This window comes from Hoplias malabaricus, chromosome 5, assembly GCF_029633855.1.
Source record: "Hoplias malabaricus isolate fHopMal1 chromosome 5, fHopMal1.hap1, whole genome shotgun sequence".
In the NCBI taxonomy this organism is placed as follows: Eukaryota; Metazoa; Chordata; class Actinopteri; order Characiformes; family Erythrinidae; genus Hoplias; species Hoplias malabaricus.
Window position 1 is genome coordinate 39796161 of NC_089804.1, and position 72089 is coordinate 39868249.

Sequence of the window (72089 nt, forward strand, 5' to 3'; positions counted from 1 at the left end):
CAATATATTACTTATTTAAATTCATAAATCGAAATACTATAGGCCATACTGAGAGTCTTGCAGTTCCTTAAAGTAAATGTAAATGTAAAAGAAACCTTTTATTCCTGTCTCAGAAGTTATCGCATCACAGTAAAGTATCCATGAGCATTCATGTTATTTAAAAAAAAACATAATTACAAACCTTACACTGATACTTTAACTTAAAGTCACCTGAACAGATAAAGTAATAATAATTATAAATAATTTATATTCAAATTTTTGTTTACTACAAGTATTATACACAGAAGACGGGATTATAAACATTGTTTTAAAAGTACTTTACCCACAGAAAAATATACAAAGTCTGGCTGAAGAGTATACATTATATGCACTTAGTACTTGGTCGGGGCTCCTTATGCATGAATTACTGCATCAATGCAGTGGCATAGAGGCAATCAACTTGTGGCACTGCTGAGATGATATGGAAGCCCAGATTGCTTTGATAGCAGCCTTCAGCTCGTCAGCATTGATGGGTCTGGTGCCTTTCATCTTCCTCTTGACAAGGTCAGGTAAGTTTGCTGGCCAATCAAGCACAGAGATAATGTGATTATTAAATCAGGTACTAGTACTTTTGGCAGTGTGGACAGGTGTCAAGTCCTGCTGGAAAATGAAATCCACATTTCCATAAAGCTTGTCAGCAGAGGGAAGCATGAAGTGCTCTAAAATTTCCTGGTAGACGGCTGACTTTGGACTTGATATAACACAGTGGACAACTCCAGCAGATGACATGGCAGCTTGGACTGTGTTACTCTCAACTCTTCCTCCAGACTCTGGCACCTTGATTTCCAAAGGAAACACAAAATTTACTTTCATCTGAAAACAAGACTTTGGACACTGAGCAACAGTCCAGTCCTTTTTCACCTTGGCCCAGGTAAGACGCTTCTGGCATTGTTTCTGTGTCAGGAATGGCTTGACACAAGGAATGTGACAGTTGTGGCCCATGTCCTGGATACATCTGTGTGTGGTGGCTCTTGAAGCACTGACTCCAGCAGCAGTCCACTCTTTGTGAATCTCCCCCAAGTTTTTGAATGGGCTTTTCTTGACAATCCTTCCAAGGCTGCGGTTTGCGCTGTTGTTTGTGTACCTTTTTCTACCACACTTTTTCCTTCCACTTAACTTTCCTTTAATATACTTGGATACAGCAGGAGGGTGTCAGTGGCTGCCTTCTGGACATCTGTCAAGTCAGCAGTCTTCCCCGTGATTGTGTAGTCTACTGAAACAGACTAAGGGACCATTTTAAAGTCGTAGGAATCCTTTGCCATTGTTTTGTGTTGAATATTATAATTTTCTGAGATAATGACTTTTGGGTTTTCATTGGCTGTAGGCCATAATCATCAACATTAAACAAAATAAATGCTTGAAATAGATCACTTTGTTTGTAATGCATCAATATAATATGAGTTTCACTTTATGAACTGAATTGCTGAAATAAATTAACTTTTTGATGATATTCTAATTTACTGAGATGCACCTGTAGTTCACAGCAGAAGATCTATTCATAGGGCAGTTGTGCAATACGTTGAACCCTTAAAGCTAAAGTAGGCTGCCTACCTTATCACTAGAGGCTATGAATTTTGAATTTTGCCTAGAATGCCCTTTATGTACAGAGTACTTAGTGACTGTAAATTCTTAATAAGCCCAACATCTAATTCAATATAGAAACTCAAGTTGTTCTATATCCTTCTAGTTTTGTGTTTTATTAATTTAACAAAAATGCTCAGAAATCCTTCACATTTACAAAGCAGTAAAGGGGCTGTCTCATATGTAACACACACACACTCACACACACACACACACACATAAAAGGGATTAATTTAGTAATCTGTAAGTGAGAATTACATGAATGTATACACTTGATTAGAACCATAATTATAATAATATAATTACTAAGTACTAAGGAAAATACAAATTTACCAAAACAATTTGAACACATGAAACTGAGCCTGTGCAAGTGGTTATCACCCTCTTCTGAGTGGCAAAGAGCCCCTGCCACTGGACCTGACATTGTAGGGGATATGTCTTTACACTGAAAGTCAAAAATATTCAGAGAATAAAGCCAGAAAAAATCAAAGATTAATGTCAGAATATTTCAGTGAAAAAAAAAGTTGGAAAAATTCTAAAAATAAAGTTGGAATTCATCTTGGAATTACTCCAACTTTATCTCTAAATTATTCTGACATTATACTCAAAAATCTGACTTTACTCTTGATATATTCTGACTTTATTCTTTGGATTTATTTTTTCCAGTGCAATGGCCCTAAAACTCAATTAGAGTAAACAAAGAGTTCCAGTAAATCTTTTAATATCTGCATTTAGGTTTTCTGTTCATTCTGAGTTTTGAATAAATTAATTTAGTATGTTTTTATGTCTACATATATAATCTATGTTCACATATATTTATACGCACTCTATGTCTGTTTTTTCCACAAATGTCATAAAGAAATAAGAACTGGTATGTTTCCCTAGAATGCTCCATTCTACTCTGAATGACTTTGTTTACATCTGAATAAGGTAGACATCTAGAGACATTTTAATGATCTGTTACGTTTCCAGTAGGTATTTAGAAAAGTTTGCACTAATCCATAAGTTAAATGGCATTGTAAAGATGATACTCGTGCACTCATATCCCTCAGCTGATCAAATCTAGTTATACATACTGAATGAATGTCTACAAAACACTTTTTTTGCTTGGCTTTGTGGTCGAGTGCTTTCTTATATTGTAAGATGAGCACTAGAGGGAGCTGTATAGTTGGTGTCTTCAGCTCCTGAGCACTTTGCTGAGGACAGCTGTCTGTGAGACTCCCTGCTGCATTAATAAATCAAAATACATGCACACACATACACACATGCGCATGGATTCTAAAATAGGGGAAACATCTTGATTGAAAAAGCAAGGTGTTAAATTTGCATATTTGTTTTACCCACACATACATTAAGATAAAATTAAAATTAAAGGCCTATGAACAGATTATGTGGGGGAGTTATGTGGGTTTTCTAGTGGTAGTCAGAATCCATTCCATTGTACTCAGGTACCTGCAACGAATTCATAGACAATGAGACAGTAAATTGTGTTTGATTTACACTGGCAAGGTTTCTTAAACATTTACTTTGAAATGTCAACAAAGGTAATCCTTTCTTTGAATATTCCGTTTTGAAATGATTCTAGCTTGACATTCAGACACTGGACTTGACTTGAGTCCTTTTCACACATTAAGGCTAGATGTGATCCTCTCTCTGACTCTGCCAATCACTTAAGCCGGAGAGGGGGATGGGTGAGGAGCAGAAGAGCAGAATGATTGGATGTTTGCAGGTAGACGATGTATAGGCACAGACGATTAGGGGCTATCTCCTGTCCTTTCAAACTGCTATCTCCTGTCCTTTTCAAAGCAGGGTGGGGGGTTGGAGGGGAAAGCATTTCTCACTCAAGTTGGTGGTGGTGGTGGTGGTGGTGTGTGTGTGTGTGGGGGGGGGGTCTCTGGTAAGGGCTTTTGCCCACAAATGGGGGGGAGGGGTACAAACATGTCTATGGGCCTCTGCTGTGTCTCTGAGGAATGTTATTAAGGCAGATTCACATTCTCATTTCTCACATGCAGATTGAAACACCCATGCCCTGGACTGGACATTGTGCTTATTTCATACAATTGTCACAGGACCTTTGTTTCAGAGGCTCTGTCTAAACTATTTTCCAAACTACTGGAGATATGAAAATTAATTTTTGTGTGTAACAAGAAAAAGTTTCCAGAAGATGAAGTTACTAACTTTAATGCAGCATTTTTATGTCCACATTCTTGTTGCGATGAGATTAGAGGCCTGTATTGCAGTCATGACAGGAAACAGCAAGCAATGAGCTAATTACAACAGCCTCCCCTTCTCACTCACTCAATTCTATCCCCTCCCCCCCTGCCATCCTGCCTCCATCCTCTGTCCATTCTGTCTCTCTCCCTCTCCCCTCCTCTCTCTATGTCTCCCACCCTTCCTCCCTATTTAGCACTGTCTCCTTCTCCAACAGTTGAAATTCAACACTGCTTTGCCTAAGAGGTCACCATGGAGACAAGTCCAGCGCTATCCTCCGGGTCTGGTCTTGGAGGCCATGGCACCTACAACATCTATGATCCTGTAGATATGGCCCAAATGCTAAGACAAACAAATAAAAACAAATGATGAACACATCAATGCTACTACATGGACTAAATTCATTTGGCTTGTTGTATAAAGCAGTTTCTGTGTACTCCCTTGGTTTAAAAACTTAATGAGCTGAAATGTTTGCTATAAGCATGTGTACATAACTTCTGTTTAGTATCAGAACAAGAATGTTTTGTGTTCAATCTTGTTTGATATAATGATTGTATATATATACTGATTATATATATATATATATATATATATATATATATATATATATATATATATATATATATATATATATATATATATATATATATATATATATATATATATATATTTGCACACACACACACAGCGACAGAGTGGGTTTTATTCAGAAGAGAGTTCGTGAACTTGTAGTTTTTTGGGCTCGAAGGTTTTCCAGAGATAGCTCCGCTCTGCTTGTGTGTGAGACTACATTACCCAGAATGCCTGCGGAGGCGGTTGGAGTAGGGCTTCTCTGCGCTTTGGGAGTGTTTCCCATTTAAACAAACACGGCTAGTGCTGAAGATGGCGGAGCATATAGAAGTGGCTTAAAGGAGCTGCTGTGTTTCTTTGGCCGCGATTTTAGCCGGTAAGTGATCGAGATCGCAAATGAAAAACGCCCGAGCTGCAAAGACGTGGTTGTATTAATAGTTTTAAGCCGTGATGGTTGTTTTTGAAGCCGGTTAACTTATTTAGACTCGACGTCTTGATAATCAGTATGAGGTTGAAGTTGGCTGCTTATTTTCTAGGTTCCTATTCGGATTTTCCATTCCACCTTAAACGGCGGAGCAGTAAACCTTACTTTATGAAAGGTGCATAAGTGACCTGATGAAGACAGGAACATTTTTATTTCGGTTTAAACAGCGCTCTGAACTAGTCTTGAGTGGAGCTACTGCACTCTTTAAGGTGTAACGGAAAAAATCGAAAAAGAAGCCAACTTTAGCTTCGTGTACCCAGCGGCTGAAAACCTTAAAGGTAGTTCACTGTTTATACAATCCTTTACACTCACAGATGACTGGTTTTGACGCTTTTTGCGTCGCCACGGCATTGCTTGATTGTCCCTACTCCTGTTTTCTTTCGCCATTATAGCTACTATTTTTCGTTTTCCAAGCAGTGGAGCTGTTCAGGAAACTAAAACACGGGGCATTTAAAGTTCACACCGTCCGGTCCACCCCTCAAGAGCACGGTCAAAACTGTTTTATCAACGTGAATTCCAAATTGGATTAATTTTCATTGACTTTACCCTCCGTGTGTCAGTAGCGCTGCTTTAATGTTGTTCAGCGAGTTCAGGCTTTAAAAGACAGTGTTGTTTTGAACGGCCGTTGACTCTCTGATTGGTTGTGCGATACGTAGAACATGAACCTCTTTAAAAACTTCACCACCGAAGCTATACAGTATATTATACCTATACAGTATATTACATTTGCTCTGCTTATTTCCTGGCAGTGGATTCAGTTAGTAACACTTTTGTTTATTTTTTAATTTTTAAATATTTTGACAACACATGGTGTGGGACCTAGCAGCCATTGTAATGGACTGAGGATATTAGGAATTACTAATTTGCTTGAAATTAGTATTTTAATTTACTTTCTATACTGTGTTCACCTCAGTGAGATCCTCATGCACTATGTCAGTGTTAATTATATGTTAATAATTTGTTAACATGCGACCAGTGGAACATTTCAGATGTTTTATCATAAATATTTGAAGATTTGAGGTGACAGCAGGTTAACTCAGTGTTTCTTTTCAAGTATGAGATGTTTAAAAGGCACATTGATGTAAAAATAATTGAATATTTTAAAGATTAGCTGGGGAAGGCACCAATACTGTTTCTATTGTGAAAATTCCTAATGCCTTAATAGTGATTTAGATGACCCTCATCACCGAAGTCTCTATTCAGTTCACACAGATTTGTGTCCCCAACTTTATCGCCATTTACTGTCATGCCACTCGCCTATAGACAAGATTGGTTCTTAGGTTTATGACGTCAGAAACCCGGACTGTCATAATTCTGCTGTTTGAGTATGAAATTTAACTTTCTTCGCTGTGGTTCTGTAATGTTAGTTTAGGCAAAAGCATTACACAGAAGAATGAATGTTAGTCACAGGTGAGTTACTTAACCAGACACCACATTTACCTGTTTTATAATAAGCATGGCCTGTCAAGCTTATAGGCTCGGAGCACTTTAATCATTCTTAACCAGGAATTCCACAGGAACCCTACATGTTTTCTTCTTTATTAAAATTGGTCTAATTTGAAATGCTCCATTTCTAGAGAAACTTGCTAAGTCAGAATTGTCCACACACAGTGGTTGTGAAAAGAAAGTGACACCTTAAGTATTCCTAAAAGCTACTTCAGGTAGAACTTGTGAAATTGTAGGACTTTTCCCTAATCAATCGTCTATATATAGGAAAGAAAGTGGGAGCCTGTACAGTACGAATTAAGCGCAAATGTGGTCATAGAGATGTGCTGGCTGATAGCTGACTAGAAAAGTTGCTGTGAGTTCTTGTGGGAGGGAGAAAAAGAAAGGAAAAACAATCACGTGTCAGTGACTGTGGCTTTGAGTTCCGCTTCACAGCAGCACTAGGTTTTGCGAGTATGTTCTGCTAAATAGGTTGGCTGTGTCTTCATGTCTAGGAAATAGAAATCTTGTTTAGCTTCACAACAGCTTGAATTGGCACAGCTTGGCTTGGTGCTATTGCCACAAAATATTTTTCTGATGTTGAATTAGTACATTGTAATTATTTATTATTTTGAAAAATATATCTAGCTGTTGTCTTTTGAACATTCTTTTTAAATAATGTTGGACGGTTTTAGATTCAGTGTCATTCATAGGGTTTGAGTGATTTGTACACTTACTACGCAGGTTACAGATGTCTATAAACACTGTATGTTTAAAAGGGTCCAGACACACTTCACTCTTGTGAATTGGAGAATTCAGCTAAGTAAATGTAAACACATCACTGGTATCGACACAATATCCATAATCTCAGTAAAAAAGTATTGCTCAGAGCCAATGAGCCAATGGTTCCTTACCCAGTTTGACGTTGTTGGCAAGTGGGGTTTAAAACACCGGAGGGCTGTGGGGCCTTCTCTGAAGTGATGGAGTAACATCAAATGATACTGGGGTGAGTTAGTGTGGTGTGATCCAGACTTGCGCTTTTACAAATAACGTAAAGCCTTCCTAGAAGAGTGGAGGCGGTTACTTCAGCAAGAGGCAGACATATTTCAGGAGAAACGTGTTCAAGTGTCTACAAACAGTTGGACATATAATGTGCATCTCTCTGACACATCCAGGTGGAAACAGATGAGTCTTTATCTGACAGAGACTGTCTTTATCTGACAGAGACCTCATCAGTGAGATGTACGCTACTGTCAGTTTTTCACCCACATCATCATCGGTCTTGATAATTCACTTCAGTTTTAAGGGTCATATGCGGCAAAGATCTCAAATGATTTTCTTACTTATACGAATATATTTATCACTTTTTTTTCTTTTTGTCACGTATGAGGGGGAAAAATAATACTTTGCCTGCGCTTCAAGCTTTAGCTACAGATTAAGTTTAAGTTCTGGTGCATTGTGTACATCAAAGTTTGTTCACACAAATATAGTTCCAAAGACATGGGAGGCTATTTGCTTTCAATCTTTTTATAAATTCGCCAAATTTACATCTGTCACTTATCAGTCTTTCTGCCTAACTCCAGCCACTGCCGTATATGGTGCAATTCCGCTCTCTCACTTCGCCAATCGCATTGGGTAAAACAATAAAATGTAAGTCCAAGCCTTAGTAGGGCATTTAAACATCAGTCTTGCAAGAAATCACATATCTAAACAATATTTAAGTACCTCTAACAGTGTTGTTATTCTTTATGTGCAAAACTTCATGTAGAACACAACACATTTCCATTTCGCGACAGATATTTTCCTCAGTGTAAATGTTAGCTTAGCGGTTAGCTTCTTTTTTTTTTTTCAATGAGGGGAAAATCTACCGCCATTGTAATCCTTAAATGTAGAATACAGATACCAACACAGGACAAACGTAATCTCATTGTGAACCTCTCAAAACCACTGAATGTGGTAGCAACGGTCTCGTTTGACTGTCACAAGCAGGGGAGGTGGTCGAAGTTAGGGGGCGCTAATAATCTTAGCAGTATTGGCGCCTACTTAAACAAAAGCGTTTTTATCTAAAAACATATTTTCTTTCAAAGTCAAGCAAGTCTTGGACATTAATCTACACATATTTGACTCCTGAAAAATGTTGATTTGAGTGAGTAAAGTACTTCTATTTATTTACAGTTAGCTAAGATTTCCAATATTGTAATTAAAGTTGCCGGAACTTGGGGTAATTGCTATTACACCTTCACCTGATAGTTAATACATGCAGTGATTCTAGGCTTTGTGTTTTCACAATTGTTTGTTAACAACTGATGTCATTGGTTGTGTTTTTAGACGTTGGGCTCAAGCAAATACGTGTGAATTAAAAGAAGAAAAATGATTGAGATACTGTGGATCTTACAAAAACAACAAAGATGCTCTGAAATGCTATAACACCTTTACATGGCTGATGAAGGGTAATGTCATTTAAACATAAGTATGTTAGTAATCATCATTGTTATATGTCAGTTTTCAGATAGAATGTCATGGTTGTGACAAGCGTAGCCACATCACGCGTCTCTTAGTATTTGTCTTTATAGGAGTTGCCCTAAGATATCTGATAGTAAAATGTCTCTGTCCTAGCTCTATCTGATGATGTTTGCACGCACAACAACTATATGTTTCTTTCTGTTTCTCTTTCTCCTTCATTCTTTCTCTCTCTCTCTCTCTGTGTGGGAAAAGACCTTCTGAACTCTTCCTCACGCTGACCGCAAGCAGAGCCCCTCCTCCCTCCCCTCTCTCTCTCTTTATCTCTTCTTTTCTCTGCCTCCCTCTCTCACAGTCACAGGGGTGTCAGGCTGCATTAACTATGAATCAATCTTGTGTCGGACTCTTTGACTGTAGCTGGGGGTCGTAAGGAGAGGGCATCCGTTGATACTTCGGCCGAGGGCTTCACAATATATTGTTTGTTAATTGTTATTGGAATATTGGCTTTTGCGAAACTGATACCGCAGAAGGCTAAGGGCATCCTGACCAATCACAGACTTTCTACATCTATTATTGAGGAATCAAATATTGAAATCATGACATTGGAAGATTTATTTAAAAACTTTTTACCCTTTGGTTATTGAAGGTTATGTTATAGAAAAACTCATTAAATATATTATCCCCAATAAAGCACATGTAGCCCTTCAGAATTAAGGTAATCAGAACGGGGGTTTTCCAGTACTCAAACCAGGAAATGTCACTGTAAAGATGAGCACGTCATGGTGCATGAGATGAGTAGGCATGTTTCCAACAGCCAGAGCAATGGTTATATTTTAAAATTTTGACAAGTGTTTCCCTTTTAACAATGACATATGAAGGATGTGGCTGTGATTTTATTTATTTTTTTGTGTATCCCAAATTTGATGGTGCATGTTGTGGGTGAGGGTAGCAGTGTAAGAGCAGTCCTCATGTCATCTGCTTTGCCTCTGTCACTCATTAATGCCAGACTTCTCTTTCTCTCTGACTCTGTCCTTCTCTCTCGGGGGACGAGGCACCTTTGTTGGTTTCAGAGTAAGTTTCAGTCTGAAGTGGCTGCAGCTGACAGACCAGTTTTTGTTGTTTGCGTCAATATCGCAGGAACACACCCATTTGAAACATAGCTGGCATGTGTTGCACACGCTACAAGCTTCTGAACACAACCGTGCTGCTGAAGTGACTGTCCACCTTTTTTGTGAAGGGCTTAGAAGCCGCTTGTGTGTTGGTGGACACTGTAGAGTTTGGGTATTGATTGGGGAATGTTGAGAGCAGTAGCAGCAAAGAGAGCAGAGTGAAAAGTGGATGTCTCATCATCTCTGTTTGTGTACTATTTTTTTCCCCCCTTCCTCCTCCCCCTTCTCTCCCATCTCTCTCCATTCTGTCTGCGTACGCATATCAGCCAGCACTGTTTGAGAGCTTGAATTGGTGGCATTCTTTGGCTGTGGAGTCAGAGCTTTCATGTATGTATACAAATGTGAGAGAGCGTGAGGGGAACGAGAGAAAAATGTGTGTACAAGAGACAACTGCTTGTGGATAGGAGGGGAAATGTTTCAGGGATACTATGTTGGTGTGTTAAATGTAGAATTGCTGCATGTCTGTGAAGGGTTGCTGATGACAGTCTGCTGAAACAACAGCTTGATTGTTGCCCCAATTGAAATCTGATATCCTGGCCTTGGTGGTGGCTTTTTTGCCTCAGGCAAGTTAAAGGTGTTGGTGCAGGCCACTCAGTGACACTTACTAACTCACCACTACCATGTGTGTTTTATGCTGGTGAGAGTGGATGAGACAAAGTAGTGCTGCTGGAGCTTTTATGGTTGATCACACACTGGAAGCTGGCGGATATTCAGAAACTCACTCCCCCCTGTGTATTTTTAGTCAGGATGCTGCGTCAGCTCTGTCTGACTAGAAATAAGCCTATATACAGAAAAGACACTCTGTTGTGTGTCAAAAAATTCAAACTTTTTCAACTTTTGCTCCACTGAAATGGAATTTTGACGTGCAGGCATGTCAACCAATAGAAACAGGCTAATTGGTGCCGTTCTGTATGATGCCAGATTGCCCAAACTTCAAGATTCACGTACAAATATAGCAGCCTGGCACTGTGTGTCATTTTGTATTGTGCTTTATCAGTTAAGTGTTAGTTTAATTTCAAATAGTACAAATGTCTTGTTTCCTGCTCGAGTTCCTGCTTCAAAAACTCAGCCATGTACATGCCCTCTAAACTAGCAAGACGTGCATGAGTTGTTGTGTTGTGTAAAGTGTGGGCACCCTAAACCCATCAGTGTCACTGTTGGACTTGGATCTCCAACCACTTTTTTTTTCCAGCCAAAAATGTTCTGTGAGCAGCATCCAGTGACCACTAATGAAAGACTGGAGGATGACCAACAAAAATTGTGCAGAAACAGATGATCTTCTGTTTCTAATTATAATCTGTCTTGCTGACCAATAAGGTAGGTGTTTCTAAAGCCTCTTTCTCATATGAACTCGAGAGGAACTCTAGAGATGTCCCTGAGTGGTCTTTTCACACGTGCCGCAACGTAGGAGGACATCAGCGGCTCTTCACACATGCTCACGCTGCCTTTAATTGGAGCTTTACTAGGGCACTAGTCTGGGCCAAAGTTTGCCGCTGTTTGCATTTTACTCTGGGTAAACTTAAGAAATGTTGTGTTATCATGCCATTGCCAGGCATGTATGAAAGTGGCTTAATAAAGTGGACAGTACTTAAAACTCCTGCAGCACTGCTGTGTCTGAGCCACCTGTCCTAGCACAACATGCTAACACCCGACCACAACATCAGTGTCACTGCAGCGCTGAGAATGATCTACCTGCCAGATAATACCTGATCTGTAGTGTGTGTGTGTGTGTGTGTGTGTGTGTGTGCGCTATAACAACCATAATCATGTCACATTAATCATTGCTGTAATGTTATTCCATGACAAATTTGTTTTTATTTAATTACAAATCTGTAATTTCCAAGGTCAGTGAATAATAATAATCGTAAAATAACAGATGTTATAAATGAAGTGGTTGTCAGAGCTGTCTGAGGTGTGGAGAAGTTAACCAGATACTTTATCTTGTACAAATGAGCGCAGTCAAATTCCAAACATGATCTCTGTACAAACAGTGGCACACCTCCTCTAAACGTCATTCCCAAATTTCTCTAGGGTGAGTTCTTCACACGTCAGGAGTGTGCGCACAATTAAAAACACAGTAAGATGGCATTCAAAACACTGTAATTCTTTTTTACCGCATGTAATATCTGCTTAATAGGCGTGTCACCACTCTACATGTTTGATCAGAGCTAATTAATATGGTGTAGATAATTTAGTCTGTAATTATAGCTTGTGCTTCGGGTTTAATATTTCTCGATGTGTACTGCCTGTGGCCACTTCTTTGCACATTTTGGCTGAAAAAAAGCAAAGGCTGTGGCCCAAATGGCCACATGCGCTGTTTTAACAAAGCTTCATATCCATACATTCACAATTACACACCAAAATTGGAATTGATTAATGGTTGTGTTGTGAACATTCGACCGAATTCGACACACTGTACAGCTGTCAAAACAAAGAAAATGAAAGGTAGCCTGTTAGTGTGTGTCGTATTTTAACAACAATAATTTCCTCCCATCAGTTTACTAGAATCTTTAGAAACACTTCTTTTGCACACTTCACTGTGGTAAGGAGGAGGTTCTTACAACCTGTTGCATCTTTATAATACCCTCTGACAACTTTGTGTCTTTACTGCACCAGGTGAGAGAGACAGAGGGTGATACATTAACTCACCCTGCCTTTCCTTTTTCCATCACTGTACACCTTTGGACAGTGCTGTGAATGGACTTCATAAGGGATTTGCTCTTGTGTTTTAGCTGTTTGGCTATTTGAGGACACTCTTCTACTTCTTGGGGACAAAATGTCCACAGAATGGTCTATTATTTTAGTCTTGATTGCCAAATTTGAAAAAGTACTTGAACTCAAATGCAGTAAATGAACAAATTGTTGAATTGGAATGGACAGTTTCAGTAGTTTGCTTTGGAAAGTTGACAGTAGTAAGTGTGCACATTATCCTATAACAAGCCTATATCCTACATTTCAGTCTATTTTAGGATTAAGTTAAGTTCTGGACGTTGTAGTGTAAGGAGTGAGTGAGTGAGTGAGTTCATGTGTTGGTTGGAACAGGATGTGAATTAGGTGTTATTTTAACAGTTGGGATGAAGCAAATATAAATGCTTCGACGTCCAGGATTAACCTGCGTCTGGAAAGCTGGGTCTAGCACCGGAGCAGTAACACGTTTAGAGGACATGTTTGTATAACTGAGCTCGATATGTATGCCAGTTAATTACTGGCAGATAGTATTCAAGGTACCTTGTTAGACAACTTGGATACGTTAGATCTGTATTTTAATAATTGCTTACAGTGAAATGAAAGGACTAAAAGGGAAATGGCAAATCAGTGGTGAATCATCAGCCAAAATTTCATGATTTCATGACAAAGTTCATCTCAAAATCTGACAAACCTTGATCAGAGGTTCATGAATCACTCCCTGAGGCTCTGCATGGCATCTGTGTATGTGTTAAGTATTTGTGTGTGTGAGTGCTGAAGTTTATGGCTCCCTTTAGTATACTATAGCACAGCTTAGAATTTAAGAGGAATGTGTAAGTTGTATCCAGCTGTGGTTGCTGTGTAAAGCTTCGTTGCCATGACAACACTGCTGTATGCCCAGCTCAAGGTCATGCAGGCGGCGACGATGAGCTGGATGTTCTTGACGACGCCTGCATACCTCACACATGTGCACACACACCACGTGTGTGTGTCTGTGCACATACACACACATGCACAAAGGAAATGCAAGGTAATATCCAGTTGTACGGTACAGTGTTCTAAGACATGGTCGCAAACATGCTTTGTTTTGGTCCGATCTGGCCAGAGAGGTTTACTCTCCAGCTGCAGTTAGTCACATGCTGCCAGAGCATACATGTCTTCAAAACAATTTCTTAATTCAATCAATTTATCACAGCCACAGCCGTCACATTTACATCCTTCTAACTCAAGCTCAGGGCGAACAGAATCTGAATTGTTGGGTGTGAAGGAACTGGCGTGCAACCCACTCACTCACTGACACACATTTAACAAAATGCCTCACAAGAGTTCAGTGTTTTATGTTATATTTCTGTTTCTCCAAACTACCAATTAACGATTGACCAGATTACAGTTTTATTCTGGCAGATCTTTGCTGTTTAATAAATTGTATGTTTAGGTGTGCTCATGTTGTAATTAAATGCAGATGGTACACCTGTAATAAACTGTCAGAACATATTGATGCTTTGCTTATTGTTCCCATGGTGGCTCCGATGCCCGTCACTGAATAACAGCCCTTATGGATGGTGTTAAACATGATTGAATGTGAGAGTGAGTGGCAAGGCAAGGCCATAAGATAATCCACATATGAAAATTGTGTGGTAATACCACACGCAGTATTTTTAAGGAAAATATTACGATGAATCATGTTGTATATTTTTGAAAGTCCATTGTCAAAGTTGCAGTAGATTATGGGCTGAAGTTTTCTGCATCTGCAGAGTTGTTTAACTGCAAAACCACAAACACAAGCAGCGATTGAGAAAGTTTTTTGTCATAATTCAGTTCAGTTTTCGTGTTCAGAAACTGTGTAGGTTTTAATAGTTTGTTTCTTTTTAAATTTGAAGCATAAAGAATGGTAAGATTTAGATTTGTGTGGCTCTCTCTGCTTTCTCTTTTACACTCTTCCTGCTTCCTTTGTTCATTTCTTTCTCTCTTCCTGCTTTTTTTTTTTTTCATTTTTTTACACTCCCTGCTCTCTAATTTTATTTATTTATTTATTTTTTGCTTTTTCTCTCTTGGTGGAAGAATGCTTGTAAAACGGGTTCACCTGAATGAGTCCCCAGGAGTGCAGGATTCTAGCCTGGTCCTGTTACCGCTGTAAAAAAGGTAGCTGGACTCACTGTGTTTGTGTTGTGTTTAGGGCCCCCTTGTATAAAAGGAGAGAAAAGTTTGGAGTACCGGGCTAAATGTTACCAGATGCTTTCTTTGTCTGTCAGTCTGCATGGAGTGAGCGAGGAGAAGAGGGAAAAGAAAAAGAGCAAAAGCGTCAACTCTGGGTGAACTTTTCAACTATTTAGCGGCCACCTTGTTTTCATTCTGCCAGCCCCCCCCAACCTCACCTTCCGGAAGCTTGGCCCTCCACAGAACAAACTTCTCCATATTGAGGAGCTCTGAATTCCACTCAGCACCACTGGAAAGTTCTACTTTTAAATTTTCGAGTTTGAGGAGGGAAAGTTCTATATTCCACTTTTAAAATTTCAGTAAATAAGTTCTGGAGTTTTTGTGAGAGTGGTTACAGAAGTCTAGGGTTCTAGATTCCACTTTTGAAAGCGTGAGACTGGAAATTCTAGATTCTGCTTTGTTAAAGTATGACAAAGATCCTAAAATCTTTTGAAGTGAAATACTGCGAGCTTTTAAAATGTCCAGCGCTTCAACCCTAGTGAATAAGGGCCCAGATACATAAATAACGGTCAGCCGACTCACTCTGAGTTGCCTGATAAACACCTGTGTTTTTCTGGCTAAGCTGAATGTCCATCTGAACATGGAAAGTGTTGTATCTAAAGGAAGTATTGTCTCTTGAGGAAGTTCTGGATGTACCAGTATTATTTTCTTGGTTGTAAAAAGGTTCGTAAACTATTTACCTGCCGTTTTAAACTCCATGAACTCAAAGTTAACCATTCTATAAACGTGTCTCAACAGTCCTCCATTGGTTTTATTTCTGTCATTAGAAGTTAAGTTAGAACAGTTGAGGAGTTGTCCAGAAATATCCATGAATAATTTATTCTGAGCTGAAGGTACTGCCTCACCGATTGTCCTGACCTCAGAAGGCCTCTCACCAAAGAACACATAGAAAGTACTAAAGACACACAAGTGTTTGTTGCACTGAAATTTAATCCATATAGGCTTATGTAGCAATATGTTTATATAATAAATGCCCATATGGAAAATAAAAAGAGATATGTTTACATATCTTTGTTGTGCAAAAAATGTGTCTATTCTAAATGTGTATAGAAAGTACATTAATAGTAAACTTTGTTTATAATATACACTATAATGATGAAATTAGAATTCATACACATTATCATATCCCATTCTACATCATAGGCAGTAAAATATGGTGTGTATTTTGTTATTATATGAAATTCGTCCCACCTTTGTAGCTACAACAGCTTCCAATCTTCTAGGAAATCTTTTTGCTTGGCTTTGGAGTGTCTATGGGTTTTTTGCTTATTTGTACAGAAGAGCATTGGCGAGGTCCGGCACAGGTTTTGGAGGAGAAGACCTTGCTTGCAATCTCCATTCTAGTTCATCCTAAAGGTGTTAAATGGGGTGGATGTCAGGGTTCTCTACAGACCAGTCAAGTTCTTCCACTCCAGACTCACCCAAACTCACATGCTTTATGCTGCTCCCTCTGACGTCTGACATTGTGCTTGGTGATGTATGGCTTGCATGCAGCCATGTAAACCCATGCCATGAAGCTCCAGCACACCATTTTTGTGCTGATGTTAATGCCAAAGTAGGTTTGGAACTTTTGTGCACTGTGTACTTCAGCGCTCAATGACACTATTCTGTGACATTATGAGGTCTGTCATTTTGTGGCTGAGTTGCTGTGGTTTCTAAACTCTTCCAGTTTTCAGTACTACCACACACCGTTGATCATGGAATATCAAGGAGCGAAGAAATGAAACAAAAAGACTTGTTGTAATGGTGGCGTGCTACTACAGTACCGCACTTGAATTCAGTGAGCACTTTAGAAAGTCCCATTCTTTCATAGATGTTTGTAAAGACAGACTGCACTGTGTATATGTACACACACTGATCAGCGATAGGATAGGATCACCTACGTTTCTCCATTCATTGTCCATTTTATCATCCCCTCTGACAATCGAGCTGCACTTTGTAGTTTTGCAATTGCAAACTGTAGTCCTTTAGTTGCTCTGCTCTCTTGGTTTTCAGTATTCAAGACCCCAGAGGAACACCACATTGAAGGGATTATTTGGGTGTTGGATCATTCTCAGCATTGCAGTGATCCTCAAATAATGGTGGTGTATCAGTGTGCCTTGTGCTGGTACAAATGGATCAGACAGAGCAGTGCTGCTGGAGTTTTTAAATATTTCAGATTTTACTCAACAGTTCATCAAACAAAAATATACACTACACAAAAAAAACACATCCTCTGTGGTGATCATATCTTTAAACCTAATTTAAGAGCTCTGAATCCCTCTCTGCGTCACTGGAAATTGATAGAAATAACATTTGAATGTTTGAGGCTAAAATGTTCTAGATTTCTCTTTAAAGAATTGGAACAAGAAAGTTCTAGTTCTAGATTTTTAGAAGTGCAATGACAACAACACTTCACTTGATATTTTATGGGCAGTTTGTTAAACATTCATTTGATATTGCATGTATTGAATCTGCTTTCTGTATTCAGTGATGTTATTGTCACGGTGCATATGTACAGAAGATGTAAGACCCAAAACCGGCTACTGGTTTGACAGATACTTGAAAGAAATGTGCTTTGACTTAGCGTTTAGGAGCTAAGAATAGTTGACATGTACATAATGCACACATATCATTCCACCGACTGGAGCTCAGGCTTTGTGGTAAACTAGATTATTTCCTGGTTTACATCTGTCTGTCTTTTCACCATGGCGTCACTCTTGTTTTGTGGCCTGTTGTCACGGCGATGAGAACGGCAGTACAGTTAACGCAGTGGTGATAATTAAAAAAAAAAAAAGGTGGCATGATGATCACTTTTCTTCCTCTTTGTCAGGACGTCCAATCAGCTCTTTATGGCACAAAATGAAAAATAGAATGAGCTTTTAATCATTACCTAACTTGGATTTCGAGGAGATAAAATATAGCACGGCCTAAATGAACCACTCCATTGGAATGAGCTCCTTTTCTTGAGTGATGGTAGTGATTTTTTTGTTGTTGTTTCTTGCTTGGCAAATCAGTCACATGACTGTGATTGGGGGAAAATGAAATGGGGACTGGGATCAACAGAGATTAGAACATTTAGAATGTGACCAGAGCCACTGTAATCAACCAAACATCAGTATGGTTTTCTTTGTGAAGGCATGAGTAATGTGAAGCTGCAACCTTCATAGGGATGCAGTCATTTTTAGGAGAAAAAAAAATTCTCCTAAAAAAAAAAAAATCTCTAGCTCCACTCACCATATGTAGTTCTGCAGACTGTTATTCATCTGTTAATCTGCTTTCTTTGTCCCATACCCATTTGTTCTTCAGTGCTCAGGAGCTCCAAAGGACTATTTAAAGAGCAAGTATTTGGCTGGTGGATCATCCTCAGCCCTGGTAGTGGCTTGATAAAGTGTGTTGAGCTTATATGAGTGGATCACACAGCAGTGCTGCTGAAGTTCGAGTTTGATTTGGTAAGGTGATCCTTTGAAACCGTATTACAAAATTGGAAGTCTACACAAGTGACATTTGAAATTCTGACCTATACTTGCCTCAATCAGCCATTCAAGCATCAGCCCCCAAGCATTTAGATGTAGAGCTGTGGAACTGTTTTCAGGAACAGTGCAGCTCCATCCACTATATTTGGAATGGTTTGGAGTAGCAGTTATTAGTTGCTATTAGTAGATTGCTATTAGTTGCTATTAGTAGATTAGTAGTCATCCAACCTCGTTATTTCTCTTCTGGCTAAATGCAATAAAATACTGCCAGCAATGCTGCAAAGAAGTATGAAGCCTTTTAGAAGAAACAAAGCTGTTACTCCAGTGAAGAATGGGAGACCCTTGATTGTGGAGACGTGAATAAGCTGGTGTCTGCAAGCCGTCTGAACCTTAAGCAGCAAATTAAAGCCTCCAAGAAGGTCCTCTTCACTCATCATCTCATCACATGCTCCTTGTTAAGAAGGTGATCCATTTACCAACAGAACAAAAGTGATGTCCTGAACAGTGGCACCTGACCTTCTGACCCAATACCTGTGCTTGTCTCAATCCACCATCTAAACAAACACTGTTCTGGCTCAGTTCAGTGTCCACTCTCTCACTCTGCACCCAATCTGACATCGTCAGCAGTGCGTGCAGTTCCACTGTCTCCAAAGAAGGTCAGGGGTTATCTTTTAAGAGCAAAAATAAAAGGCACCTTTTTAACCTGCTTCATTATCTTCTAAGATTGTGCTGAGTGTTGACCGTTTCTCTATGGCTTCTGTTGGTTTTTGAATGTCCTAATGTTACGCTTAGGAGTGTGCGATGACTTTGGAATCAGATAGAGGCCCATATTTGCCTTGATGGAAGACAAACTTTTTTTGCAGTATTGCGCAGAGGATGGCAAATGTATGCAAATGAGTGTTTTGCCCAAGCAGAGAATCGAACAGTAGTCTGCCATAAATAGATTGTGTTGCCGTCATGTGCCCAGCTTTTAATTATTTTCCCTGTTTAATTCCCCGTTTATTCCAGCGTGGATTGTTTTAAAAGTCCGCATTGATGAATTGATTAAATACAAATGTGATGTTTTGAAATGAGATGAAATGTCTTTCTGATTTTCCAGCTGTCCTGTCAAATCTGATAAAGAAAGTGAGTGAGGTTAGTGTCCTCCACTAACGTGTTGTGTGGCAAGTTGCACAATGTGTTTGCACGCGTGTACATGTGATCAGTGCAGGAGGTTAACCTCTGCTTAACCTCTTGCTCACACACATTACGGCTGTACGATAAGAGAATTAAGAATTCCCTGCCGTATTCGTTCTGAGGTGCACTTTGCAGAGCTTTGTGCCATCTGACTGCTTTCTCATGGCTCAATTAATTTTCAAGTGGGAGCAGAAAGCAGGCCTTAAAAGGTTCAGAGGAAAAAACCCGTTTAACCCATCCAAAGCATTCCGGGGCCGTATTGACAGTGTGCAAACTTGATTAGTTAATTTTTTTTGCGGTATCGGAGGCCTGCCACAACATTCCCTGGCCGAGGGTCTCTCGAGGGGGCTTGCCCAACGCGACCCTTCTGTTCTCCCAGCGTTCATAAGTCATTTAAACATGCTTTTAATAGTGTTAGCCAGCGTTGGCGTAGCGGGGTGGGGGTTGGAGGGCTTGAGAACAGAGGGGGGGTCACCGGTTGAGGTCACCCCCACAGGGTCAGCACAAGGCACTCGACTCACTCCGCTATGAAAACTCTATAATTCGATTTGTGAATAGAGAAGATAAAGGAGTTAAGAGCATTGAGAAGGGCAGCTGCTGGATGAGTGAGATAAGAAACCATGTGGTTTTTTTTTTTTGTTTTTGTTTTTTTTTTTAAATGAGATGAAGAATGTTGTGACGATTCTTAAATTTTTTATTTTTGGCTAATACATGTAAAGGAAAGCTTTTAAGAAGAATTTTTACGGTTTGTAAAGCAGTTAGTGCTGATTTTATGTTTTTAAAAAATCAGTTTATAGGAAGGTATCAGATGATCTTTAATTTAGATTTGAAAAAATGGATACACAGAAGCTCTGCTGCTTTGTGACAAAATAATCTTTCAAACTTAGAGCTAATATGGTTTTAAACCTGTGATTGAGACATTCATTGTTTTTTGTGCTTGTCTGCATTTTATTCACTTCAGTGCATTTGAATTGGAATAAAAATGAGCGTCGTATTTTTCTGTAATGTCGATCCAGGTAGAAAAGCTCCTAATTTTGACTTCTTGTGAATGTTAACTTATCCTTTATCCTATTATTAAAAAGCTCTGAAACAAATGTTATTAGATAGAAAGTGTAATTTGGTTCTGCCCATTAATTTCCTTGCATTATAAAGTCATAGGTTTAGTTGTGTTTTGGTGCTAAATCTATGGCGATTGACAGCCATGCCGTTTAATAAATCGTTCACTTAAGTCTGTTGTCAAATAAATCAGCATTTATGTCATAAAGCAAACAAATACTTTGTCTCTAAATGAAGGAAAAGCAATCTTTTTGCATCAGGTCATGTGGCTTAACCTTCTTTTTGTTTTTTGAGCCCCCCCTCTCTCTCTTTTGGGGTGTTTTAAAACAAATGTGACCTTGAGCGAGAAAAAAAGAACAGAAGAAGAAAAGGTAGCTGAGGCAGCGGGGTGGGTGAGTGGGAGAGGGAAAATGGGGAGAGTGAGAGAGCGAGCGCCAGCGCTGTCCTCCTGCCAGTTGAATTCTTTTGTAGGGGTCAGGGTTCAGCTGCCGCACTGCGATTGGTTGAGAAAAGGTGAAATCAAAACCACTGTAAACTTTTGACCCTGCAGGAGGAGCTCGGGAACGCCCAGCAGCAGAGAGGAGCCTCCTCTAGGAGAGGGAGGGGGAGTGTGAGCGAGAGGGAGCAAAAACCAGAGTGAGAAAGGAGGAGGGAAGGAGGGGAAAACGGAGCGAGAGACGAAGTGAGAGCGAGCAGAATGAGAGGGAGAGTACTAACAGAAAAAGAGGAGGAGAGAGCGAGAGAGGAGGGAGAAGACACAGAGTAAGAGGGAGGGAACTGTGGGGAGAGAGGAATCAGCACAACTGAAATGAATAAGAGCTTTTCAGCACTGGAGCAGTCAACACCAGCTGGAAAAAAGAAAGCAAGGGAGAGAGATTTTTTTTTAATGCTTACTATATTCTTGCTTTTTCCCCTCCTCTCTCACTTCCCCCACTCTCTCTCTCCCCCTCACCCTTAATGAGTTCAAAAAGGCATGGATGTTTTTCTGAGTGAAGCAAGCCTCTTAAACTGGGCTTCTTTAACGAGGAAAATAAGGCCCACCCTCTGCCTTTGCCATTTGCTTTCTAAGTAACTAAAGAGGTAATGCTACATTAGCTCACTGGGTAAAACTGAGGCCAGGCTGTGAGCTTGCTCTTATTCTTTCTGCTTTGGTGTGCTCCCCCCCCCCCCCCTTCTTTTTTTTTCTTTTCTTTCTTTTTCTTTCTTTCGTAGCCTCTCTCTTAGGCTCATTCTTTCACCCTCTCTTTTTCCTCTCTTCTTTTCTCTCCCTCGCTCCTTTTTCCTGTCAGGCTGATGAAAGCAACCTCTGTCATAGATTAATGAACAAATCTGCATAAAATAGACTCTCACGTTCTAATGCGGTTTACATTGTCCCCCTTTCCCTGTTCCCCCACTGCATCCATCCTTTCAATCCTTCTCTCCGCATCATTTGTTCATGCAGAGGTAATGGTAACAGTGGTGTCTCTTCTCTTCTCAGTTCTCTCTCTCTCTCTCTCTCTCTCTCTCTGCAGTCTGCAGTTTTGGCTTGGTTATGAGATTGGGGGGTGGGGGAGACTGAGTGGGAGAAGGAGGGTGAGGAACGTACCTGTGCTTTATGCAGGAGCAATTGCTAAAAGAAAAATATACTCTCCACCATATCACTATCTACAAACCTTTTGTAATTTGAAAAGATGCTAAAAATAAAAATAACATTACTTTACTCTTCATCTGAACGTAGTAATTTCTTGTATGTATGTGTGATCACTTTCATAAAACACAAAATATTTATTTGTTTCCAAGTCTTCAATTTGAGAAGATTCTGTCCTACACAGAAGTACAAAGTGTGTAGAATAAGAGCCTGTATTGAGTTTGTGTGCTAAATGCCAAAAAATGTAGCTAATGCGGCGTTCTATTTCAAATCGGGTGTCGGATTTCTCCAGTTACTAGTAGGAAAATTGAAGTGGAATGCCTCCACAAGTTGAATTTCCAACTTTGAAAGTCGGGAGAGCCTCACCAACCCAAAGTTTAGAATTCAAGATGGCTGCCTGCCATGAGCAGTGTGTAAAAGTAGCCATACATAAAGTATTATCCCACTGCTGTATTTGAACGTATTGATGTTTCGTAAAATATCGAAAATATTTTCTTCTTAATGCAGCGAAACACCAACAAGAGGAGGTGCCTTTCTAGTGACCCCTGTGAAGAGCTAGTGATGAAGTGGCTGGTTTGGGTCATGGGCTGGGCTCAATGAGTAACCGTAGTTGTTAAGGAGAGCTGGTTCCTGATCGGATCATAAACGGCTGCGACATCCTTAGCGTTGAGGTGTAGGATACAACAGGAATTTTGGTGGCTGAAGGAAGAGAGTGTGGTGGGCCCTATGTGAAGCTCTAATGGAACGGTATAGGATATTTTATATCTTGTGTATGATTATAATTATTGGTATCGCTAACCGGAAACAAGTTAACAATGGTTAGCTATCCTAGGGCATAGAGTTTTCTGAATGTTTAACTGGGATGTGGTCAGCTCTGGTGAGACATTGCTCCCAGCGCCAGCATCCAACGTACGAGGTGAAATGAACACAGCATTAGCTTACATTTAGCTACATTAGCCTCATAGTTTTACAACTGAACATAAACACATGTCTGATCTACTGTATTTAGTGGAAAAAGAGGGTTATTAGGCAAACTAGATTTTGCTCTCTTGCCTTTTTATTGAGTGTGTGTGTGTGTATGTATTTAGAAGCCATTTTGCACAGCAGGGATTCTGCAGTCTATCTGCTGGTGGCACACCTTAATGTGCCCCATGCATTAACTCCTGGTGAAAGCACATGCATTTTTATATGTTGAAAAACACACGTGCACACTGCCATTTCCATGGGGTTGTTGTTTTTAATGGGTGAAAACTGGTGAGACAGAGCTGTTAGGATCAAGAGACAACTTCGCAGAAGACAACTTCACGGATTCAAATTAAATATGACCATGTCACAGTGAGATCATGCTTATATGAATGATTTTAGGCATGTTAGCATTGTTGTTAATGGCTCCTCGTGCCCTTTTAATTGCACCCTTATCCTCAGACAGGTATCCTGAATAAATAACTAATCAATAAGTATAAACCAGGTTTTTTTTTCTGCTTTGAGTCTAGGTGTGGAGTCTGTGTTGAGCAGTTGGTGTGAGAAGTAGTGCTTGTTGGTATGTGTTGGACATAATCTGGTCTGCTCGTGTACACTCTAGGGCAATCACAATCAGTTTTAAGCAACTACCGGGTAATCCCCTGAATGTTTTGACTGCTGCATATTTGTTATCCATTGCACAAAACAATTCTAGTCAGTTTGGTCTTCGGTTAGCTAATAGGATTGAAGTTGCAGTGTTGATGTGTTGTCAGCAGTTAAAAAAAATAATTGCTGTGGAGGAATCAGGTTCTTCACCTGCTGGTTTGGTAGTATCATGTAAAGGGGAGGTGGAAATTGGCCATCAGTCAAAATTTGAAGATGAAGAATTGGTTTGTTTTGTTTTTGTCGAATAATTATTACAGCCGGAAGGCACATATTTGGCACATCTTAGCATGTCTACAATACAATCTATTGTCTGCTCCATGTTGCTGTTTCCGTTTCCCTCCTTTTTTGCTCCCTCCCATCTCCCATCTTACGTCCCTCTCTTTCCCTCCCTTCAGTAAAAGTGATGATAAATGCTATTTAATGTTGCTGAAAACAGTTGAAAGGGATTTAAATACCCATGCACCACAATATATTTTTCCTTTAATTGTTTTTTCCTGTCATTTTTTTTTACTTGTTTATCACATTGTGCTTGTTTGTACCAGACGGAAAAAATAGACAGTACATTGTTTTCAGAGGTTTTACATGTTGATGGCAGTCTCCAGTGTGTGTTAATGTGCGTGTGTTTGTAAGTGTGTGAGATGTTTGTTGTTCAGCAAGTGTGTCTCAGAGCTCACATTTCATGCTGTATTTCAGGCTCCACCAGAATGTCCTGGTTATTCTGGGCCTGAATGAGCTCCACACCACAGCAGGACACACACACACACACACACACACACAGAGCCCTCTTCTTCTTCCACGCCTCCTGCGAATTTCAGTTTCTCTTATTATGATCCTCTTGATCAAGTGTATGTTCAAGTCCTTGATCCACCATTTTGAGAACAATTGTGCCAATGTGGTCAACATCTGCCACACATTCATATAAATCTGTGATTCACCCCAGATGATGGTATGATGCTATATGACAGTGTTGACAAGATTCACCAACTCTATAGAAATTGGTTGTAATAGTGCATTAATATTATGTGGTAATATGCAGTGAACACGTAGCATGTGCATTCCCGTTTAGGCTTGCACGATATGGGTCACATTTATTGCTACATATTGCAGTAGTAAATAAGTAAATATTGATTTGCGTTCATTTTTGGTTATTTATGTCGTTCATGTTGGATAATTTAATTGGCTTGGCTCATCAAAACAACTACAGAGACACATCCGAAGCTTCCAGCACACAATGAAACATTGTTAGAGGATTCATATCAGTATTGCAGTTGTTATCACATCAAAATACAATATTCAGCTGTGTGTGCTGGATTGTTGATGTGTTTTACAGGGAACACCCTTGAATCACTGCACTGTTTAACATATTACATTTTTGTGCGCCATTCATTTTGCACACCGTTAATTGATATTAAGTTACAGAAGATAAATGAAAGAATTGCGCCAATAAGCAGTGATTAAAAATAGCAGTGTTTTTTCAGTGTTAACATTCAACAAAAGAGAATCATTTGACCAGGGGCGCACACATTTTCCATACGACTGTATGGTAGCCATTCATATGATCTCTTCCTTCTTGTGATTTCTCAACTAGACCAGCCAAGCTACAGCTTATCCACTGATTCAAAAGTTTAGTGAGGTCAGGTACTGATACTGGAACATTCACTGTTCCACAGCCTGCTTAGTCTTTGTTCTCTCTGCAAAACTATCACATTTTCTCACTCTACATTTTCTTGAACTCTGAACAATATGAAAATACATCAGTACATATTGATACGTAGTATTTCACTGATGGTGACATATTCCGGACTGAAAATACCATTCCAGGTCAGACCATGAACGTACATTCCTCAGGTCAGTCTAATTCAGCCAGGGACTTTTCAATAATACAGCTCACCTTTTAGATCAGTGCTCTGACTGTGCATGGCCCATTGGAGTTCATCAGTGATCTGCTTTAAGTGGGTCCCTAAGGCATCGGTGGGGTTTGTGTGTGAGCACAATAACAGGAAGCAGCTCCATTAATAATGCAGGTACACACACTATGGCACCAAAGCATGATGGGAAATGAAGACCATTTGGACTACGTGATACCACTCCAGTGCATGTTATGGCCAGTACTGAAGTAAATGAAATGCCACCACGAGTTACACCAAGCCAGTTAGCATTAATTACCTGTTGTATAGGTATTGGGCAGAAAAATATAGGAATGGAAGTGGCTTAAAATTGGAAATGGATGGAGAAGGACATATTTCACTTAACTTGAAATAGTTCTTCAAAAATTAAATTGATAACATTTTCTTAAAAGATTGCAAGTGAAGTCAACAAGCCAAGACATGTTTGGTGTCTGAAGTTTGCTTCTTTAGTATTGCCCTGCAGACATGAAGCAGATTTTGCTAGCAAGTTGTGTAAACATGTATAAAGCATTCTCTTGCATCCAACGCTTCATAAGTAATCACAATGATTTAGCTATGATGAGGTGACTTTCTAACTGGTTGAGAAGAGTTCTACTCAAGTCTTTTGTGATCTTTTTTTTTTCTTTTCATGACTAGAACTTCTGATCTTTGGCTTCAGCTAGGTAACCACTCACTTTATGGTGTAGCTAGCTGTTACGCTATCTGGGATTTACTTTATAAACCTGAATCTGTTCTCCATAATAACTCATTTTAAGGTTGAAAGGAATGGAAATGTCCCTGAATCATTTGTCAGTAGCAAGAGAAGTGCTCTTTCAGTATCGAGAGTAATAATTAGTATTATGTCTCTGTTTTTCTCAGGTGCATTTGTGGCCTTGAGGAACACATAGATGCCCTTCTTGACTGGGTATTTAAGTAGGACTTCCACAGTTCCACATAAAGGTACAAGTATAATCTTTTTCTTATGAAATTGTTGACTTGAGTAATATTCATATATTCATAATAATTTCCTCCAAACATGTTTAGCTGTCCAGGGATGACAGCTGTTAGCTGCAGTTAGCCACAGTTAGAAAAGAAGCGGAGTTTGGCTTCACATGTCATGGAGGAGGCGTGTGCTTGCCTTCATCTTCCCAATTGAGCTCCTTTGTGTCAGATTAAAAATGTCTTAATTAATGTGTGGATCTTGTGATGACAATATTTAAGAGAAGGTTTGGAAAGGGAAAAAACAATCAATTAATTAATAATCAAAATTGATCAATCAAATTATTAATCATTAATAATAATAATATAAGTAAGGTATAAAAAAAAGTTTTGTCTGACCTGTTATAACAGAATATTAATATATTCATATATTAATATAAAAATGCAGATGGAGAAACTGAAAAATTGTTAAAATCCTCAGCCACAGTCAGAGCCCAACTCTATTGTGTGTTTGCGTTGCAGGATGTGAAGAGGAGTGGAGTGGATGTCATCATTCTACACTGCTGCAAAGGTAAGGATGAAGGAGAGTGAACATGAGAGGATGAGGGCATAGAGCTGCAAAAGAGAGGGGGAGAGAGAGGGGGGAAAACTGACTTTTTGTGCACTTTACACAGAGGTGTGTGTGTGTCTATCTGTGTTGTACATGTCAGGGCAGGCATTGCAGTACGTTGCATAATGTGGTTGTTTCGTCCTGCAGTTTGGCTTAGGAATGGTGAGCTCATACAGGAATGCATGGTTCTGTTTGCGTGTAAGAGAAGGGGAAGGGTGTGTGTTTGTGTGTGTGTATGAGAGGCCAAGGGGAAAGGCGTGTGACCCAATGGCCTGATCTCAGAGGATTCCGCTGAACTCTGAGAGGGGTCAGTCACTCGTGCACACTGCAGAAGTTAGCCCATGCTTTTAGAGGAGGTTAAAAAAGACAGGAAAAAGAACATGAGAGAGAAAGTGCCCCTTACAGAGGTGATAAAAATTCTTCATGAGCTGTGCAGACAAGAGCAAAAAATAATGTTTAGGACAGAAGAAACAGAAGAGGAAGTGTTCAAGCAGAAAGAGGGTAGAGAGACACAGAAGGAAAAAGAGGTGTGTCTGTGGAATGGTAGTAAACAACAGAATAAGGGGTGTGTCTGTATTTGTGTGTTTATGCTTTGTCCATTTTCTGGACGAAGACGTCCTCACAGTAGGAAAACCACAAAACAATGGGTATAATATTAGTAACAAAAGCAACAAAATAGTAGGTTTTTACACATGTTTCTTTGGTTAACTTTTTAACCACAAAGCATTGAGTATTTCTCTTTGTTTACATAGTTTGAGATAATTGCAAATTTAGGATTAGAAAAATATTACTTTCTATAGATGTTTTTATTACCAGCAAAACATATATTTGCTAATCCCAAATAAGATTCATGTCTATGTAACGTTCTACAGCTACACATCCTTTCAGACCTCTCCATCCTCCGGATTTTTCCAACTCTGAAGCTGCTTATCTGATAGAGACAGTTTTAGGTGGTCTCCTGGATATCGTGCAGTTGTTAGGAACTCCCAATTCCTTAATTAATATGAATGTTTTTATCTCCAATTTTGGAAACTCCTCTTTACTTATTTGACTTTTAATTTCTCTACGTAAGCGAGATTTATTTTAACTATAGAGGGGGTCCTATACTTACAATGTTGATCCGTTCGTACGTCGCGTCGTAAACCGATTTTCTGTGCAAGTCGGAACATACGTACATACTGTACGTAAATAACATACTGTAAGCACTTATCCTACAATGCGACTGGGGTGACGCCGTCCTCCTTGGTCCCGAGCCGCGTAACCGTGTATTCTTCCGCCGCGCACACCAAACACGAAGTTCGCGTTACGACGTTTATGACGCAAAACCACTTAAGTCGAAACAAGGCTTTATACAGTAAATGGGAGATGTGTCGTAACCACAAAACATTGTAACTCGGGACTGACGTAACCTGAGGACCTCCTGCACTCCCAGAAATATTTCCTCAGAAATTGTACTAAATAAATTGTACTTTTGACCGAATTGACAGGAAATTAAGTGTTGTTCTCTAGTGTGGATTTATGTATTTATTTATTTATTTATTTGTTCTCTCCACAATGCTGTATATGTATGTAGCCAATATCTTGATTAAACACCATGTGAGTGTAATAATTTTCAGTCTGAATTTCTGAAGGAGGGCTCCATGGTGGCGCAGTAGCTAGTGTCGCTGTCACACAGCTCCAGTGACCTAAGGTTGTGGGTTTGAGCCCTGCTCCAGGGTGACTGTCTGTGAGGAGTTTAGTGTGTTCTCCCCTTGTCAACGAGGGTTTCCTATGTAGTTGAGCAACTGGCGCCCCCTCCAGGGTGTGTTCCTGCTTTGCGCCCAGTGATTCCAGGTAGGCTCCGGAACCCCGCGACCCTGAATTGGATAAGGGTTACAGAAAATGAATGAATTCATTCGTTTCTCAATGTCTGATCCTTTTCGTTTTATTTATTTTGTGCGGTATTCAATCCGTCTTGTTGTGTTTATATTGGGGTGGTATCGGAGCTATGTCATGTCTGGTGTAGTACAATACAATTCTCAGTTTTATTGGAGACGTTGTTATGACTGTATATGAAAGTATATTTAAAAGTGGTCCTTATTTGTCTGTTCCAACTTGTGAAACCTTGGAAAAACCATTTAAAGGATCTTTATTTTATGTTTCGCCCACCCATAGCCCTTACATTGTATATGTTCTGATAATGTATAAGAAAAGAGGGAGTGAGGAAATAAAACAGTAGAGAGTTTAGACCAGAATTCTTTAGTCACTGATGATTAAAGGACTGGAGGCTTTCCTGAAGCTTTTGTATTTATTTTATTAAGTGTTGGTTCCTTACTGTTATCATGCATTGTCTTTTAATGATATTGATTCCTTTAACCCTGTCTCATTATGAGAAAATACACCTAAGCTGTGGATCACAACTTTTGGAGGGAGAGTATTGACCCACTCCATACTGCAGAGAAACACACACACACACACACTGAACGAGGGATGACCCATTTCTCCTGGGGCCCTGCTTCACTCCATCATCATCAGTGTATATATATTGTCTCTCTCTCTCTCTCTGTCTCTCTCTCTCTGCTGTGGCTGAGGCCTGGAACATTCCGCACATTCAGCTGAATGTGGAAACACTTAAAAATAAGCTTGGTGTCTCTCTCTCCCTCTCTCTCTCTGACACATGCAGGTTTTTTCATTCACATTGTGTCATGAAAAAGTGTAAAAACGGTCAATTTCTCAAAGGTTTGCTGAGAGTGGAGTAAAGGTCATCTTTAGTTCTGTCAGAGTCAGTACCCAGAGTTCATTCATTCAGGTGTGTGTGTGTGTGTGTGTGTGTGTGTGTGAGAGAGAGAGAGCATTTACATAACTGTAGAGGGACCACTCATTTAATTTACACTCAGAAATAGAAGAATAACATACTCAAGGAATGAAAATACCAGGAGTTTATAAATACATTGTTTAAAAAGAAATTGAGTTGCTTAACAACCCTGAAAGACATAATGGAGCATTTAAAGGGCCCCTGTCAGTTGAACAGAACTTAAAGCTTTGTGAGGTAAAGGGCAATGATGATCCAGATTCAGTTCTGAAAAAAGGCACTGATAGAAAACCACTCAAAACAGATGATCTGTGATAGAATTTATCTGAGAATCTTTCCATAGTGTGTACAGTGTAAAGTCTCCTTTATGTCTTTTAGCTGTAGCTCAGCAATTTAAAATATCGTGTGTGTCTCAGGTGCTGATATGTGTTGAAGATGAGTGGAGTCGGCGAGAACTCTCTGGAGCCACTGTGCACCGACAGAAAACGCAAGCTCTCCACTTGTGACACACCTGGACTAGGGTAAGTGTGTGTGTGTGTGTGTGTGCGTGTGTGTGTGTGTGCGTGTGTGTGTTCATGTGAAATATATGGAAGTTAATTAGAATCAACAAGGAGTCACTTAGTTATGCATAGTCATAAATTTTGTTTAAATATCTTTGGTAACAGGCTGGTGTGTTAATTTGGGCATCGTTTGTTGCAGTTTCGTGATACACTCAAGCTGTATTTGAATTATTAGTATAAAACATACTAGCAAAACACACACACACACACATATCTCCTATTAATCTTTTAGCAATCTTTATGCGTGTGTGCCCAGGTGTGATAAGAGGCGGCGAGAACAAGAATGCAAATACATTGAGGAACTGGCTGAGCTGATCTCGGCCAACCTCAGTGACATCGACAGCTTCAACGTCAAGCCGGACAAATGTGCCATCCTTAAAGAGACAGTCCGCCAGATACGGCAGATAAAGGAGCAAGGTAGGAGCACAGCTGCAGCTGTGTATCACTGTGCTTGTCATTACTAATCAGGAAAAATGCTGAAAAAATTCTCAAAGCCAAAGGATTTGTCCAGTGCTGCCACCTGGTGCCAGGCTATAACCAGACATTTTATGAATTAATTTCTAACAACATTTTTTATTAATAAGAAACTAATAACAATATATTATTTATTAATTGTCTTTCTGTATTTTACTTTTATTGCTTTTTATTTGAGAGTTGTTTGGTGAGTTATTTCCAGATTTGTCTCTTGCTGTTGTTAGTTTTAATATCCTGATGGTTTTTTTTTTATTTTTCTTTTCAGGAAAAGGCTCATGTGGCGATGAGGATGTACAGAAGGCAGACGTATCCTCCACAGGTCAGGGGGTCATCGACAAGGACCATCTGGGCCCTCTGCTGTTGCAGGTGAGGCATAAGAAAGACTAATGGTCATTACTGGAGTTACACACACTTTATGAGTATTTAAGAAAAAGGGGCATTTAAAAAATGGTGTGTGTCCAGATTCGCTTGATCAGTTAATGAATGTTTGCTTTCTCATAATTAGGGCACAAATCGTTTTTTGGTAAATATATTTAAGAAAGATATATTTAAGTATACAGGAGGTCCTCGGGTTACATCAGTCCCGAGTTATGATGTTTCATGGTTACGACACATCTCCCATTTACTGTATAAGTAAGGCCTTGTTTCGACTGAAGTGGTTTTGCGTCGTAAACGTCGTACCGTGAACTTCGTGTGTGGTGTATGCCGCGGAAGAATACATGGTTACGCGGCTCGGGACCGAGGAGGATAGGTGTAAGGATAGGATAAGTGCTTACAGTATGTTATTTACGTACAGTATGTACTTGTGTTTCGACTTACACCAAAAATCGATTTACGACGCGATGTAGGAACGGATCAGCGTCGTAAGTTGAGGACCCCCTGTAAATATTGTTATTATATAAATACGTTAATGAAAATAAAAACATTGGTTCTAGCACTTTCTATTCATGAATTGTTCATCTTAAACTGGGGAATTAATTGATGGGGAGTTAAAGCAACGTGAGGGAGGAAAAATAGCCTGTCTTAGATGAGTCACACTTTGACTACATCAATGTGCAGACCTGCCAGGCAAGAGAACTCGATGGTACTTTTTAATTTTTCCCCTCCTGTACCTAATATAAAAAAAATAAAACTATTTAAATGAATAAATATACTCTAACTCTACCATAATCAGGCTCCATTATTCTCTCTTTCTCTGCCAGGCCTTGGATGGATTCCTGTTTGTAGTAAACCGTGAGGGCAACATTGTGTTTGTGTCTGATAATGTGACTCAGTATCTGCAGTACAAGCAAGAGGAGCTCATTAACACCAGTGTATACAACATCCTGCATCAGGAGGACAGAGAGGAGTTCCAGAAAAACCTACCCAAAGCCAATGGTACACATATGTTCCGTTATCTAATAAACATTTACGCTCAGTAAATGAGCTGATGCTTTTACCCAAACTAAGTCCTGTTATAAGCTGCAGTCTTATTATTGAGTATTTTTTATTTACTCCTGAGTACTTGATACTTATGTTACATTTTACATTTGTGCTTTCAAGAATTAAAACTGAATAAAAATCTCATAACAGAATTTAGAAATACATTACTAAAAAGGTTAAAATTAGGGTAAAATGTGACTGACTTAAATGAACTGAGACTTTGTGTGGGTGTGAATAGGACCCAATGGTGTGTCGTGGGCTGGGGATGCCTCTCGTCAGAAGAGCCATACCTTTAACTGCCGCATGCTGGTGAAGTTTGGCCATGGAGGTCCTGGTGGAGAGGAGGTTGTGGGCAGGCAGCGTTACGAGACCATGCAATGTTTTGCCCTCACACAGCCTAAAGCCATGATGGAGGAGGGGGAAGGTGAGACCCTTGCTAACGCACACGTGCACACACACTTCCACATGCATCTCACTGCACAGTGAACCATGTCCTGTACCCTCAGCTTGGTCTCTGAAGTAAAGAAGATGGCTCTGATTCATTCGTGAATAGACATTGTATAATGTTGTTGTCTTCGAACAAATAAGTTTGTTTACAGAAAGTTTGATTTCAAGTTCAAGTTGACAAACAACATCCTGAAAATGTTTCACACAAAGGAGTAAAAATAGCTTTTTTAGAAGGCTATGGTCTGCATCACACCAGTCAGTGTTGCACCTCAAAATTGTGTATATTTTTATACGTTTATTGATATCAATGTTAATAAGTCTAACTTCATGTCGCTTATATCCACCATAACAAGATCAGGTACAAAATTAAAGAAGTAAATGAAAGATTTCTTGGCTGCTTGACTACACAGGCTTTGGTGGCCTCTGTTTCACCTCAATTTCTGTTTCACCCTTTTTAAAGTGTTTTTGTGCGTGTTTGTGCGTGTGTGTGTATCAGATTTGCAGTCGTGTATGATCTGTGTGGCGCGGAGAGTGACTGCAGTAGAGCGGACGGAGAGATTCACCACCAGACATGAGCTCTCCGGTGAGTATGCTGCCCTTCAAATTCACAGAACTGCCATTATGAAATTTCTAATTTAATAAGCACTACTGCCATTCCAACTTGTTAAGCAGCTTGGATCTGGCTTTAATTGCTCAGGGTTATGATTTTGTATTTAAATGTGTCAAATGTTAACTGATTTGTTGCTTTATTTCCAAATGTGTATGTAACACAGGGAGGCTTATTGAGATCGAGCATCAGAATACATTACACACCACGATGCGTCCGGGCTGGGAGGATCTAGTGCGCAGATGCATGCAGATGTTCCTCAACCGCAGTGAAGGCCAACCCTGGTCTTTTAAGAAACACTATCAGGATGGTATGTGTGGTGGCAGGTGTTAAGTGCGCCATCCATTTTTTCTTCTAGTTTTTTAATGAGTTGTAGTGAAATTAGAAGAACACGCTGGATGTATAACTTGTAATGTTTTTCCATTCAGTCTATGAGTATGCCTTTAGAGTAGGGAATACAAATATTCAAATGAGAGCATGGTATGCCAAGAATTGACTTGGGGGGGCCTTTAACATAAGTGCTTCTCTCTCTTTCTCTCTCACTCTCTCTCTCTCTCTCCCTCTCCAGCTTACCTAAATGGTCGAGCAGAGACTCCGCTGTACCACTTTTCCCTTTCAGATGGAACGCCAGTAACAGCACAGACACGCAGTGAACTCTGTCGAAATCCCAACAACAACGAGCCTCTCAGCTTCCTCTCCACTCACCTACTACAGAGGTTTGGCATCTTTGCTTATATTTCCCCTTTGCCAAAAATATTAGTATCCCTTGTTTTTTTTTCACTTAATTAACTTGTAATATATTGGGAATAAAATAATATACTTCTAATATACTTTGCCTAATTCACTCTTGCTTATATTCTCATGCATATCTTTTTTATAACAGATATTAGTCGCATTAGTATTCTTCTTAATTTACTTGTTTAGTAATGTACACTTTCTATGTATGCACTTATAAGCAATATGTAGAGCTGTTTTCATTTCTTTTCTTATTTAGAGATCATCATACACACCACTTTCTCTCACTTTGGACATGTCTTTCTGTTTCCTTAGGGAGCAGAACAGCTACAGGCCAAACCAGGGAGGTGTAATGCGGGCCCAGGGCATAGGAGGTGCCAAGCATACTTCCCAAATGAACATAGCTCCTGGTGGGCAGATGGGCATGGGCAATGCCAGGGGTTACGGCATGAGTGAACCAGGGCATATGGGGCCCAGAGGAGGCCCCATGTATGGCCCCGGCAACAGGATGAATCAGATGAACTCAATGCACCCAATGAATCAAATGAACCAGATGAACCAGATGAACTGCATGAACCAGATGGGTGCAATGAATCAGATGAACCATATTAATCCAATGAATCCCATGAACCAGATGAATTCTATGAACCAGATGAATCAAATGAACCAAATGGGGTCTATGAATCAGATGAACCATATGAATCAGATGGAACATCCGGGAATGAATCAGCACCAGCAGCACTTCCACAGTAGTGGCTATGGCTTGGGCATGACCAGTCCATCCCATAGCAGCCCAGGGATGAATCCCCCTCAGCAGAATATTATGGCATCTCCACGGATACGAGGAAGCCCCAAGATGGGAGCCAGTCCCTTTTCTCCAGGAGGTACATTTGTACATTTAATACATAAACCAATCAGCCATAACCTTATTACCACCTCATTGTTCCTAACTCACTGTTTATTCTCTCAGCCCCACGGACCATACAGGAGCACTTTATAGTTTTCTGATTACAGACTGTAGTCCATCTGTTGCTCTGCATTAGCTTAGCTGACTATGAGCTATGTTTGTTTGAGACATGTCTGTAGATTGTATAAATTTTATTTATTTGTTTGATTGACAGGTATGCATTCTCCTATGGGTCCTGTGACCATGGGTGGCAATAGTGGGTCCTCAGGTCCAGCAAGTGGCAGCACATTCTCAAGCAGCTCGCTTAACGCCCTGCAGGCCATTAGTGAAGGGGTGGGCTCCTCCCTCTCGTCTGCTCTCACCTCCCCTCCTCACAAATCTGACAGTTCCCCCAGCATCAACTCCACTCAGTCCAGTCAGCCAAACCAGTCTGTGGCAAGTAAAGGTGCTAGTGCTGGTGATATGAAAAGTCCCGGTGGTGCTCACAGCACAGGAGCTGACCAGCAACAGACTACTCCATCTGAGACCTCAATGGATAAGCCTGATAGCCAGTCTAATAAAGATGGTGGCCCCGGGGCAGAGGGGAATCGCCGGGGTCCGGATGGTAAGGGCCATAAAAAACTACTCCAGCTGCTTACATCCCCAGCAGAAGAGCTGACCCTGGCAGCAGGTAACGGACCTCCTCCTGGCCGTGCCTCCACACCCATGGGGTTGGAATCAAAGGAATCTGGAGGCTGTATGACCAGCCCTTCTTCCACAGGTGTATCTTCTTCATCATCAGCTTCATCATCAGGACAGCAAGTTTCTGGGTGTGTGTCCTCCACAGGCTGCATAGGAGGGCACTCGTTTCAGGAGAAGCACAAAATCCTCCACAAGCTGCTGCAGAACGGCAACACCCCAGATGAAGTGGCCCGCATCACAGCTGAGGCCACTGGGAAGGTCACTCTTGGGTCCGATCATTCAGGCACAGAGGGTTCTGGGCCAGAAATCAAGCAGGAGCAGCACAGTCCCAAAAAAACACACGCACTGCTCCACTACCTCCTGAACAAGGACGACTCCAAGGACAACACTGGGGAGTGCAAATCAGGATTAGACAAGCTGGAGTGTCGTGGAATGGGAACAGGGCCAGGGTCAGGTGTTACAGCCTCTAACTCCAGCGGTCAGGATGCCAAAATCAAGACGGAGCCAGCTGATGAGGTGTGTTGGTATTGGAGTTCAAGTGACTTTTTGTCATTGGTTGCTGCTAAAAGCTTGTACTGCATGGAAATAAATGTCAGCAAAGTTTAGACCTGATTCTGACATACTAATTAGCCTTTCTGTTAACATAACTGTATGTCATGTTTCTCTTCTCTCCAGATGGAGAGCCTTGAGAGCATTCTAGGAGGCATAAGGAAACCTGGTCCTGGAATGTTTGCAGATTCTAGACCTGGAAGTGGAGTCGATGGAGATGGCAAGAAAGGGAATGGACCCAGCCACACTGTACACGGTAAGCCCTGAGTCACACTGTACAGTAACTGTGGGAACACAAGCTAAAAATGATCAAATAAGGCAAATTCTTTTATTTTAATGAAGACTTTCTTGGTGTAGATCATCGAGAGGGTGGAGGAATAGGACCTGGACCTCGGGTACCCTTCCAGAGAGCAGTGTCTGTGGATAATAAACCTCTCAGTGGGGCCGGAGTGACTGGCAGGAGGAGTGCCCCTTCATCTCTTATCAAACAGGAGAGCTTGGACAGCCACATGAACATGGGTAAGGAGCAATATTAATTTGTCTGGTTAAAGTGGCACCATTGACTCCATATCTTAAATTTAATGATCTGCCCATTTTATAAACTCCAAACAGCACAAACTAAAAGCAAAATGCAGCAGTCTATAGATTCTGTACCACTTAGAATCCTTCTTTAAGCCTTGTTTATTCCACTATCATTAATCTTTTTTTATCTTGTCCACAGGCGGTCCCAACAGACAAGTGGGTATGAACCAGATGCCCCCCATGATGATGTCAGGTGATTGGAGGATGCAGGGCCCCAGTGGCAGTCCAGGGGGCGCTAATGGTCACCCAGGCATGGGCTGTCCAGGGGTGGATTCAAATCCTAAGGGGATGATGGGAGGCCAGATGATCAACAGATCCAACAGTGTACCTGCTCCCAGATCAATGCTGCAGCAGCAGCTAATGGACATTGGTATGTTGTAATGCTGGTACTACTTCATGGAGCGATGCACATGTCCATTGCATGTAGACATATAATGATTTGTAGGCATACAGATATTGTTGCCATGGCAATATAATTAAAACTCTGAGAATGTTGGATGAATTACTAAGTGAATGAACTAAAAAGAGTTGCGTAACAAGATAATTAAGCAGATGTTATTGAACGTCTCACACTGTGCAGGTCCAAATGACATGGGAATGAGTGTGAATGCATTCAGAGGGCATCCACATCCCCCTCAGTCTCCTTCATGGCCTGAGTGTGGCATGGGCATAGAGGGTGGCCACAACACCAGCAGGTAGGAGTAAACAGAACAACTTCATTGATCCTTTTTAGTACGTTTCCTAATAGTTAAATAGCTCTACTCTACTCTAATAATGGCCTTTTTAATGTAATTGAAGAGGAATCTTCTTTACTGTGACTTCATTTATTTATTTTGTATTTTCTCTCTTTTTTTTTTTTACTGTCCTGTACTCTCCTGTCACTTAGCCATTGCTTTCTTGTGCGCAGCATGCCATTTAGCAACCCACTGGATGATCTCCTGGTTCCACCAGCAACCAGTGAAGGGCAGAGTGATGAACGAGCTCTATTAGATCAGCTGGACTCACTCCTCAACAACACCGATGTCATCGCCCTGGAGGAAATTGACCGGGCACTTGGGATTCCAGACCTTGTCAGCCAGGTTGGTGGAGTAGTGCATTTTTCAGTCCTTCATAGTGGTATATGACCAGTAGCAGCTTGCAATAATGGAAAAATACATCTTTTTTTTTTTTTCAGGGCCACAGTTCAGACCAACCCCCAACACCCACAGACACTTTCCCTGGCTCTGGTCCTGGCCCTGGCCCAGACTCCATGGGTATGGAGCCAAAAGCCATGTATGGGGCAGGTTACCCAGGTCCACCTTCCATGGGCATGCAGGGAGGCTATGGGCCTGGACATGGGCCTGGACCTAGCCCTGGTCCTGGTGCTGGACCAGGCCCAATGCAAGGCCAGCCTGGGCCTGGATTTAACCCCATGATGGCCCAGATGGGTGGGATGGGAGGAATGCACAACCGTGCTGCTATGATGCGGCCAAGGATGATAAATGCAACTAAGCCCCTCAGACTGCAGCTTCAGGCAAGGTTACAGGGCCAGCAGGTGAGACCCGGGGTTGTGTATCTATTGTAGCGTTACTGTCTGGGTTGTCTTTTACGTGTAGAAAAACCTTGTTTTCTTTGCTACCACTTTTAATTTGTTATTCAAAAGAACTACAGTAATGGTACCGACATGTAGAGGCCTTTAATGAAGGATTTCAGCCCCATTTTTAGTAACATTCCAAGGCGGATGGCTATTATTCCCAAATGTTTAGTGCAATATTTAATAGTAGACATCATGTTCAGAGCAATAATTATTTAACCACACAAACTATGCCATATTAACTTCAGCATAAAGTTGGGTATATAGGGGAATTGGCAGTCTAAGTTGTGTTGAATTATGATGTATACTCTCATTTTGCAGTTTATGAACCAGACTAGGCAGGGAATGCCGATGAAAATGGAGAACGCGCCAGGGGCAAACCCTGGAATCAGGCCTGGCATGCAGCCCAGCATGGGGGGACAGGTACTTCACTTTTCAGTGCTTAAATCACTGATGAAAGCCCAAGACAAACACACTAATCTTGAGTGCCTGCCCACTAATGAAGTGAAAAGCTATTTACATTTGGTGCCAGATCTTTCTGACATGGTGGAATTATAAGCTACATTTTGTTTACATACTGATGGGCTTCAAGTTTTATCCCTTATGCCATGTGGCTTATTGACACTTCATCTCTCCCTTGTTTCTCAGCCTGGATTTCTGAATGCTCAGATGTTGGCTCAGCGGAATCGAGAGTTGATGACTATGCAGATGCGGAGACACAGGGTGATGATGATGATGCAGCAACAGCAGCAGCAACAGCAACAGGCTGCAGCTGGAGGCTTCAGCCCCCCTCCCAATGTCACAGCCCCCACTGGCATGGAAAACCCAATGGGAGGAGCCTCCATGAACCAGCCAGGCCAGCAGCCGTTTAACTATGGCGGAAATTACGGTGAGTCGATTCTAAAAGCAACACTTTCTCCACAGATCAAATTTATACAATTTATAAGTTTTAAATCAAGTGGCCGTAGGTTTGAATAATATTTTGACTCAAAGACGGCTTTGTGTTTTTAGTCACGCAAGGTGCTTTTATACATAACCATGTGTCATGAGCAAATCTCTGTATTTATATCAGCTGTGTATGTGCATGTATTTAAATAAAATACTGAACAAATCTTTGATTTTTTTTTTTAATGTTGTTCAGTGTTGAATTTGCTGTAAAAAGATCAGCCTGATTTTTTCAAAACACAATGAGGAATGTTATCTTTTGTTGCTTAAATAGATGCATTAAGTAGTTAGTAATGGATTTCCTTTAAGTAATGACCCCAACACTGACCACAATCACTTACACTTTAACATTATATTGTTAGATTAAGGCATATATTAAAGACCATTTAAATGTGTAACTGCAGGAATGGGCCAACAAGGGGATCCCCCCTTTGTGGGCACTGGCACCAGCCCTCCTAACATGATGCCTGGCCGTATGGGAGGCCCTCAGAATCCCATGATTCAGCAGCATCCTCAGAGCGGCCCAATGTACCAGTCAGCAGAGATGAAGGGCTGGGGCCAGGGAGGGATACCTATGAACAAGTGAGTGACCTATAATAGAGTAAACGAGTTATATATTTTAAACTCAAACCTATCCCTTCCTGTGTTTTATTAATTTATTACTATTGTTTTTATTTTCTCCACCCGCTCCAGTTCATACCCTCAGCAGCAGCAGCAGCAGTTCCCCCAGCAGGGGGCGCCATCGCAGTACGGAGGTATGATGATGAATGGGGCCATGCAGGGAGGAGTGAATGGGCCAGGACAGATGCCTCCAATGCAAGGACAAATGGGCATGAACGCCATGGGCATGGGTCGTATGCCAGTGGGTCCTGAACAGGTACATAATGTTAATGATTCGTACCATTTTTAATAATGTTATAACCCTATTTGTATTTGAATGGTCAATGTAAAAATGGCCTAATGAAGAGTCCAGCAGGGCCTTTGGTTTCTGACAGGGTTCTTGATTTATTAGAGTAGAATACCTTTACTGTCATCAACAGAGGAAAATGATCTTGCTGCCATACTGAAACGCTACATCATACACACTCTTTCAGACCCATACTGTCGTGTATCTTTTAGAGATGAAATTGTAAGCAGTGGTAATGAATGTCTTGGTGATGCCTCAGGTCATCCACAGTTGTTAGAGTTCCATTTTTTTCAACATTATTTGTATTTTGAACAGCTGAAATAAACGAATGCTGGGCTCTGAACTTTGCACAGTACTGATCTCCCAGTAAACATTTATCTGTTGATTCGACGTTGAAATAACGTAATGACTGCCGTCTAATCAACGTTCTCTTAAGGTTGAAAATGAAAGTTGAAAAGACGTCCAAACACAGACATTGAAAAGACGACTATTAGACGTATTTTGGACGTCTACTGACGTTATCGATTGGTCACCACTTAACTACCTTATTAAGATGGATTTTAGACGTCCATTGACGTTTAAAATATGTCCTTGACGGACAGACTACTTTTAGACCTATTTTGAATGTCCAGGGATGTTCCTTGTTTACTGGGTAAGAACGTAAAGAACGGAAAGAAACACCAGACAATCAGTAATGAAATCCTTTGTAAACAGGGATAAACATAAGGGTCAGAGTTGAAATATTGATTCTCCTATAACTATTGCTGATTTATTTATTTTTTATTTTATTGATTTATTTGTTCCTCTCTTGTGTCTTTTGTAGAAGTACTTGTAGCAGAATGCCCCCTCAGTGAGAGATAAAAGGAGAACTCGTCAGACTCATCAGAGCAACAGCTGAGAGTGGACATTCAGCACTGCGGAGCTTCTACTGCAAATGGGCGAGAGACCTTTTGGAATGATGAGCTGGGGCATAGAGATAAAGAGAGACTGAAATGGACTCCTTCCCAGCTCAGTCTATGAAATGCTCTGTGTGTGTGTGTGTGTGTGTGTGTGTGTGTGTGGAGAGTATGAGAGTAAGGGGATGTCTGTTTGCAGCTGTGTCCTTTCTCTCGAGTGTATGTTGCTGTAGATGTAGTACTTGACGTAACCGCCAGTCCACTTCTCTCGCTGTGGAACTGCAGGTGGGTTATGGTACAGCAGCTGAATGGGTGGGGATGCACTTTATCGCTAATAAGGAAAAGGATGTTTGCAATATTTCCTGCTCATTCTAGCCTTATCGAAAGACTCAATATGTTTTGCATCAGCTTTCTATCTTTCTTTTTTTTTTCTGACTCTTTCTAGTAGAATCTTCGCTTTCAGGACAGGCCTAATTCTGTTTAACACTTTAAGCAGATTCAAGCAATAAATATTTTCACTATGCCATATGTGCTAACGGGTGCATAAATCAGACAAAAGAAAAAAAAAAGCAAAAGGTACTGCAGTATTAAATGGGCTTTTTTGTTTTATATGTGAATAAGAATGGACTTGTACATGCTGTGTGCTCCAAATGTATAGTACATGCTCTTATTATATACTGTACATTACTTTTTGCACAGATTTTGGACCGTGTTGGGCCCATCCTATTATTTTAGGTCAATACTTGCTTTGGGTTTAATTCTATTTTACCTTTTGTCAAAGGGAGAACATTTTATGAACATGGAGGAGACTCTGGGTAGAGGATAAAGTCGATATATTCTGAATCTTTCTCTGCAAGCTACCTGTTACTGTCTTTTTACGCTTTCACAATTCAGCTGCATTTTACTGCTCTCCTCATAAATCTACCTTTAAGAAACTTGCACAATCCAAAGATATATTTCGTTGTTTTTGCTTGGGTTCTTGACTTTGACAATAGTTGTTTGTTGTGCAAATTGCACAAGAGTGCAAGGTACAAATCATATCAACTGTTTATGATTTTGTACTACATGCTGTACACAGAACCAAGTGTAACTCTTTAATTCCAAGGCCAGTTGATACAGCAGTGTTTATGCTTTTGGAGACTTTTCTTTTTGAGAAATAATCAGATGAACTACCACAGACAACATATCAAGTCTTTTTTTTCTCAGATTGTTCTTACACTCTTCAGTCAGGAAGACGTTTTTTTTTCATGTTTTTATTTTTGATAGTCTAGATTCTGTTGGATGATGATGAAATATATTTTGAAATGAGAATCCAGCTAAGGTCTTTTGGTTTTATTTTGGGTCATGGGAAGTGGGCTGATTAACTTATGTTAATTATGTAGAGGAAGGGGCAAAATAAACTGACGTTTTACAGGATGTAAATTACAATACATTTTATTCTTTTCCTTGATGTTGATATTGTTGTAAATAAAATTTATATTTAAACATGACCAAATGACTTCTGCATTTAATGAGTGTGATCTGATATTCCAATCCCTAAATTAATCTTAATTCACCACATTATTTATTTATTTTTCAGACGTGCTAGATTACCTGGCATGGATTGTTACATTTTATTTGGAGATAAAACTTGGGGAAAAAAAGACCATCTAGTGTCCGCAAGGGGGCGTCAAAAGCTCTGTTAAGGCTGTGCTCGATATTCTACCATCCTGTATCTCAAATGGGCTCTACTCCCTTTATAGTGCACTATAAATGTCAACACACTATGGCTTCAAGGCCTAAAAAGTGCGCTTAAATCATCTAAATGTGGTGGTTCCAGCTAGTGGTTGAATATAAATGCTGATTACAGGGCGTTTCATATACACACTAAATAAAACTGGTCATCCCCAGTGATAAGTTGTGTGCAGTGTTGGTCATCTCTGGTAAAATTGTCTTGCTAAGTTAGCTAAGGGTACACGTATCTATCTTATGTCTGCTTCCTGATTCTGTTCCTGCTAAGTGTCTGCTTTTACTTCATTGGGTATTTTACATTTATATTTTTATGTTTTAAATTTTGTATCCACTGTTAAATTCAGCGCCGGGAATGCAGTCAATCGTGAATTAAACTGTGACCGGAAGTTGATTTCTGTATGTGCCGCTAGCCATTTTTTAGCCTACTTTGTGGCACCAAAAGCTGTTTATCAAAATCGTATGTTATATGTGTGTGATAGGCACCTGAAAACAGACAAAGATAACAAAATTGCTTTAGATTGACAGGATTCATATTCCTATGGGTTTTATTTTTTTAAGTGAATAAAAATATTTCATGACAAGCAGATTTCTTTTAAGACAAAGTAATTTTACCAAATATATCGACACGGACTAAGGCTATTGTCCCTCGCTCCACCGCCCAGTGTTTATTATCAGTAGACACTGGGTCTTCACAGGCTATTTCAATATTTACCGCGGTCCTAAGGTCTTTTTCAGTAGTGCTTTGCCCCTTGGAGCCAGCGGGAGAATAGGGAGAGTTCTGGTTTGGCTTGTGTTTTGCTACTAAAGTGTTTTTCTTTCTTCGTGTTATTGTGATTATATTGTGAAAAGCCGTTGGGTTTGGTGTGTGAGGGCCTGCGCGGAGGGAGGAGAGCTGTTTTCTGGCGCTCTTCCCTGCCCATCTGCGGCCTGGGCTTGCGGATTACTGTTTGTTAATGTTTCAATCAGCTGTGTGCTGAGGAATGTGGAGCGATTTAACCTGAACTTCCCCAGGTGCGCAGCGGCGCCGCTCTGTCTGCACACTCCCCCTCCTTCTGCCCCCTCTCTCTCCTCCCCCACTCCCTCCCTCCCTCCATTACCCTCCTCTGCCCTCCCTCCCCCGCTCCAGCCTCTCAGCGCCTCACTGTTCCCACCCGTATTCCGACATACTCGTCTTCTACACGACACTGACGAAAGCTAATGCTAATAATAATGGTGTAGTGATAGGAATGGCTTCAGTTTTGTATCTTTTAAGTCTGATAGCACCTTCTAAAATGAGTATTGACCTCTAATGACATTAATAAGGCGAGCAAGCAGAAGCCCACCTATATTTAATGAGTAGGCCGCACTATTATTAGAACTGCTGCTAACACTTACAGTACAATGATTATTACTCAGATTAATAGCTAGCTATTGGAACATACAGCACTCTTCATATAGACTTCATAGTATTACAACTACTGAAAATAATAATAATAAATAATAGCTTCTATAATTACTATCATTTTCAGTAATCATTGCTAACACTCTTATCTCCTGCTGCTACTATAGAATTAAAAGATATACAGACTGCTATATTACTGTTATCCATGCAGCTACTTTTACTATTATAACTACTGCCACTACAACACCTTCTGTCATTATTATCTAATATTCTAATATTATAATTCATTTTAATATCATTAATACACTGTTTAGCATTGATTTAGCGTTCAGACATTTCAAAAAGTAATTTTTATAACTGGTCCTATCAGCCTTAGTCAAAGACTGAATACAAATGGATCCTAAAAAGTCAAAAACAGAAATATCTGAAAGGAAAGGGAATGAAGAAGCTCATAAATGGCACAGAATCATAAAAAGCATAATTAGGACAATAATTAGAGCTGAAAAAGAAAAGATGTTTGGAGGTGCCTGGTAAAGATGTCATGCAATTAGTGTCCATACTCATGGGGCTTGTAGGAATACGGGTGGGATTAGGATCACTTGGCATAAAGCAGTTGCACAAATACACACCCCTGATCCCACATTGTGAGGCCCTGCAGCAGCAGAGCGCATCACACCACAGGGAAATAGGAGAAAAACACACACACACACTGCACCAGGGAGAGCAAATAAATCTCAAAACTGTTTTCTTTACTCAGGACAACTTTAACCCTTCCTAAATTATACATACACACACTTTACAAAATCCTGCTTTCATTGTAAAAATGTGATCTAAAGATCATGGGTTTACTTTTCAGTTTAAACCCATTTATTAATATACTTGTGTAAAGATGCAGTGTATAGTAGTAGTTTGCTACATACAGCATTCTATCTGACAGGTTTATTACTGTACAGGCGTAAAAGGGGTTGATTTGAGGAAGGAAAATAACAGCTAGGTCATTAAAGCTGCTCAGATTAAAGGCAAAGCCTACCGAAGTAGTGAAAAGCATGGGTGAAAATATTTAAGCTGAAGAGTCTGCCTGACGGCCTTTTTAAATTACCTTAAAGTGAAAGCACACCCAGCTCACGTTTTCAAAAATCATTTGACCCAAAAAGAGCAGAGAGACATGAGTAAACTTCAATTTGTTTTTAATTAAAAAAAACCCCACCAAATAGGTACATTGTAGAAAACACAATAAAGACGTCGAATATCATGTCATTGTAATATACAATACATTCATTTTGCTCAGCAATCTGAGAAATCAAAGCTTTATAACAATATAAAACTTTCTAAAAATGTATGCCAATATAAACCAAGAAACTCCAACCTTAAAACACATAAGCAATATTAGGCGGGTGGCAATGTAAAATTTGCCATGGATTCCACAGCAAACCCACCCGACCATGACGCTGCATCCCCAAACCAAAAGACACACAGATGGAGAATGACAGTTCAGTTTGGTCACGGAATGAATGAACAAATGAATGTCCTCGCAGTGGGTGAACCACAACATTGAAGTCACTTCCACACCAGGAGTCAGGGGTGAACCTCCCGAAGAGCTCCAGGCCTCGGCAGGAGGAGAAACGCACTGCTGGTGACTTTCTGACCACTTTCTGGGATGGTGTTTCCTCTCATTCCTCTGATGGTCTGGGTGATCTAGCGGCACATGATTCTGTCATCTGAGCTGTTCTGTGAATCAAGAGAATGAGAAATTTAGACACTTGGCATAATGATAAACCAGTTATAATATTATTGATAAGCTCCATCTAGTGACAGATACATGCTCATACCTTCAGACACGTTTGAGAATCTTTGATTATATGAACAAACAAGGGCAGGTACGTTTAAAAACACTCATGTTGTGCCTCAGGTGAAGAGTACAATGGTAAATTTGGCTAAGATCTGTAAGCAAAACTATAATATATTGAAAGACTTATTCATTTCCTTTGAAAGAAGACCACAAACGTATGGTCAAAAGTTTGGTAAACCTGTGGGTCTTCTGTGGTGCGACACAACGACAAAATGTCGGTTGTATTAGTTTTGAGGCACTCATTACCATACAAAGTGCTCGTCTGTGGTCAAACGTGTCTGAAAGTAACCCAGGGTGTTCACTAGTTCCTTCCTGGGTTCTGGTAACAGCTGCTTCAGCTCAGGTTTAACTGCCGCACCATTTAAGGTGGCACGGAAGAGTCCCAAGGGATGTGGCTATTTACCTCGACAGAGATGCTGGAGATTTCGGCGTTGAGCGTGGAGAGAGGGGCTCTGGCGGGCGCCGAAGCCTGACTCTTTCTCCCCGGCTCGTCCAGCTCCACCTGCAGGTCCCAGATGTAATCGATGACGTGCTGCAGGATCTCCACTTTGCTGTGCTTCTTGTTGGCGGGCAGCGTGGGCACCAGCTCCTTCAGTTTGCTGTAGCAGCTGTTCATGTCGTGCAGGAAGGCGCTCATATGCTCGTCCAGCAGCGGCAGCTTGCACTTGTTGATGGAGAGACTCTGCTCGGAGAGACAGCGCACCACGTCCTCGCCGCCGGTCTTACTCTTCAGCGCACAGCTAGTCCCGACAACCTTCATTTTCTTCTGGTTCTGTACAGACTCGCTGAGTTTAACTCCTTTAGCTTGATTCTGGTAATGACAGATCCGTCACATGCTTCAACTGGACGCCCCTCCGGCTTTATATAGGCAAGGCTTTGAGGTGGGCGGGGCGTCAACGGTCCTGCGAACCAATCCGTACCCAGTGCTACTGCTCTGCTCTTCTGTTTAAGCCAATGAGAACAAGGCTGCAGTTATCGAGTTTACAATCTGTTTTTTCTTCACTTTTTTAAAGGGGGAAGAGGATGGTGTTACAAATGGAAACAAATGTGTGCGTTTTATACGGATGATTGGTGGAAATCCAGCTGTCTGAGGGCCTCTGCAGGTGGGCAGAAGAGAGAGAGAGAGAGAGAGAGAGCAACGAAGGCTCGTTTTACGACCCAAAGATCAACACTCATCACTTTCACATGAAAGCATCCTCCTTACATACGTGGTCAAGTCCAAGAAACAACACATGGGAAACAGTCTGTGTCTCTAATTGCACCCCCCCCTCTTTAAGTGTACTACATATGTGTAACTGCCCAGTAAACAAGGAACGTCAGTGGACGTCCAAAATGCGTTTTATACAAGTAATTTATTTCGGGACCAATTATTAACGTCAATGGACGTCCAAAATACGTCTAATAGTCGTCTTTTGAGTGTCTGTGTTTGGACGTCTTTTCAACTTTCATTTTCAACCTTAAGAGAACGTTGATTAGACGGCAGCCATTACGTTATTTCAACGTCGAATCAACGGCTAAACGTTTACTGGGTGGTTTGTAAAGTGTTAATACTCTAGCTATAGCTCCAATAACCAGTGGAGAGACATTTGGGATTCCTATATCGTTTAATTCTTGGGGGTGATCTTTACACAGCAGTATCAGTCGTGATCAGTATATATACATTATTACAGAACTAAAACCGGTTTGCCTATATATTGAGTTAGTTCATTTTCAATACTCCTCAGTCTGCCAAAAGTCAATAGCAAATAAACCTGTTTCTTACTGTGAAGCTTTGCTCTTTGTATATCTATAGTTACAGTGCTTTCAGTTTTAATCGGATCCATTTGGAATCATTTGAAAAGTTACAGTATTTAAGCGTACAGTCAGGGTTCCGATTGAGCAAATTGTTAAAACATGTTTTTAAGTTCAAAACTCTGCACAAAACCTCTCTTTTTAACTGAAACAAACTCGTGAATTCCTTCACACGCTGTGTGCTCTCTCTCTCGCTCTGTGTGTGTGTGTGTGTGTGTGTGTGTGTGTGTGTGTGTTGTGCTCCTTCTTCCCCCAGATTGTCCAAACAAACCGACGCAGACTGGCAGGCGCCAGCGCTGTGACGTCACCCATTCATCCTGTCAGCCCGGCGCCGCGCGGGCGGTCACCACGGCAACCAGCGACAACACGCGCGCGCTCCCGCGATCACCTGCAGCATTCACCGAGTGAGAGAGAGAGAGAGAGAGAGAGACAGTGAGAGAGAGAGATAGAGAGAAATAGAAGCACGCGCATTAGAAGCGAATTCCTGAACAGTTTTTTTTTTCTTTTTAAATCAGGAATGATCATTTTGCTATGGAGTTTTACAATAATATATAGTTTTTCCCCCAGACAGATTAATTAGCATGTAGCAGCCACAATGCTACATCTCAGTATTTATTGGATTATATCTGAGGTGCAATGTCTTCTGAATTTTTGATACCAGTTACAGAAGGACTGAAGGAATATTTTTTTTGCATATTATGCAAATGAGCAAATATCTAAGCAGGAGGAGCTTAATAGTCCAAATTTTGAATTTACCTAAAATTGTCCAGGATGAAAATAATTTTTTTTTTCAAAAATTTTTAATTTTTGTCTGTAAAATTTTTGCTTAGGTGTTCCAGAGTAAAACCTGTTTTGCTAATCTATAGTGCCCTGCAGCACTGGAGGATGGATGGTGTGACCCCCTCAGAGGAAAACACCCGGCCTCTTCCATTTCAGTTTCACCCCTGGAGTTCAGCTGGATATTCAGAAAGACTACAGCCTCACTGATCTCTTCCAGCTGTTCTTTAATAGAGGTGATCTGAACCCTGTGCAGTAACATCAACAATTATTCATCAGTTATGTTTTGTCTCTCAAGGTAGTCACTTATTTTGGACTGGAGACACATTCAGCTGGCCAGGACCTGTTGCTTCTGTGATGGCTGAGTGCAGATATGAAGCTATTAGTCCATACCTGCACATGAGTGACCCAGTGGCACATGATATAAATGATTAGCTCTGAGCTCAGCCTGAGTCTACTGGTCTTTTCTACTTCAGGCCACTCCAGTAACAGGTCTTGGCTGTCTGCAGGGTCTATTATAATACACCAGAGCCTCTATATACATGAGCACATGGTGGTCACCACAGCCAGGATCCGAATGAAATGACACATGAAGTACAAGCCTTACAATTTGGGGTACAGGCACTTTATCCTCTGCATTTCTTGCAGATACACAGAAGGATGTACAAAACGAGTTGTGATGATACTGTGGTGGTGAACAGGTTGATGGCACTGACAAGACAGCAGAGACCTCTGCCTACACTCTGACCCTTGTCTGAAAGCTGAACAAGGACAAAGGAAATGTGTGCACTGCAAGATGAAAACAATGCTCACGTGCAGATTTTTCAAGTTACACCCTGCATAGTTGTGGACGGTATGTGGTTCACGGAGTGGCATGACCTGAAGAGCTGCAGGCGCCCAGATGTATCTGCATATTTATAAAAAGTTAGCTTTATTCAGTTTTGCCTCCTAAAATTGTTCTAGATAACGGGGCAATGATTATCTAGAACTGCTGACTTTCAGATGAGTTGCTTAGCTTGCATTCCTTCACACAAGCTACACATTTCTGAGTTAGTTTTGCACATTTCCACACATTAGTGCACATAGTTTTTACCTGTGTTAATGTGAACATTTTACACTGCAGCCGTGTTAGATCTCAGGAGTTCCACCAACAGAGGATACCAACTGATATGGTGTTTTAATTTGGACAGTTTACTGCACAGTTGGTGTGTATTTGTAGAATCTGAAATGCTAGGAATATAATAAATAAACGTTCCGTCCACATTTTATTTTATGTGTTAAACTGTAACTGCATTTGAATGTGCAAGAGGTGTGTGTCATCTGCGGACACTGTCTGCATTGCTGTGGACTGGAATGGAGCACTTTGAAAGGTTAAAGCTGCAGAATGGCTTGCAGCTGAGGAGGAGGGAGGAGGGGCTGGATGAGGGTGGGGGCAGAGAGGGGGGGTGTTACAGGACAATGGGCTCGCAGTGCCCGGGACTGTGAGAGAGAATCTCGGCTGGAGCCAGAGAGTCTGGAGCTCCCTCGTGCAGCTTTTGTTCAGCTGCACAAGCTCGCGCTTCCTACGGAGCTCAACAATCAGCCCCACAGCTGGCCTGCACACAGCCCTGTTTACCGCACATTAAGGCAGTGAGGGAGGGACACAAACACACACACACACACACAGGGCCAGTGTGGGAGAAAAGTGAAACATATTGTATGAAGTGCATCCACCCCTTACACCCATATGAACCCAGTCAAAGCCTCCGCAAACAAGAGATTTCCAAAGAGAAAGAAAAAAGAAATGGTAAAAGCCACTGCTGGCTGAGCTCATACACTTTAATGGGGAATTCCACTCATTTCCCAAAGTCTCCTTATAATTAAATGATTAAGTTGCAAATAAAGCCTTTCATGGTTTTATGTGAAATGCCCAATTTTAAAGAAAGTAAGACGTGTAGATAGGAACCAGTCTTCTGAAGTGTTTAACGGGGGAAAAACTCTCAAAAATATATAAATAAATTAATTAAATTGCTCTGTTGCAAATAAAATGCACGAGACCTCTTTTAGGATTTTTCTGACTAGTTTTAAGGTCTTTAAAAGAGTTTTGCTCCAGATTTATTGGCTCTGATGATATATATATATATATATATATATATTTCCCATCAGAATGTGTGAATTTGTTCAGGACTAGGCTGCAGCCAGTGGTTATACAGTACAGACCAAGTAGCAGTCGCCTAAGCCTAACATCGTCACGATCGGCCAGTAATGTGAAGGACGATAGGCCTTGATAATGAAATAGTGTTTATTGTGTCTGGACTTCACATTCCTGCTATGACTCACACTGTTTCTTTAACTGGTTTGGTGAAGAGACGCCTGTGTCCCACTCTCCTGGGAAGAGCTTGGTCAGCGAGGATCATCCTCCAGAGAATCATATCCTGTGTGATCACAAGAGGAACGGACTGTGATGAGCTGTGATGTTCAGGTGTGTGTCATACTTAAACAAAACACTGACATAGACATAGAAACAGCTCCTGCTTCAGTATCTAAGTGCATCCAGCCATAAAGAAAGCCATTAGCATCTTTTATATAGCAACAGAAACCGCAGTATATCTCAATCGTGATTTGAAGAAATATAACCTTGATATGATATTTTTTTTCCAGATCATATGGTTCAACGTGTATCTCCCTTATGTGTTATCCCAGCTCTCCGCCGGCTGTGTCCAGTCAAGTGGAAACTGTCCTGCTGCACAATGACCATGCTCTGAATGGAGCTTCAGTGGGCCACCAGCACTCTGTCAGCAGTAGATTGGGAGCTAATTAGAAGCCATTAAGAGTCTTTGATAGTATGTGGGAGCCAGGGGAAATGGGGCTCAGAGAGAAAGATAGTGTATGTGTGTGTGTGTGGCTGGGTGGATGGGTGCATGCAAGAAGCTGGCCTACGGGAAGACTGCTGGTCACAAGCTGTTGCTCATGCTGGCCCACACTGTGAACTCAGAGGAGGGAGGAAGTAAGGGTCAGGTGGTCAGCTGTGGATGGTACAGAGAGAACCTTCAAGTAGCAGAACTGAGCAGAGGCTTCTCTGTCAGTGTCATGTGAACTAAGAACATGGAAGCAGTGAATAAATGTATGTTCCTTTATTCTTATTCGTATGATACTTCGTATTTATAATATTATTAAATCCTTAAAAATAAAAGGAGTAGCCTGAAAGTGATTCATGTATGTCATCATTTATCCTGAGCTAGAGGCATTATTTGCATATTGGACTAATCTTGAAGTATTCCAAAGATGAGTACTTTGTTTAATGATTAGCTGTGCACTCTGAATGATGCTAATTAGTGAGTTATAAACGTTTATTACTTAGCTTTATTGGCGTTGTAGCTCCAGGGCAAAACCAAAGACAGTGAACTGGTTTTCCTGGATGGATAATATTTGGGATAAGAACTGTGGAATTGTGTATGCCCTTTTTAGCTGAACTATTCCTTACCATGTCGTGGCTGACAGGACAAAGTCGTGTAACTCCGTTTTGTCTTTCATTCTTTGCATCATTTGAAAACACCAGCTGCCTTTCACATTGTATCAAAGCATCACAATGAAGTCATAAACAGAAATGCTTGTAAAATGACTATAAAATAATGGACAGAATACAAAGGTTTCTTTGCATTAGGCAACCTCATGCATGACAAATGCCAATATTGCGATAATGATGAACAAACGATATATTGTGCAGTGGCAGAGCCCTGCTGTGGCTCTGTGGGTGGACGGATGAGGTGGGGCGAACTGGGGGGCACATCACAAAAGAAGGCAGTGTTGCAACTTGTTGCAAATCCAATAATGCAAGAGTCTTTTCCGTCTGTTGGACGTCCCTCTCCCCAACTTTCTTCCATCGGTCACTTCTTTCTCAGGCCTTGACTATAACAGCTTTTCCTCCTAAAGTTAATCTGCCACTGCTTCATCTTGTGAAAACGAGTTGTTTGGGCCTTGGAGTGTGTAATTAGTGTCTGTGAGTGAGGGTCATAAACACAATCAGATAAGGCAGAATGTTTACGGCAGTCCAGCTAAATGGAGAGGAGCAGAATGTTTACTGATTAGCTTGAGGTAGTGTCAGTCATATGGTGAAACACACAGTACTTGTTGAAATAAATGCATGTTTTGTAAAAGTTCAGTTAACTCAACGTTTGAACTGGGCCTTTACTCCTAATTCAGATGACCTAATACTTTAAATGTTAGGTCCAGGTACTGAATCATGTAGAGTAGTTACTGAGTAACAGGTTTTAAAGGGAAAATCCACTGCTTTTAAAGCTAACCACAATATTGCACGTCTAGTGTCATGTAATCAGTTATTATAGGAAAAATGTTAAGTCATTTCCAGGCAAAGGCGGCACGGTGGCGCAGCAGGTAGTGTCACAGTCACACAGCTCTGTGAGGAGTGTGGTGTGTTCTCTCTGTGTCTGCGTGGGTTTCCTCTGGGTGACTGTCTGTGAGGAGTGTGGTGTGTTCTCTCTGTGTCTGCGTGGGTTTCCTCCGGGTGACTGTCTGTGAGGAGTGTGGTGTGTTCTCCCTGTGTCTGCGAGGGTTTCCTCCGTGACACTGAATTGGATAAGCAGTTTCAGACAACGAATGAATGAATTTCCAGGTATTTTTCAATACAATTTAAAAACAATGATCTGTGGTAGTAAACTATGCAATTGTCAGAAAAAAAACTCTCATTTTAAAACAGATCGCATAAGTCCCTCCCTTAATTCCTGTAATATGACATGGGCTACTTTAATAGGAAACTCATAATACATAATACATTAGCATTTTATAACACATTAATGAACGTAAAACACTGATGTTTGAAGTGACACAAGGAATTGTAGACTGAAGTAACAGTCTGTAAATGTTTAGTTTATGACAATACTATGAATTATCTCAATGGAATTTTCAAGGCAGATGTCTTAATATTACAGTGTGACAAATTTAATAAACATCTATATAGATTTAATAAATTATATAAACATTAATAAATAATCACTTTAGTTTTAGTGCATTTTTTTATCATTCTATGCCATGTTGTTATTCCCTGCATAAGCTGATTGTAAGTTGTTTTTCAATACTTATGTTACAATTTCAAATGATGTAGCTTTTAAATAGCACTGCCACACATTTTGCCTTGTACTTAACCCCATTTACATACATTCCAACACCTTTTTTTTTTCAAAACGGTCAGTGATGTTCTCTCATTTTCCCCTAATTTACATCACATTGCCATTGAATGAACAGAGTAGTAGGACAGGCCATGTGAATGTGTGTGTGAATGTGTGTGTGAATGTGTGTGTGTATGTGTGTGTGTATGTGAGTGTGTGTGGAGACCAGCTGCTCACAGCTGGGACATAATGGTGAAGTTTTGGAGGGAAAGACCTCAGCTACCAGGCAGCTGTCACCACCAGCGGGGAACAGTGTAGAGGCTAAACACCCCACACAGCTTTCTGCCTTCTCTATCTAATGCTACCAGAGAGTTACGGCCCCTTTGATATTTTTATTGGGCCATATTGATATAAATAAAGATATACAAGACATTTTCATAGCTTTTGTTACTCATCCTTCCCAAGGTTCCAGAAAGAGACTTTATATACCAGTGTGGGGTCCATGTTTTCATTATACATGTTTAACACATGTATAAATTCAGAAACACGATGTCTGGGTTTGAAATGATGACAAAGCAAAGTTTTAAGACTTAATTAAATAATGTGTACTCATCAAGAGTGCAAAGCAGGGCTTATTTTCCACAGTAACTGAGATAGCTAGAAAAAATGACAGTGATATAAACTTAAATACAGAATGTCTCCTGTGAGAGAAACCAATGGAGAACTAATGTAAATAGATTAGACCCAATGGAAACACTCTTATGACTTGAAACAGTGCACACTTCTATAACAACACATATAACAACACAGTGGACAGTGCTCGCACGTGTTTCTGCTTGTTGTAAGCTGTATCTGGAGGAGACTCTCTCTGCTGCAGCCCAGTCGAATTTGTGCTGCACCTGCGAGTATGAGAATGGCGTTTGTGTACGCAGTGAATTGAGCGTCCTCTTGCTGTTCTCATGAGCCTCTCACAGCTGTGCTGGGTGACTCAGCTGATCTGGGACCAGCTCACTGCCCGGTGCGCTCTTCTCGGTCAATGGGGGCCAGGACACACAGCTGACCCCGAGGCCTACGCTGCTAGGGTCCAAGAACCTAGCGACGAGCTCCATGGTGGCAGCTGTGAACCCTTCACAAAGCTCTATTCAGAGCCTGGAGGGCCGGAGGAGGACAATGCCTGGGCCTGGCCACTCATTCCTCCTCAGTTCCGCACTAAGATTAATTCCTCAAATCCGTTTTTCTTTTCTTTCTTTCCCTTTTTCTTTCCCAGTGGCAGTCTTCCAGAATGGAAGGCCCTTCTGTTGGCCAGTGTGTATTGTGCCGGTCACCCGACAGAGAAGCCCATAGACATCCATGACAAAGTGGACATGGAGCAGGCCTTCCCCAAGCTTCTGCCCCTACTCAGGTCACATATATAATCTGGATTATTCTGGATTTTAAGGCTTTCCCACTTCAGACAATTAGGAACTCTCAAGGACTTTTAGTTCTCCCAGAATGCATCTGGGGACTTTTATGTGATTTGATTCATGCAACAGTGATCTTCCTTCAAGGATCTGACTGCCTTTTACTTCTGAAGTAGTGCTATCAGGGAGACAACCTCATTTGTATTGTTTCTGTTGTGAAGAACTGTTGTAGGTTCATCAAACAAGCTTCAAAAATCAGTTAATAAATCTTAAGATTTGACGCATTGCAATTAAATACATGTTGTTAAATATTTTCCTGTTTAAAGTCATTGCATTTTGTAACAGACCAAGGACAAAATGAGTGTCATCACGATAGATTTTTAACTTTCAGTAACTTAGTAACATGATTTGAATGTGTCTCGTGTTTTTGTTGTCCAAGAAAACCTTCAGGACATAGAGACGTTCCCTTACAGAGCAAATACAGCACAGACATTTTGCAGCACAGCGCCCTCACTTTAATGCACGGTTGAGAAACTTTGTTTTGGTCTTTACTCACAGGTACCAAGAAAAAAACTGCACAAACATCACAACGTCTTTCTTCTCGGGAAAAGCTTTCCACACCAGCAGGTGTTTTAAACAGAAACCAGAGTCACATTCTCGAAAACTGGCCGAGTAGCACTTGTTATGAAGCACTTTGTCTTTAGTGAAGTCAGGAAGGAGTAGACCACACCTGCTCTGGTTCTGGTCCATGGTCCCGATCGTTGAGAAATTAGTTCATAGTTTAAAGATAGTCCTGAGGTTACAGTCTTTCAAAAATTGCTAGTGGACACATATATTTCTCCTAGAACTATGGATGGATCACAGGGACAAACAACAAAAACGATGTTACAATGTTAAAAAAAATGAATGGAATGTAATTAAAATTTATAAATAAATAAATAGTTATAATGTGAAAGGATACATTTTATTAAGCCTTGGAAAACTATGGTTAATTATTTAACCCTTTCAATAACACGAATAAATAAATAAATAAATAAATGTATACATACACATACATATTATTACAATCACAATATATTCTCACACTTGAAAAAACTAATTTGACAGTGTCTTTTACACTGAAACTTTAACCCAATTTCAAAGTGAAAGCATCAATGTTTTTACAGTGTCGAGAACATGAATGGTGCGTTTAGACTCTTTAAGAAAAGCAATAACCTGTCAAAGCAGTGTCTTTGTACAGAATATGAAATGTTATGTTTTCCTCTCACACTTTCGCAAGCATCAGGATAAACAGGATGAACGTTTGGCAATGAAGGATTCTCCAGTCTTCAGGCCACAATCGCTCACTGTTGACTCACTGCTTTTCTTTCCTTTAACTGAAACTACAAGAGCTGTGAAATCAGCTCCCGGTCAGGCAACCGGAGCCTCACCTGTATTACACACACACACACACACACACACACACACACACACAGGTGTTTAGCCTGCAGGTTTGAGCCCATTACAGGTGAGGCTTGTAAGCTATTCCACCTATGTGTGTGTGAAAGCTGTAGGAGTGTTGCCTTGAGCTGTCAAGATCAGCGTTCTGACTCACTCTGCTTTCAGAATGATAACATACAGGTGACCTGCATCCTATTAGTGTTAGATATGGATACCAACACATCTATCTATCTATCTATCTATCTATCTATCTATCTATCTATCTATCTATCTATCTATCTATCTATCTATCTATCTATCTATCTATCTATCTATCTATCTATCTATCTATCTCTCTCTCTCTCTCTCTCTCTCTCTCTCTCTCTCTATCTATCTATCTATCTATCTATCTCAACTGTATTATTATATTAGATATGAGATGTGTTTTAATTTGCATTGAAGTTTTTGAGCATCCCACATCCATTTGTGGAATCCTGGTACATGTGATGTGTTATAATGCACATTTATTATGCTTTTTAACGCTTAACACTGAGCTAGAACATGGTAATAATGGGTCATTCATTGATATGGTGAATTAGACATTTAACAGTACTATTTATGCTCTTATTAAGAGGTTAAAGCAAGTAGCTGGGACTTCAGTGTTGATTGTTAACACTTACACTGCTCCAGAACCTGTTAATCAGTGATGAGAAAGATGAAACGAGTGGTTATATTTGATGTAGTGTGATCAGACTACAGAAACCCAGTGTAATTGTTTAGGTTCATATCAGTCACTAAATAAACATAAATGATTCAAAATTATACAAGATTAAATCTTGACAGGTGAAAGTACTCCTGGGATACAATGTGCTTTTGATTATAATAAGCTTTTTTATGGATATTGTTTATGTGTTTAATATGATGCTGCTTTGAAAGGGATGAGTATTTAATGAATGGTAGTCGGGTAGCAGGATGCATCCCATCTGTCACTCTGTACATTCTCACGGTAAAGGAATGTGTCCTCTGCACACACCCCTTTCTACGTCCTGAAGCATCTCTCCCTCCCTCTCTCTCTCTCTCTCTCTCTCTCTCTCTCTCTCTCTCTATCACACACACACACACACACAAACAAACACACACATCTATAGAGTAATGCCATTCCCACAGCAAGGTCTCATACATGCCACACGCACACACACATACACAAACACACACACACACACACACACACACACACACACACACACTTCCAGGAAACTCAGTTGTGTGAATGTGGGAGCAGAAGGTGTCCTAGGTTTTGTGTTCACTTATCTTTTTATTTATTTTCTTGGCCATTTACTGTGACAAAAGATGGAGTGAGCATGTTATTAGTGTATTCTTTGTTTTCTGGAGTCTGTGTGTGTGTGTGCATTCATCTGTGAGAGTGTGTGCCAGTGTTTACTATTTTACAATTCAAAAACATTATACTGACTTTCTGCAAAGTGAGGACCATCAGAACTTTATTATTTTTAAATTAAAAATGTTTATTTCAAACTAATATTACAAGCTATGGTAGATTTTATACATTACATTTTATTGGTGGCCATATCTATGACGTGTATCAGACCCTTATGACATTTAAAAACTTGAATGTGTGTTCAATGTGTGTGTGTGTGTGTGTGTGTGTTTGGGGGGGGGGGGGGGGGTGTTGGGGTGGTTGATGGGAATGTAAGGGAAGAGAATGGAGGGAAGCAGACAGTTAGTGACAAAAGTGGGACACATTCTTTAACCCTTAACTCTCTCTCCCTCTTCCACTCTTTCTCTCTCTCTCTCTCTCTCTCTCTCTCTCTCTCTCTCTCTCTCTCTCTCTCTCTCTCTCTGGGAAAATCAAACAGGTGGTTAGGGCCTGTTGGAAAGCCTGTGTGGAGTGGAGGTGGTCTGTAACGCAGGCTGTTGGGGAGGGGGTGTGTGAGTGTGTGTGAAGCACTGTTCCCTCTCCTACTCTGCTTTAGAGCACCGCTACATTGCTCAGTGAAAGAGAGCCACACTCATTACCATGTGAATTCTGGGAACGGCCTGGGGACCACCGCTACACTCCGACTGGCCGTCCATATGGCGCGTGCTTGGCAACCAACGAGAGGACCCCCTCAAACACATTCTTACATACACACACATTCCCACACACATGCTCCTACAGACAACCTTCGCAGACCTGCCATGACGGTCAAAAGTTTGGGTACACATATAATGACAGTTTGCAGATACAATGCAGAGTCTCATAGTAGTTACTGAATAAGATGTGTTTTAGCATCATCCCTGCTGTGACATACACCACAGTCACTAATTACTTTTCATTCTGCTTCATGGTGGACACATTGCGGAGGCAGATATTAAATTGTACAATCTCCCTAAGCGATCATGCACAATCTGAACCTCGATTAATAACTTTGGGATGAGCTTGAGTTGCTTTTGTGAAGCAGAACTAATCATCCGACATCAAAATCCTCACTAACGCAATCCAGTTCTCACCGAAATTCTGAACTCATGACTGCAAAATACAGTGCCAAGTTCCTTAGTGTTCACATCGCACAGATCCTTACTGGGACCATGAGCTCCATGGCCAAGAAACCAGAGACTGCAGAAGCTGAGGAAAGCTGTACGATGCTTTGGGAGTTACAGTTTCTCTGATAAGACCCTACCCTCCGTGGATGGAGCAAAGCTACAAACGTTGTACATAATACCACTCATCCCTCACACAAACTCTTTTCTTTGCTGCCATTTAGTTAAAGTTATCACAGCCTCTGGGCTATCACTGCCAGACCTTTCAACAGCTTCTTCCCCCAAGCCATCACATTTTTCAACACTCAGAACTGAAGTGGCCCCACACACTGTCATATACACTTCAGTTCTTACACCCCTACATTTTAGCTTGCATTGTATTGCACACTAAGCAGTGTATGTTTTAACCCAATTAATGAGCCCTTGCCTGACAATATAGTGTCTCTGTCTATTTATCTTCTGCTATTTATGTATGTTTGGCAATGTGTGAAGTGACTGTGTTGCTCTGTCTTTTCTCTCTATGGTGGCTTATACTTCATAGTTATTGGATTGTTTCTCTGAACTTGTTTTTACACTTAATGTACTCTTCTGTGGTTTTCTGTTGCACCATGGACCTGGGAAGCGCTGCCTTGCTTCACTGTGTAATTGTATATTGGTTGGGATGACAACAAAGTCTCTTGACTTGACCTGACTTGACTTCACATCCCATCTAAAGACACTTGGATGAGGAGAAGCTATTGCTGTAGCAAATAGGGACACAAATAGGGATTATTAACTTTAAAAGCAGGGTGGCATGGTGATGCAGCAGGTAGTTGTCGCAGTCACACAGCTCCTGGTGGTTGTGGGTTCGATTCCCGCTCCGGGTGACTGTCTGTGAGGAGTGTGGTGTGTTCTCTCAGTGTCTGCATGGGTTTCCTCCGGGTGACTGTTTGTGAGAAGTGTGGTGCGTTCTCCCTGTGTCTGCATGGGTTTCCTCCGGGTGACTGTTTGTGAGGAGTGTGGTGTGTTCTCTCTGTGTCTGCATGGGTTTCCTCCGGGTGACTGTTTGTGAGAAGTGTGGTGCGTTCTCCCTGTGTCTGCGTGGGTTTCCTCCTGGTGACTGTCTGTGAGGAGTGTGGTGCGTTCTCCCTGTGTCTGCGTGGGTTTCCTCCAGGTGACTGTCTGTGAGGAGTGTGGAGTGTTCTCCCTGTGTCTGCATGGGTTTCTTCCGGGTGACGGTCTGTGAGAAGTGTGGTGCGTTCTCCCTGTGTCTGCGTGGGTTTCCTCCGGGTGACTGTCTGTGAGAAGTGTGGTGCGTTCTCCCTGTGTCTGCGTGGGTTTCCTCCTGGTGACTGTCTGTGAGGAGTGTGGTGCGTTCTCCCTGTGTCTGCGTGGGTTTCCGCCGGGTGACTGTTTGTGAGGAGTGTGGAGTGTTCTCCCTGTGTCTGCGTGGGTTTCCTCCAGGTGACTGTCTGTGAAGAGTGTGGTGTGTTCTCCCTGTGTCTGCGTGGGTTTCCTCCAGGTGACTGTCTGTGAGGAGTGTGGTGTGTTCTCCCTGTGTCTGCGTGGGTTTCCTCCGGGTGCTCCAGTTTTCTCCCACAGTCCAAAAACACACATTGGTAGATGGATTGACGACTCAAAAGTGACCGTAGGTGTGAGTGTGTGAGTGAATGTGTGAGTGTGTGTATTGCCCTGTGAAGGACTGGTGCCCCCTCCAGGGTTTATTCCCGCCTTGCACCCAATGATTCCAGGTAGGCTCTGGACCCTGAACTGGATAAGGGTTACAGATAATGAATGAATGAATGAATGAATGAATGAATGAACTTTAAAAGCAATGTTGTTTGAGCATAGACTTTGTGTTTAAATGATTCTTTGTATGTGCTCAATTGTAATATTTGTGAAGGTACTACTAGACTGAAGACTCATTGACCTCAATCAGCGTCCTTCCACTCACAGCACATAACACTGACTTGGTCATTCCTGTTCAGCATTAAGAGGACCAGCTTTAAAACTTGATTAGCTGATAGTTTTGGACACATCTTGACTTGTTGTTTACAAAGTACAAATGAATGAAGAAGGACCAAACACACTGATCCCACCTCAGCCGTGTCGCTGCAATTATCCACTGATCGATTGCACATAGCTCAGTGTTTGTGTAAATAGTGTGTGGATTTCAGCACCTGTTCTGAGACCACCCAAATGTAGAGTGTGGCTTAGGTGAACATTAAGAACGTTGTTAGAGGGGGAGTTTATGAGTGAATGTTTTGAAGACATAAGCTAAATACAAAACCATGTTGTTTTTTCTCAGATTATGGACATCTGGGAAAGCTCAGCTGTACAACCTATCTGCCCTAATTTTCTCTCTCTCTCTCTCTCTCTCTCTCTCTCTCTCTCTCTCTGGAGACTGTAATCCTGTTCTCACCTGCCATAGATTATCAGTGTCCGTATGTGTACTCGAAACACAAATATTACAGGTTCTTTGCTGTGTATTAATCTCCCCCCACACTGTCTGGGGTCGGATGCCATCAACTGTCCCTCAACAAAACATATCAATAATATAAAGTCACTGGAAACACGGCGGTTAGTACTCTCCTCCCAGTGTGTTGAGCTTTATAAAGGCATTGTGTTGAAAAGACAGTCTGAGGTTCACAATGAAAGGCTTGAATATGAAACAAGCAAATGTTGGGCACGTCTTTCTTTTTTTGATAAAGAAAAAGATTCATTTTTTTAATTTAAAAATAACTGGAGGCCCTTAGACAGATCTGCTTTTCCTGATGATGACCTGTCTGTTTGAACATGCTCAGTAGGTTCATCTCTGACACAAGCAGCAGCTGTGTGGCCACATGCTCTTGAGTGATTTCACAACATGCTCCTTCTCTCTCTCTCTCTCTCTCTCTCTCTCTCTCTCTCTGTCTCTCTCTCTCTCTCTCCACCCTTCCCTGGAAATATCCCTGCTTTCTGTGCATTTCTACCTCCCTCTCTCCACCCTTCTGAGTGTTATTACTGAAAAAGGATGTCTTGACGCCCGAGCAGGTGCAGGGCTGAGTCATCCTCCCTATTTTACACATGCCCACGTGTGTGTGTGTGTGTGTGTGTGTGTGTGTGCTCACTGTGAATCACAGTGGTTCTTAAAGGGATCCTCTGTGACGTTTGGCAACAGCAGAACTCACAGGTACATGTTGTAATCCAATGGTCACTCCTCCTTCTCTATTTCTGCCCACTAACCCATCTGTCTGAGTGTTTACCGTTAGTGTGGTGTGAGACACACACACACACACACACACTTACTCACTCAGTGGAGAATGTAATGCTGGAAACTAGAGTCATGCTGATTGTTTTTTGTATGCGTAAGTGTGTGTGTGTGCGCAGTGGCTTTGACTCCTAGCACAGCTGGCTGTAGTCTCAGTGTCTCTGGAGAAGATGGAGCCGCGTGTCAGCACTAATCGTGTCTGTCTCATATCACACGCACACCACAGTGATAACCAGCTGCGGAATGATCAGCTTTCTCTCTCTCTCTCTATCTCTCTTCTCTTTCTCTCTCTCTCTCTCTCTCTCTCTATATATATATATATATATATATATATATATATTCCTATATATTCCTCTCTCTGCTTATCTCCATCTTGTCTTTCTTTCAATAGCACATTTCCTCATGTTTCTCCCTTTCTTTTCCTGTCTTTCATTTTCCCCATCCTTCTCTCTATACACCTCTCTCTCTCTCTCTCTCTCTCTCTCTCTCTCTCTCTCTCTCTGTGTGTGACACACATATACACTCACACACACATTCAAACCCATTTAGACAGTCAGCTTCAGTAACTGATACAGTCATTTAAACATACATGCACTGTCATGCTATTACAGAGATACATGAGCAATGACGATAACTTATCTTCATGTTCTAAAGGGCTGCTGAGGACAGAAAATGTATCAAGGAATAATAACAAAGGATGTGGTCACGCTCCAGTCTCACTGAGGTGTAAGTATCTGCTTTAACTGCGAAAGTGATCGTTGGACTCATTATAGCAATTTTTATTCTGGTCCACGTTGTACCCACATCCCTGATTCTCACTGCCCACTTGCCTCATGGATTGATGTTATTGGGCAGACAACCCTTGCATGCCACAAGGGTAAAATAAACACCAGGTTAGCATCCAGTTTAAATACACAGCCAGCACAGCCTGTCTTTACCAGAAGTGAGGCAGATATATTGTGTGCCGTGATCATATAAGCAGTTTTAATATGTGGGCCACTTATGGTTCATTGACACAGTGGTTCGTTCAGTCATAATGCCACAGTCATTTAGGGCCCTCCCTCTTCCCCATCACTCAGTGCATACCAACATTCAGCCAGTGTGGGTATCTGTTTGCCAAAATCAGAGAGACCTGGGCGGCTAGACTTCTCCTCCACTGTCCAGTGAAGTTGTGTGGGTGGAAGTTGGAAGAGAGAAAATGCCTGGCTTCACATGTTTCAGAGATTCCATCAAAATACACATTGTTCTTGTGATATATGATGTGTGTTAATGTGATTTTCTACAGACTTAAGAAGTAGCACTCTATTAATGCAAGTTAGTTTAATTAAAGCACGTTTTTCAGTGCTCTGTACAGACGTAGAGTTCCATGTGTTGTTTGTGGAGTTCTGGAAAAGGAGAGTGGTCATATTCATCTTGATTTACACACATACACACACTCACTCACACGTGCAAGGTCTCCACATCTGTCGCCGGTTAAACCTCCCTCTGACGCCATGCAGATGATGAATTCATCTCCAATCTGAAGCCTACACTGCTACAATAGAAAGATCATTTACCTTGTGATTAACAATAAATATAGTCTCCAGCTGGGTGACTGTAATTGCACAACTTTCCAGAGAGAGATGATGTGCCATGTTTCATTACGAGCTGGATGTATTTCAGCAGATGGAAAGTCATTCAAAACAAACAATGTTAAAAAAGCGGGAAAAGGAGAGAAAATAGAGAGACAAGAGACAGTGTGTGTGTAGGAGAGAGAGAGAGAGAGAGAGAGAGAGAGATAGCAGGATTGAATGAGAGCAGGCAAATGAATGACCAAAAAAGAGATGGAGAGGGAACCAGGACCTTCTCTTTCTCTATGGTTCTCTGAAGTCGAGGCTTCTTCACATGCTAATGGATGGTTCCTTTGCCATGGCACTGTTAGCATAACAATGGCAGTAGAAGGAAGGAGCTAAACTCCAGCTTTTCTTTGGGAACTAAACATGTCTTTTCTTCTGGACAAATGCTCTTCCTCCTTTGTGAAGGCAGTGAATGTGGTTAGTGGCCACTCCGCGTCGTGATCAAAGGCTTCACTCAAAATGAGTTCGAAATGACCAATGCTGCGCAGGGGGATAAAGCAACGTTTCTGACATTCCATCTAAAGACATAATCAAATTGAGTCTGAATAGAGGCCACATCTGTGTGTGTGTGTGTGTGTGTGTGTAACATGACTGAGAAATCCTACATTTGATCTGTTATATTACTTTTCATCCCTTACTCAAAATTCCTCAAAACAGACTTATTAACAGATGCTTAAAAGATGCAACATATTTACATGCAATACTATTAAGTATTAAGGCAGTATTTATGAATGGCCTATGCCACCAATCACTATGTGGCCTCAGATTTTTAAATAAACTGTGTATTAACCAAACTTACTGTACATTTGTGATTTAAAGCATCGGAAACTATACAAAACTGACAAACCATTTCTTGACTAGGCCTCTTCCAGTCACAGTGAAGGCCTTATTACTGGAGATGTATTGCCATATAAATATGGCATTCCATCTATATGCATTGTTATGAAGTCCCCGTGTAGGTAGCCTTCAAATGAAATGGTACTGATTTGTCAAATCATTTGTTCACTATCATATCTCCAGTGTTATGTCTCCAGTCTCAGAGATAAGCCCACCTCAGCTTGATGTGACTTAAAAGCCATCGGCATTTGTTTGTCCTTGGGCTGTCCTTTGGCATTACTTTGCTTTACATTTGCTATCAGACTCAAGAACACTATCTTTATTTTCGTTACTGCCGTGTGTGACCTCTCTGAGTAACATGCACAGACCATGAGGTCTCAACGACCTTTGATATACATCTACAAGTTGCTTCAACAGTGGTATTCTTCTCAGCTGAATGTGTTCCAGTGCACAGTACAGTCCAAGTGGTAAATAATGACCCAATAATAAAATCAACATTATCTCTAGTATGAAAACTCACTGTCCGGGACCTCCACAGGAGGTTATACACAGCAGGGGGAAAGTTGGCTTTTAAAATAGATGTGAGATTCCTAAAAGCAAGAATACATTCCTTATTGTCCTTATCTCAGGTAAACAGTGGTGCAGTGTTGACCACTTTTAAACTGTGACCCTTGTGATTAGATATGGCCTCTGCTGCTGTTGTCTGCTATGTTGCCAAAGAGGGTCTTAAATGGACGACAATTAGTGCTTCACTTTAGTGCCCATTAGCACCTCTGATACCCCTCACCCTCCCTTTATGTTCCTGTCCATGCTGCATCCAGCTACAAGTTTCCTGAGGCACTGTGTGAAATGTTCAGGGATTCCTCTTGTCCTTATAGCTTCCAAGGAACTCTAAATACCATATGTTATGAAGTATATCACTCATTAACTCGCTACTCATACACCGTTTACTGCTCCATTCAATTTGTTCGACAATCAAAATATGTATTGTTGGGACTCTGCTTCATACAGGATTCAATGCTTAAACTAGAAAAATACAAAGTGCAATACCATACAAATACTGATGCTGATAGCTGTAAAAGGGACACATTTACACTGGCAAAAGTGCATATGTGATTCAGCTTCAGTTCCCATTAAACTATACCAGAAGTGCCTACTACATTCATGTATAGAAAGAGCAGTTCTCATTCACCACATCAATTCAACCATGTTAGCACCTTATCTTGTGAAGTGACACTTAGCTATATTGTTGTGATGCTAATTGCCAATTTCCCCAGGCACTGTGTGTTCAAACAGGAGAATATGGGTGGGCTAATGCTTTTAGCACATGTTGTGAACATGGCCACAGTCTGTAACTCAAACTTTAAAGAGCGGTTTTACAAACTTCAGAGGACATTACAAGAGTCTGTCATGTTCTTTAAGCGCTAACTTTGCTATTACCAACTCAAAGCAAACGTCTTTCCAAAAATAGATGCTCTCTGTTGTTCCTTAATGAGGCGGAGAACCATTGTCCCAGTGATCTAATGTGAGGCAAAACAAAAGGCAAGCTTTTAACTCAGACGTCAGGCCTATTATTTATATAGTAAATGCACACAGCATACATGCACACCCAGCCTATATTTTGTAGAACACACACAGTTAGCATTGGCGGCTGGTTGCACATCACACATCTGTTGTGTGTGTGAGAAGGAGATGCACCATGGCGACCGGGTGGCTCCATGGCGACAGGAGGCTGCCCTACTGGTGCCAGCGTGTGTTTTTTACAAGGCGGTGAATAATAACACACAGCTGGGCTGTGTGGGAACAGCTGCCGCTAACATTGCTAACGCCCTAAATCTCTCTCACTCTCTCTCTCTCCTCTCTTTCCTCACTCAAAGTTTATCTCGCTCACCCTTCCTCCCTCGCTTCGGGGCTCCAGACTCACTGGAGCCGAAGCTCCACAGCTCACTTCCTCTCCGTGGCCTTCACTTCCTGTCATTTGATGGGACTTCCTGCCATGCCTCTGTGATCAGGCCTTGAAGAGGCTCCTCTCTCCACACTCGGCTTCCTGCCGCACGGACAGCTGCCGAGATAATTCTCGCTTTCCGCTTTGCTCAGGGAATTCACCCCTGTTTTTTTGTCCTTCTCTCTCATACTTAATGACTTTTTGCCTCTCACTAGCCTCCCTTGTTGATTTCTCCATTTCCCGTAATATGCAGCAGGTGACCAGCACATGCTAATCTTGCTAATATTTTAAATATCAGAATGCAGTGCATAACAGAATGATATAATTGCTACGCTATGTGTCCAAATGTATCTTGACTCCCTTTTAATTAGTGAACTCAGCTAAGGTGCGGCCATTTTGGACACGCATAGCTTGTGAAATCAACATAGAAATGCATAAAATGAAACGTGAGCTTAAGAACACTATGCTCAATGCCAATCATCATCTTCAGGGGTTGACAGTCCTTAAGTACTGAGATATATAGCATTTTCTGGAATGACAGAACAGAAGCTAAATCCTTTTGTATTGTTCTGTTATGTGTTTGCAGCACAGAACATATCATTCAACATATCATTCCCTGACCTTAATAATGCTTTTGTGACTGAATGCAATCAGCCACTGCAAGCTGCTGTCTGCCAAGATTTAACTCTATGTTGTAGATGCATATATAATCCAGAACTAAAACACATGGTAAGACACTAAATGTCACTTCATGCTTAAATAGAAGTGTTGATATGGGATTACCGCATGTGGACGGACTCTAATCAGATTTCTAAATTTAAGGTGCATACAAACAATTAATTAAGTATCTGCCAGTGGATTAAATTTGCACAAATTCATGAAAATCTCTGCCTGTAAACAAGGCTGCGGTGTAATCAGCAAGAGATGAATGAAAGAAAATAAGTATTCAAAGCCTTCTTCAAACTCTACTCTCCAAACCTGCGCTGACCACTGGATTCTTGGCATTTCAGGATTTTGGAATTCCAGAGGTAAAGAGGCCATGATTCACACTCTCTCAAAATAGTCAGAGAATGTTTCTTTTCTTACTCCATTTGTTCTTTCCGCTCGCCAGGACACAGCTGTAACGAGCCGCTGTGAAGCACTATTTAAAGTGCAGCACCAGAGCTGTTTGTCTATATTTGGCCAGTACTGCAACGCAAATCTGTGGGAAATGATTCAAATTATACTGGAACTTTAAAGCTGGTAAGGTCAGCAGCTCTACAGGAGCTTTGGATGGTACCTGATGTCCATGTTTTGTGTGTGTGTGTGTGTTTGGTGTTTATTAGCAAGCTAGCTCAGAAAAAGGGAAAGAATAAGCGACAAAGGTTTTTTTTGAGAGACAATCACATCTCCACTTATAACCACCTTTCAGGTCTATTTTGTCTTTTAATAGAGTTTTTACATTTTTAAACAAACAAACAAACAACTACAATGAAGACAGTCAACTATGTACATATCCAGTATTAAAAGAGGGGAAAATACATAAATATATAAACAAATGTCTGAAGTGATGTAATATCACACACAATGATTCTTACTCATTGGGTATTTGCATGAAATGTGGTTGTAAGGGTTTTACATAAGTAACCCATTTCGACCAAGACTTCATTCATTTGTTGTAGCCCAATTCTAATCAGCCTTTTTTTATAGCAGTTTTTCTTACTGGGCCTGTTTTTGTAATTAATTCCACAACATTACAGCCATAATGTATGAGCACAATAAACAAATCATATCTTAAATCAACCAAAAGACTTTGTTAAGCAGAGGATACAGGACTGTGTTGGTTTTTTTGAAATCCAGTGAAGTTTTTATATTGAGGGCCCATAAGGAACAGTCCAGAACGACCTGGAATTAAAATCATTTTACATCATTGTTTGCCATTCGCTTTTAAAGTTACCAGTTTGAAGATATGTGGTTTTATTTGGACAGGAATGGTATGCAGTCTCCTTGGCTTAATCATATAACTTTGTAGTTTCCAAGACCTCATTAATACTTACAGGAATAGTAGAAATTTAGAGGTTGTCCAGGAAATGTATAAACTCAGCAGAAGCGAATCGCAAGAATGTCAAAAAACAGCTAATGTGATAAATATATATTTAATTCTTTTAAAGGAAATTATTTACACACTTGAATACAGTAAATACAGTGCTCAAATTCTTCATAGTTTTGCAGATAGAAGCAGATTAGTGTTTAGTGACTGATGCACTGGTTGAAGACAATGTGCTGTAGTAGTTAGTAAGGGATGGGGGCTACATTTGGACTTGCATTCCTTCACATGCTGCTTACACACTCTGCCTTATCTCCCTGATTACACTTACACGCGCACACACTCTCCTGCCATGTGTTGTCCCTCTGTCCCTCTGCTGTGCCCATCTGCTCCCTGGGGCCATGTGTGTGTGTATGATAGAGAGCTGGAGGCAGCCTGGGACATAGTGGAGGCCCATGTGTCATCCAAGAGTTCTAGCTGTAAGGAGTTTGTTTGAACTCTCCAAACCTATCGGCATGAGGACCAGACGCAGGACACACAGCCATTTGGGTTAGGCATTGCTCCCAGTCTGAATGTTATTGGCAGCGCTGTATTGTAAGTGTCTGACCAGCAGGCATGTGTGTCATCCAGTGGTGGGCAAAATACATAATTCAAGTACTGGAGTGAAAGTACAGATACTTTTGACAGAGATCAGTACAATAGGCTAAATTCAAACACAAGCTAATATATTGTATCTTGTTCCGTAGGTGTGTAATATTGACTTGTTTTTGCTGTTTGGGATCACTTAAGGTGGAAAACGTCTCCAAACTCAGAAGTACACAAACTAAAATTGCTACAAAGCTACATGACTTTGTACGTTTTAAGTTAAATTTCATCCACGTAGAAACAACAGTATTTTTTTCCCTGAAACATGCCGTTCTACCTTAAAAGATGCTTATCTTCTGAATATAAACAACCTGAGAGAAGTGCATTTTTCCACCATCATAGACTTTTTAGCTTAGCTTTGCTTTTCTCATTCAGTTAGCAAAATGCTAATTGATCATGCTAGTTAGCTTCCATTATTTGTTATCATCATTACCTTTAATGTAGCTCCATTGAAAAAAAGGGGAACAGGCCAACATCTAACAACACATCTTTGCAGATTGACTGATTCTAATAATTCTGGTTCTAATATCTCAGCTGTAGAAAATTATTGTTGTTCCAGTGCTAGCAAGACCAGAGAATTAGCATTAAACAGGGAGCTGGGAGCAATTACTTCTACAGTTAAAATAGTGCAACAAAAGTTCTGCTGTTTCTACAAATGTTATGAAAGATTTACGCAGTGGTCATGCAATAGTCTCCACTGGCCCTGAGAAGGCCTTTTCTCTTTCACACCCTCCAGCTAATCAGCTCATCTTTATAGCTTCTTCAAAGATAATAATCTGTGTCAGACACAGATAAGGCTTGTAAACATGGTTATTTACATTGCCTATTGTAAATTTCAACATGAGGAAAATGAGACTGAAGCTATGAACCATCTTTTTTCCCGGCCATTTGTTCTCTCATTTAACCACAAGTTAATCGAACCAGACTTAGCTGGAGTCTTTCAGCCTGCCCTCAAGGAAAGCTACCATGAAGCCCTTTACTGAAATAGCTCTTACATTTGGTGTGTTCTGGTGGAGAACAGCTTTAAAAAGTTCAAAATTAAACTGTCTATAATGGCCCGAGGCCTTAGATGTGAAGAAAGAATGGGTGACGAAAGAATGTGGAGGGAGAGTGAGTGAGAGAGAGAGAGAGAGAGAGAGAGAGAGAGATTAAAAAAGCAGGGATTCTATTTGTATTGTTGCTCAGTCATAAAATTGGACCATAAAAGATGAGAAAAATTATTATCGTTCGATCTCATAAAGGCATGAGGTTTCAGGGTGTAACTTGAGACAGTGGCATTTCCCACTCGGAAAGAGTTGGATGCCTTGTTTTGATTTTCAGAATCAAAAAAAAAGAAAAAGAAAAAAAGAAAAGCTTTATTGCATTTGGATTGGATGACTCAAGCCCTTTTTATTGGCCAATCACAGTGTGTACCACATGAGCAATTGCTTGGAATCTGGCTATGATTTAAGATTCATTCTGGTACAGTAAACTTTACTTCCAAGAAAAGCCACATCCAAAATCACAAAGATTAGAAAATAATAACAATAATTCTCTAAGGACACCCATCTTGCGTATGATTTATGATTTTGGTTGAAAGTTAATTGACAATGACTGGGCCTCAAAAGAAGTAATTTTTTTAAACAGCTTTGATGTGGACTTGTCTTTGCTGAGAGATCCATATGATCAACAAATCCTCTAACAGCATGAAGACAATCCAAAGTCTCTAAAAAATAACAGATCAGGTTTAATTCAAGTGGCACACATATTTCCCAGAATGTCCAATGTGGTATGTCCAACGGATATAACTTCTACCCTTATGGTATATGTAGCAAGGCTCTTATAGAGAAAACAGAACTGTAGGAAAACATGCAGAGGAGTATGTAACAGAAACAGCATTTAAAGCTTGAAATAACTTTTTTCTTCTGCTTTTCTTTCTCTCTCTCTCTCTCTCTCTCTCTCTCTCTCTCTCTCTCTCTCTCTCTCTCTCTCTCTCTCTCTCTCTCTCTCTCTCTCTCTCTCTCTCTCTGGACGCATGCCTGCCCCAGCTGTGAGTTCAGCCCCCTCTGTGAGGGCTTGGGGCAGGCCAGGCTCACAGCTGGCCAGACATCGTGGAGCCAGTCGACAGGCGCATGGAGGGCCGCCCGCCCGGGCCTCTTCCTCTGCAAACAGGCCCAGGTGTGGGGCCTGATGGCTGGGCTTCTGATGTGTGTCACTGTGTGTGTGTGTGTGTGTGTGGGGGGGGGGGTTGTGTTCACGGCTGGGTGGGGGTGGGATAAGGGGGGTATTCCCACTGAAGCTGTGTCAACAGAGGCTGAGGGGGAGAGTTTTGTAAGTGTATATGTGTGTGCAAGGGGGGACACACTGGTTGGAGGTGGTTTTGCAGCTATTACTGCTGTATTGGAAACACATTGGAGTGCAATTGCTCATGCTAATCCCAGCAGATGCTGAGGAGAGGAGAGTAGATAATATAAATGTTAACGTAATGTTAATGGAGAGAAGAGAAGAGAAGAGAAGAGAAGAGAAGAG

General features: G+C 40.9%; 2 protein-coding genes across 3 annotated transcripts; one reads left to right on the forward strand and one right to left on the reverse strand.

Annotated features, from left to right (window-relative positions):
- Positions 1–4652: 4652 nt before the first annotated feature.
- Positions 4653–42776, forward strand: ncoa3 (nuclear receptor coactivator 3). Of its 2 annotated transcripts, none has more exons than XM_066671094.1 (24): positions 4653–4777; positions 26547–26627; positions 27129–27177; positions 30424–30528; positions 30824–30984; positions 31307–31407; positions 32244–32418; positions 32702–32887; positions 33407–33493; positions 33684–33827; positions 34086–34233; positions 34568–35136; positions 35374–36356; positions 36516–36645; positions 36747–36908; positions 37111–37341; positions 37552–37666; positions 37858–38050; positions 38146–38505; positions 38866–38967; positions 39193–39433; positions 39894–40071; positions 40183–40366; positions 41220–42776. In XM_066671094.1, the coding sequence occupies exons 4-24, from the start codon at positions 30443–30445 to the stop codon at positions 41229–41231; spliced, it is 4548 nt and encodes a 1515-aa protein (XP_066527191.1). In that variant the 5' UTR covers positions 4653–4777; positions 26547–26627; positions 27129–27177; positions 30424–30442; the 3' UTR covers positions 41232–42776. The 2 variants fall into 2 exon arrangements, with proteins under 2 accessions (XP_066527191.1, XP_066527194.1); XM_066671097.1 differs by having other exon boundaries at positions 37879–38050.
- A 2798-nt stretch (positions 42777–45574) lies between these two features.
- On the reverse strand, positions 45575–47080 carry id1 (inhibitor of DNA binding 1, HLH protein). The gene is made up of 2 exons (XM_066671649.1): positions 46657–47080; positions 45575–46132 (listed from the first exon to the last, which is right to left on the reverse strand). Exons 1-2 carry the CDS (start codon positions 47011–47013, stop codon positions 46100–46102), a joined length of 390 nt encoding a protein of 129 aa, XP_066527746.1. The 5' UTR covers positions 47014–47080; the 3' UTR covers positions 45575–46099.
- Positions 47081–72089: the final 25009 nt, after the last annotated feature.

What these genes read in the sequence shown, in the direction of transcription:
- id1 (XM_066671649.1), bottom strand. Translation starts at nt 47,013, where the DNA reads ATGAAGGTTGTCGGGACTAGCTGTGCGCTGAAGAGTAAGACCGGCGGC. An exon ending in TCTCCAGCATCTCTGTCGAG is followed by an intron (nt 46,133 to 46,656) that starts GTAAATAGCCAC and finishes CTTGATTCACAG; the next exon opens with AACAGCTCAGATGACAGAAT.
- ncoa3 (XM_066671094.1), top strand. Translation starts at nt 30,443, where the DNA reads ATGAGTGGAGTCGGCGAGAACTCTCTGGAGCCACTGTGCACCGACAGA. An exon ending in CACCAGACATGAGCTCTCCG is followed by an intron (nt 33,494 to 33,683) that starts GTGAGTATGCTG and finishes TATGTAACACAG; the next exon opens with GGAGGCTTATTGAGATCGAG. An exon ending in GGTGGCCACAACACCAGCAG is followed by an intron (nt 37,667 to 37,857) that starts GTAGGAGTAAAC and finishes CCTGTCACTTAG; the next exon opens with CCATTGCTTTCTTGTGCGCA.